At 34.1% G+C, this 70,621-nt stretch overlaps 7 protein-coding genes across 14 annotated transcripts; 4 read left to right on the top strand and 3 right to left on the bottom strand.

The window, feature by feature from the left end:
• Window positions 1-6,329: 6,329 nt before the first annotated feature.
• Window positions 6,330-11,803, top strand: LOC115993011. Of its 3 annotated transcripts, XR_004092748.1 has the most exons (4): window positions 6,330-6,601; window positions 6,712-6,819; window positions 11,282-11,333; window positions 11,741-11,803. XR_004092748.1 is itself a non-coding variant. In XM_031117278.1 (3 exons), exons 2-3 carry the CDS (start codon window positions 6,712-6,714, stop codon window positions 10,739-10,741), a joined length of 696 nt encoding a protein of 231 aa, XP_030973138.1. In that variant the 5' UTR covers window positions 6,330-6,601; the 3' UTR covers window positions 10,742-10,957. The 3 variants fall into 3 exon arrangements, 1 of the variants encoding a protein (XP_030973138.1); XR_004092747.1 differs by lacking the exons at window positions 11,282-11,333; window positions 11,741-11,803 and adding an exon at window positions 9,456-9,684; XM_031117278.1 differs by lacking the exons at window positions 11,282-11,333; window positions 11,741-11,803 and adding an exon at window positions 10,154-10,957.
• Window positions 11,804-16,291: 4,488 nt separating this feature from the next.
• On the top strand, window positions 16,292-18,565 carry LOC115990898. Its single transcript, XM_031114665.1, has 3 exons — window positions 16,292-16,951; window positions 17,152-17,383; window positions 18,084-18,565. The coding sequence occupies exons 1-3, from the start codon at window positions 16,292-16,294 to the stop codon at window positions 18,563-18,565; spliced, it is 1,374 nt and encodes a 457-aa protein (XP_030970525.1).
• Window positions 18,566-24,834: 6,269 nt separating this feature from the next.
• On the top strand, window positions 24,835-28,444 carry LOC115993083 (probable adenylate kinase 7, mitochondrial). Its single transcript, XM_031117363.1, has 5 exons — window positions 24,835-25,332; window positions 26,614-26,754; window positions 27,109-27,190; window positions 27,294-27,334; window positions 28,004-28,444. The coding sequence occupies exons 1-5, from the start codon at window positions 24,895-24,897 to the stop codon at window positions 28,169-28,171; spliced, it is 870 nt and encodes a 289-aa protein (XP_030973223.1). The 5' UTR covers window positions 24,835-24,894; the 3' UTR covers window positions 28,172-28,444.
• A 1,598-nt stretch (window positions 28,445-30,042) lies between these two features.
• On the top strand, window positions 30,043-33,236 carry LOC115988373 (probable adenylate kinase 7, mitochondrial). 2 transcript variants are annotated; one of them, XM_031111912.1, is made up of 6 exons: window positions 30,043-30,126; window positions 30,226-30,589; window positions 31,428-31,568; window positions 31,873-31,954; window positions 32,058-32,098; window positions 32,769-33,236. In XM_031111912.1, exons 2-6 carry the CDS (start codon window positions 30,410-30,412, stop codon window positions 32,934-32,936), a joined length of 612 nt encoding a protein of 203 aa, XP_030967772.1. In that variant the 5' UTR covers window positions 30,043-30,126; window positions 30,226-30,409; the 3' UTR covers window positions 32,937-33,236. The 2 variants fall into 2 exon arrangements, with proteins under 2 accessions (XP_030967772.1, XP_030967771.1); XM_031111911.1 differs by lacking the exon at window positions 30,043-30,126 and having other exon boundaries at window positions 30,154-30,589.
• Window positions 33,237-35,661: 2,425 nt separating this feature from the next.
• LOC115992455 (O-fucosyltransferase 37-like) lies at window positions 35,662-39,329 on the bottom strand. Of its 2 annotated transcripts, none has more exons than XM_031116651.1 (6): window positions 38,235-39,328; window positions 37,721-37,889; window positions 37,266-37,355; window positions 36,888-37,171; window positions 36,535-36,793; window positions 35,662-36,127 (listed from the first exon to the last, which is right to left on the bottom strand). In XM_031116651.1, the coding sequence occupies exons 1-6, from the start codon at window positions 38,909-38,911 to the stop codon at window positions 35,897-35,899; spliced, it is 1,710 nt and encodes a 569-aa protein (XP_030972511.1). In that variant the 5' UTR covers window positions 38,912-39,328; the 3' UTR covers window positions 35,662-35,896. The 2 variants fall into 2 exon arrangements, with proteins under 2 accessions (XP_030972511.1, XP_030972512.1); XM_031116652.1 differs by having other exon boundaries at window positions 35,916-36,033; window positions 38,235-39,329.
• A 5,600-nt stretch (window positions 39,330-44,929) lies between these two features.
• On the bottom strand, window positions 44,930-45,601 carry LOC115990897 (transcription elongation factor TFIIS-like). Its single transcript, XM_031114664.1, has one exon. It carries the CDS (start codon window positions 45,599-45,601, stop codon window positions 44,930-44,932), a length of 672 nt encoding a protein of 223 aa, XP_030970524.1.
• A 953-nt stretch (window positions 45,602-46,554) lies between these two features.
• LOC115992181 (probable inactive leucine-rich repeat receptor-like protein kinase At3g03770) lies at window positions 46,555-51,870 on the bottom strand. 4 transcript variants are annotated; one of them, XM_031116270.1, is made up of 9 exons: window positions 51,604-51,870; window positions 51,252-51,300; window positions 49,707-51,095; window positions 49,399-49,532; window positions 48,372-48,615; window positions 47,745-47,956; window positions 47,624-47,649; window positions 47,199-47,310; window positions 46,555-47,110 (listed from the first exon to the last, which is right to left on the bottom strand). In XM_031116270.1, exons 3-9 carry the CDS (start codon window positions 51,055-51,057, stop codon window positions 46,880-46,882), a joined length of 2,310 nt encoding a protein of 769 aa, XP_030972130.1. In that variant the 5' UTR covers window positions 51,058-51,095; window positions 51,252-51,300; window positions 51,604-51,870; the 3' UTR covers window positions 46,555-46,879. The 4 variants fall into 4 exon arrangements, with proteins under 4 accessions (XP_030972130.1, XP_030972129.1, XP_030972131.1 ...); XM_031116269.1 differs by having other exon boundaries at window positions 49,707-51,097; window positions 51,259-51,300; XM_031116271.1 differs by lacking the exon at window positions 51,252-51,300.
• Between the last annotated feature and the right edge of the window lie 18,751 nt (window positions 51,871-70,621).

Genomic DNA, 70,621 nt, shown 5'->3' with positions numbered 1-70,621 from the left:
TTCCCAGCTTTTGATAGCATCTTACCCTTCCACCCTTGGAGCTTTTTCCACACCCTATCTTTAAGATAGGCAAATGAATGATATTTTGCTCGACCAACCAACGTGGGTAGACCTAAATAAGTCTTAAATCAATCTACCTCCTTCACTCCTAAGGAGTTTTTGATCCAGTTCTTTTGCTTTATCGATGTATTACTACTGAAGTACACTGAAGATTTCTCCAGATTAATGCATTGTCCTGAGGCTCCAACATACACTTGCAAAATCTCAGTAATCACCTGCCACATCACACTGCCTGGCTTGACAAAAGATCAATGAGTCATCTGCAAATAAAAGGTTGGTAATTCTTGGGGCTCGTTGACAAATAGAGACTCCTTGTATTAGTCCCTTGTAGTGGGCCTTTTTGTGGTTAAAGTGGGCTGGGCTGCCTCCTGTGATATTGGGCCTGAGTATTCTGAGTAAGGGAGTTGAGACCGGTCCAACTGCAACTCAATTTGGTCCGGCTTGTGCGCAAACTATGTCTCGTCTGCTAGGAGCACACTTACGGCGGGCAGAACGTGGTGCTTATCCTCTGTTTCTACCGCAGAAGTAACTTTTCCCCAGTTTATGCCACAAAAGGAACTTTTTTCCAGTTTTTGCCGCAAAAGGAACTTTTCTCCAATTTCTACCGCAGGACTGACTTTTTTGCTACATAGCAAAACTTTCTGCTGTGCGATAAAGCTTCCTGCTATGCAATAAAGCTTCCTGTTGTGCAGTAAAGTTTTCTACTGTGCATTGAAGTTGTCTGCTGTGCATTAAAACTTTCTGCCGTAAAGCCTTCTGCTGTGCAATAAAGCTATCTGCTATACTTTAAAGATGTATGTTGTACTTTAAAGCTTTCTTTCGTGCAGTAAAACCTTTTGCAATGTGAATGACTACTCTTCGTTTTTACTGCAGAAATACTTTTCTACTTCTTGCACGTAAACAAATCTAAAGCCCAAAAAAAATACCCATCAAACAAATGTTAGTTTAAATGGGTTAGCATATTCTCAAATATATACATACATATATAAGTATATATACTTATACGTATTCACATATACATATATAAAATATATGTTGTAGAACATGAGAAACAAGATATATGTATATATATACTTATGGCAGGATAATGATTAGTTTGTGTCAAAAGTAAAACACATAATAACAAATAAAGAAGAAAGCTTCTGTAGAAAAGGTTTAGCTAGTATAATAGCTAACACAGTACATATAATGAAAGGTATTACAGCAGAATAATTAGTACAAAAAGTAAAGATACCACAGCAGGACAACTGATGTAGCAGACGTGATAAAAAATGTGTTACAGCAGAATAACTAAATACAGCAAATATAATTTATAATGAGAGAAATCAAATATATTTGCAATCAAAATCAAGTATTGAATCTTCCCATAGGATAAGTAAACCAAGAAAGAACCCAAACCCCAACCCCAACTTGAACAATCTTGTCATAGGCTTTTGCCATCAAAGTTGTGCATTTTGGAGAATAGGCCTAAATGACTACTAGGTATTACTTTTGGGGACATCAAAGAGTGAGTTTGCTAAGAGGGAGGGAAAAGATGGTCTATTGATGCATGCCCCTATTCCTGCCGTATTTTCTCTCTTTGTTTTACCACTTTCTTTCTTTCTCTCCGTTCTTTCTTTATTCTTAGTTTCTTATTACTCTCCTGTCGTGGGTTGTTCTCCTTTTTTGGTCTTTCCTTTTTCTGAGTACTTCCTTCTGGGTGCTTACTACTCTCTTACCATGAGTTTTCCTCCTTAAGTGCTTCCCTTCATTGGGTCTCCCTCTTTCAGTGTTTTTCTCTCTTCCCCTGTTTTTTTTCTCCTCATTTTTGTCCCATTTTTTCTGCCATGGTTACCTTCCTTTTATAACAAATTGATTCAATGGGATTTCTCACTTTTATCCCTAGGGCTTCACCAACTGTTTTTTGGCTTGTTGTGGGCATCCTTTCAAGATTACCCACTCACCCATTGGTTGCCCCTGCCATTGCTCAGTACATGTTTGCTGCAACGCTACTCATTTTACGACAAAATTCCCTTTTGTTTGTTCCTGCTGTATACCTCTACCTCTGGTGACTAAATAAGGATTGGGCTACCTCACTACTTAGCTCTATGGCATGCATCAAATGGTTCCAACCATTTATTACTTCTTTTGGGTAAGATACCATCCCAGCAAGATATATTCCCAAAAGAAGTCACGGTAGGAAACCAAATATAGACCCCTTTTTGCCCCCATCACCAAACCATGCACTCTGAATCCCCTTGACCATGAACCCACCTCCCTTGTATTGACTGGGTACAAGTTGGTGGTGCCCCAGCCCTTCTGTGCTTGCTCTACTATCTTCTGTGTTTGCCTCCCACGTCGTTTCTACCGTAGTAGATTAGCTTTGTTTTGGTCTGCTGCGTGTTTTGTCTTATTTCTTCACGTGTTTCCTGCTACATTTGTTATTTTCCTTTGGTTTGGCTTTTCTTTCCTTCATGTGATTCCTGCTGCTGACACTTCCTGCTGTTCCTTATTTCTTTTCATCGTGCTTCTTCATATCAGTTTTCACGCCTATCCTTTTATACAAAAGAATTTAGGCCTTTGTGGGCCAGATAATGTTGACTGGATCAAAAGGGTCTTGGGCCCAATTTGTCTTTGTCTGTCGAAGTCATTCTGCCAGGGAACTGTATTATGCGGCAGATATGTATTCTGCGGCAGATTTGCGTTTTGCTATAGATTGCTTTCCCTTGCATTTCTTTCTTTGGACCTCTCTTGCTCTTTGGTCTTCTTGGTGGGCCTTTGGGCTTTGCTTTTCATTGGACTTTCTTCCTCATTGGCTTTTGGATATGGATTTGCAAAAATGGGCATCAACACCCCTCAACTTCTGATTTTTGCAACAAAGAGGTGAAGCCCTCTGTACACAAAAGAAACAAGTAAGGTGAGAGAGGATCTCCTTGACGGAGTCCCCTGAATGGAGTAATATTACCATATGGTTTCCCGTTTATCAAAACTGAATAAGAGGGTGTGGTGACATAACACATAACTTTATCCACCCATATTTTAGGAAAGCCCAATCTAACCATAACACCTTGAAGAAAATTTCATTCAACTCGATCATAGGCTTTACTAATATCCAGTTTAAAAGCAAAAGAGCCATTTTTTTTTCCATTTTTCCTACCATGCATGGTGCGTAGTGTCTCATATGCTACCAATACATTATCAGTTATCAAGCAGCCTGGGACAAAAGCACTCTATGTTGGGGAGATTATATGTGGGAGGATTTACTTCAATCTATTGGCCAAGACTTTAGAGATGATTTTATATATGACATTACAAAGGCTAATGGGGCGGAATTCAGAAATTTTCTCGGTTGATTTTATTTTGGGAATAAGCACAATATGAGTATAATTTATTTCAAGCACCATATAACCAAAATTTAAAAAGTCTAACACTACATTAATCATTGTATCACCTACAACATGCCAAAACTTTTGGTAAAAAAGAGCATTCATACCATCGGGTCCAGGAGCCTTTGTTGGTCCCATTTGGAACAACTCTGTTTTAACCTCTTCTACACTAAACACACTGGACAATACTTGCTGCATATCAGGATTAATCTTTGGAATAATAGTGTTGAGACAATCCTCCATCCTTTCACATATTCCTGCCTTAAACAAATTCTCAAAATAATTCACTGCCACACCTGCAATATCTTCTACTTCCTCCACCCATATATCATCTGCATTTTTCAGTCTTTGAATATGATTTCTCCTTCGTTGGGATGCTTTTGAATGGAAGAATTTTGTGTTCTTATCCCCATGTTTCAGCCAATGAATTCTAGACCTTTGTGCCCAATAAATCTCTTACTTACGAAGTAAAGCATCAAGATTTTTACTAGCCACCAAAAACTCAGCTCTACTTTCCTTAGTAAGATCAGCTGAATTCAATTGTTCTATCTACTTCTGGAGCTTCTTTATTTCTTCAGCCCTTGGGTTGTGTTTTTGAAGAACCCAAGCTTGTAAATCTGTGGCACATGCAGCAACTTTCTGCTTCACCAAGCCTAGCCCTAACGATTTGGCCCCACCTCTCTGCCACACTGCTTTAACTACATCCTCACAGTCACCAAATAACAACCTTGCTTTCTCGAATTTAAAACTCCTTTAACCTTTATACCATAACTTCCTGGAGCTTTGGGCATGCAAAATGATCGGCAAGTGATTTGAGGCATGAGAAGATAAATGAGTTACTGAACTTATCGGAAATTTTTCTCTCTAATCTGCTATCGTCATTGCTCTATCTAGTCTCAGTCTGGTATTTTCATCTCCAGGCCTTTTATTATTCCACGTAAATTGGTAGCCACAAAATCCCAAATCTTCAAGTTGGCAATGGTCTAATGCCTCACGGAATGCATCCATTTGGCTGTGTTGTGGCGGTCTCTTGCTCAACTTCTCTGTAGATTGTAGAATAGTATTAAAGTCACCAATACATACCCATGGACAATCCACCATCGACTTAAGATGTCAAAGAAGCGCCCAAGACTTTACCTTCTGACTAGCTTCAGGCCAACTATAAAATCCAGATAAAAACCACACAAAGCCATCTTCCTCCATAACCTTGGCCAATATATGATTTGTTGTATAATTGATCATATCTAGCTGGACATCACCCTTCCAAAGTAAAGCTAAACCACCCCCTGCATTTGGATACTTCACAACAAAACGGTTAGGAAACGGTAAATCACCACAGAATCCATTAAAACCCTCATTGTCTAATCTTGTTTCCATCAAAAAAATACTGTGGGAGCTTTATCCCTTACAAGTTTGCGAAGGCTTCGAACTGTCCAAAGGTTCCCAAGCCTTTGGCAATTCTAGCTTAATAGTTTCATTGCTTCTGGCAAGGGTGATTATCCCACTCGTCGATATCTTGTCTGCGTATTTGTCATGTGCTTCCACCTTACCCCACTTCCCACCATGTGCTTCAGAATCCTTCATGCTATCGTTGTCTATTGTCTCTGAAACCACCCTTTTCCTTAGCATCGATTGATAATCTCTACCTTGTTTTTCTTTAGGCCCACAATCCACACGATGCATCCTAACCCAAGTAGATTTGGGCTTTGGCACGTCCAGCCCATCTTGCATGTTGATATCCACGTAATTAAATTGCATTGGCTCCTCCATGTTGGCTATATTCATAATTAAGGATACGTTATCCCCAACTGTATCATGCACTTCAAGTCTTTCCTTATTAGTGTCCTTGGTAGCCTTCGATTCTGAATTAGCATTACCCCCATCCTTCTCAATCATGCCAGTTGTTTCCTTCTTTGATTCCAGCGTAGCATTAATCACAGATTTTTGTAACTGAAAATCCGTAACCTTCCCAAAATTTCGAGATTCTCTTTGCGCCCTTCTCTCTGATTCCCTAGGGTTTCCATTAGGAACATCCTTCACTGTCGAATCACCAGGTTGACCTTGTTACTTAAGCTTATGGACATCGTCACTACCATTTTCTTTCGCCGAACTTGGCTTGTGTGCTTGCTCTGCATAACGTTTCACCAATGACTGGCTGCGTCCCCCCATAGCTTTTAGCCAATCCCCATATGGTATTCTACCTCTGCACCACTCTTAGTTAAATTAAAATGGTTGGCACAGTGACGCAAGTTGTGCCCTAATAGACCACAATAATGACGCAGGGAGTCTCTCATACTTAAATGTTACCCATGAATGTTCACCATCAGACCCCACTAGAAATCCACCACGTCAGAGTGGTTTTGAGACCAGTAACACCACCTTAACTCTCATAAAATAACTGGAGTCATCCTACTTCCTCCTCCTTTCCACTTCCACTACATCTCTCAATCTGCCCCCTACTTCAGTAGCTACTCGAGAGGAGACCATGTCAAAAGGGGCCCTCCATAGCTTTCAATACAATAAAATAACATAAACAACACAATAAAATAGTATATATCCACAAACACCTAGAGCCCGTTTGGTTTGCCAACTGAAAACATAGTGTTCAGTGTTTAAACACTGAACACTAGTGTTCAAAAAAAAAACAATATGTTTGGTGATAGTGTTTAAAATAGGGTTGTTTGAAAATAGTTGCTCAAAAATAGTTGTTTGAAACATATTTTTTGAAACATGCTTGGGCCACATTTTAAACAATGAAATTGCGTTTCCATGGCACAACGGTAAATAAATTGAAATTCAATTTCCACTGCAGCCGGACCCACTGATCAGAAAAACACGTTCTCCTGTCATCTCTACCCTCATCTCTTCAGTCTTCACGCCATCTGAAGTCTTCACGCCCAAATATTCATCTCATCTCTCCTCTCCTCTCTACTCTCATCTCTACACTCACAATCCGAACTCCATTACTCCTCTCACCCACCTCCATTACTGCTCTGACCCATCAAAATTCCACCTCAGCCCTCACGGATCTGGCGCCTTTACTCCTAACATAGCTTCATCAACGCGTCAAACTCTAATTTTCGAAGAAACCCCTATTTTGCTAAGGACGCTCTGTTGCTAAGGACGCTCTGTTGCTACGGAAAAGGCAACTCACACAGTCTGAAGGGGTCGGTCAGGTAAGGTTTTTAATTTTGTTAATTAATTTTTTCAGCTTTCTTTCACATCCCAGCACATCATTTCACATTAATTCATGTTAGGGATTGTTTTAATCTCATATATTGTTCAGATGGACGCCTCACTCCCTTCCTCATCCACCTCTCGAGTTCATTACAGAGCCCCTGCTTCCTCCTCTGCTTCCTCCTCTGCTTCCTCTTCTGACCGTGCTCCCTTACTGGTACGTCTTTGTAATCATGATTATAAGTTCTGTTTTAATCTTCTAAGCACCCAAACCCTCCTGCTAAGACCGTTGATACTCAGTCTGTTTTAGATTTGGGTTTTCATTTTTTTCTTGTGACTTTTCTTTAATTATATGTTGCTGACTATTGAATGCATGTAGTTTTGATGTTTGTTGAAAGGTTTCTTAGAGGATAAATGGGTTGTTTTGGGGTCTGGGTTTATCTATTTGTTATGGGTTCTTGAGTTCTTGTGTTGGATTTTTGTTTCTGAGTTTGTATGGATATTGGGTTCATGATCTGCACCTTCTGTTAGATGGGATTTTTTCGTGTATTGGGTTTTTGGGGGCATGCCTTCACTAATTCTGACTTGGCTGAGAAGATGTTTGTTGACAGGTTTGTTAGAGGATCAATGGGTTGTTTTGGGGTCTGGGTTTAGAGTTGTTGTGTTGGATTTTTGTTTCTGAGTTTGTATGGATATTGGGTTCATGATCTGTTATATGTTAGATGGGATCTTTTAGTGTATTGGGTTTTTGGGGGCATGCTTTCACTAATTCAATGGCTGAATGATGTACTTCAGACAACAGTCACATCCCTACCCATCACAATTTCAGATCACTCACCACTTTTGTTAGATACTAAGACTATCATACTTGTTTTTTTAGTTTAAATTTTAAAAAGGCCGTTTCATTTTAAGCAATGTGGTTGCTAAACTAACCCTATGTAAAAATGTAGTGCAAGATGCTTGAAAAATAAAAGTAAATGATTCCCCTACATTAACTTAATACTGTGTCCATAAAAATGATAGTTACAAAGGCTGCACTCAAAGAATGAAGCAATAATGTCATAGAGAATTATAAGGATAACTCAGAGACTGTTGTCAAATAATCAAAAACTCAATCTGACCATGGGCTAAATAAATGAGTGTGCCCTTGGCATAGATGTGTGTCACTCCCAAGTCCAAACTAATGAATAGTATCATGTTAGAATTAAAAACAGGAATCTGATCTTGTAAAACTTTACAGAAATTAGTGAAGTAACCTTAATATATAAATTTAAATCGAAATAGAGTTTCGAATCATTAAACAAGCATCTTGCTTATCATATAACCTATAGGGCAGTAGTATACTTACATTAATAAGAATCAAGATTTATTGGATACAGATTTTGAGCAAATGTACAACAAAACTATATACGAAACAGATTTTTTTGGAGTTGAAATTATATTCTTCAGTTTGTGAAAGAGTTTTATAAGGTCAAGATAAAGATATTTAACAAAGACAAACAAATAGCCTAAGTTTTGTTTCCTAGTGGGAGGAGTGTGAGAATTGGAAGAAAACTCTGAAAGATCCTTCCAACACCACATTTTGTTCTCTTCTCAAACCCTGTGACCATACAATTGGTATGATCTTCTCATATTAAGACAAACGGACAAGGAGGTTAAGGAAAAAGCCAAAAGTAGATAGCACATTTATCTCTACTTGTGGAGTCTTAGGTGGAAGGCTAGGAAACACAGTTTCATTCTAATTTACTGTTTTTTATCTGTATATTATGAAAATGATTTATTTTGGCATTTCTTTTCTTTTTCTTTTTTGCACAATTGCACATGTAATGTATGTGTGTAAATAAAACCACAAATAGCCAGGTCAATAATGAATTTATTGTTGATATATCATATATCCAAGTTATAAGAATTTATAATCTTGAAAACCTTAGAAATCAATGTACTTTTTTCCTGAATAAAAGAAATTAATAAAATAAAATAAAAAATAAGAAAGGAAAAAGGAAGAAGATATTTACAACAAAATAGCCCAAAGGGGCCAGCCCATCTCATCAACACTGGATGAATGAGCACTGAAGCTGGGATTGATGAGATGGGTGAGCCTTGGAAGAACATGAAGTAGGTTAAGCTGCCAAGGCAGCCACATCCTTTCACATCGTTTAGTGAAAATTTAATTCTTCAAAAATGTTAAGATTTTAATTATAATTAATTAATTAATTAATTAAATTCATGACCGCTCTCCCTTTGGAATATGAATATTTGGAACTTCTCCAATAGAGAGAGAGTCAGTATATTACCCCATTTTTCCGTGTAATGACATTGTGGCCTACAACTATGAGTGTGGTTACACATATAATCGTTATAGCTAAGCTCAGCTCTTGGACTAGATAATATTTACAAGTTATAACCAAGACAGTTTTTGTTTCTCAAGTTAAAAAGTTTTCTTTTTATTTATGTTTGCATTAACACTTTTTTTTTCTTTCTTTAATAATTAAAATTATTTCACTAAATACTGTTATTTGAAACTTATTTGAAGAAAAATCAGGTTTTTTAGATCTTGTCTCTTGAAGAGACAATATATTTTACCTTGAAGCTACAATAGCTAATCTGTTCTGGTTACACATATATTCAACTATAATAATAATATGCTATTATGCCTTCATAAATATACAATGCCACTACAAGTTGACCTAAAACTTATGTGTATGAATGTGTATCTTTGTATTTTTCCTTTATATGGGGTGAATTTTCTCTTATATGCCTGCTGCTTAAGTCTAGTAGTAAGTTAAAGAATTTAATTCCATATCATAGAAGACCGTTTTACGAGTCTATGTAAGTATACCAACATGTATTTAGATGGATGATTCCGACGATAAGAAGTGGCCTGAAGCAGTCGAGAGATATTTTATTGACATCTTGTTAGAAGAGGATGCTAAAGGGAATATGCCCCAAGGCCAGTTCAAGACTGGAACTTGGACAGCAGTTGTCAATGAGTTTAACAAGCGTGCGTCTAAGAGTTACACCAAGGCACAACTTACACAAAAATATCAACGACTGAAACAGAGACACCGCACTTTCTCCCAGCTCATCGCACATACCGGAATGGGATGGGACCCCATTTCAAATACGGTGACGGCCAGTGACGAAGCTTGGGCTGCTGCATTTGCGGTAAGTCCTTAAATCTGACTTCAATATCAAAAATATCAAACATATTAGGTTTATTGGCTTATGAGTGTATTAATAATAGTGGCTTTACATAGTTGTTTTGTAGCATTTTCCCATGATGATACTTTTAGGAATGGAATAAAATCTGACTTATATATGGGGTTTACTGTGGGTGTAATGGGGTTTAATGTGACTTATAAATTTTGACTTATATATTTGACTTATATTATTTTCTACTCAATGTCTACAATTTACTAAAAAACCTTTTTGGCTATCATCAATTTGGAATAAAAGAGTGCTGTTATACAGTTATTATAAATTAGCCATCGACTTTGTATTGGGTTTTACAAATATAAAACATCTAACCCAATATATATGGTTGGTAATAGGTCAATCATAAATTCAAGGACTTCAGGAAAAAGGGGATGAGACACTATGAGCTGTTGGGCACTCTTTTCAATTCAAACACAGCCACGGGTTTCCTGCAAATGTCATCTGCCCAACCAGCTCCCAATAGTGATGAAGAGAGAGAACTTGATGCAGCCTTTCTATCTGAGGGGGTACATGTCAATGTCAGCACCGACGGTTTCGATGACGTGGAGGAGCTGCCCACACCGAGTGAAGCCCAAAGCCGGAGGCAAGCTGAAAAGCGGCCAGCTGAAGCATCTCATTCAAGTGGAAAAAGGAAGAAAGGGCACTCCCTTGAAGCCATGACTGAGGCAATATGGGGTTTTACTGACATGAGGAACCGTCGGGGGAAAAAGTCCATCGACACTGGAGACTCTGCTGTGGGGGCTGCCAGTGAGTCAGTTACAGCAGCTGTAACTCTTCTGAACCAGCACACCGATGTCGATCATGTCACGTATTGCAAGGTCGTGCAAGAACTTCATCATGCCAAGAGTAGAGCCGCTTTTTTTGCCATGACGGCTGATAGAAGAAGGGCCTGGATTGACTTTATTGGGGGTGGATTGCAGTAGTGGTGGTTGTGGTTGACAGTGTAGGAAGTTAACTAATGATGTGCCTAAGTGTAGACAGCCTAGAAAGTTATTTAGTAGTCTTAGTTTGGTTTAATGTGAATACGCAAAGTTTGTATTATGTTTATACTATGAACAATGTTTGCTTTATGCCTTCCTTTGTTATGTTAACCTCCTTGGGACATGTATGGTATTTGGACTAAGAAATATGATTTGTGGTTGTCGTGCCTCCTATGAATTTCTATCTTTGGTGACATATATATATATATATATATTTGATACATAAGCTGCTGCATTCCATTTTGGGAATTTTTTTTTTGTGTCACATATTTGCTTCAAACGTTGTTAGCTATTTTAACAATGTAGTATGTTATTGAGCATGCAAGTGACATTGGTTGGAATGAGTATTTGGCTTATCCTTTCTCTCTTGTTAGTTATTTGTAGTGTTGGTGGAATTAGTTTGAAAGCAGCACTTGAATTTACTGCAAATTTTGTATACAACTTTGGCTAATAAAAGGATTGTACTTTTTATGAAATCTGCAGGTATGAGAGAGCCACGTCTGTTATCATTGATCCAGGTCTATCTAGCTTTCAGGTATTCCTTTTTATAAATCTTTGTTTCATTCTTTGTTAATTACGATTTGAGTTTGCTGGAAGTATCAGTTTCTTCGTTCAAAAATTTTAGATTAAGTCTCCCTTTTTCTGCTTTATGTAAGCTTTATTCATTATGTTTCTTGCTGCTGGTTTTTTGTTTGTGTTGCAAAAATATCAACTTCTTAATTAGAGGTTAGACTGTGTTCTTTCTCTTCGCTGTCAGACCACTGTTCACAGATGTCGACTAATTTCTTATTGTTTTCCTTTCTTCTGCTTTGCATGCATTTCTGGGTGAATAAAGTATATCAACCTGACTGTCATACGTTCTACGAATCTGTTTTGTTAATGAGTTTGCTGTCAGGATTGGGATACTCACTACTGTACTTATATCTATTCTCATTTTTTTAGGTACAATTTGATCAGCCTTTGACAAATAATCCGGAGAACAGTCAAGTGCCCAGAAGCCAATTGTTGCCTCTACGAAGAAAAAAAGTAAATAAACTTTCAGCACTTTACATTACAAAACTGAAATTAGCTTATTTATATCTTGAAGTCAAAAGTTTATAGTTTAAACAATGTAAGGACCTTCTTACTTTTGATAGACGATTAAATTAATGATTTTTAAGTGAAATAGAGAGAGAGAAAAACAGTATATGGATTTCTTCTTTGTTTATTTATTATAACTAGACATTGACACTTTCCCAAAAAGAAGAAAAATGGGTATACGATATGTTTTTACTTTAGATTACTATACAAGCATAGCATTGTGTTATAATACCAAAATTATGGGGACTTAGTTTAGGGGGGGTTCATGCCATAGGCAGTTGCCTAAATTGCCAAGGAAAAGAGTCCTGTCTAAATTATCCTTTTAAAATTATTCTCTTATTTTTGTAATTATAAAACAGTGCAAATAAACTATAAACAAATTTAAAAGATAAATGTATTGATAAAAAAATGTTAAAATATATTTTTGTCTTAATAATTGGTTCAAGTTTGATTTGCATCCATAAAAATTTCAAATGATTAAAAAGTGCTAATTTTAGTTCACTTATGTTAAATTTACACTAGATTATCTCAAATATTTAACATAATACATAAATTAGGTGTGATTACAAGGCATGACAAGTTTGGATATAGATATCCCTATCTTTACTCTTGTTTGAAGTTGGGAAAACTTGTACGGACTAAGAGTGGGACAAGTTGGAATTCAGCAAGGTGTATATAGTTTTTCATCCTTAATAAGATGACTCCAAAATTAGCAAGAGAGTATAAGAAATTGCAACGGAGAGTGTCGAGAGAGACAAATATATTTAAAGGTGGTAATAGAATAGGTATAAAAATTATATTATAAGTATAGTGTATAAATAAAGATTAAATTTTATATACAACTAATTTAAGACTATGTATACAAACACATTTGGGGATGCAGAATGAAATACTATAAAATGAACAAAACTTGTCCTAATCTCGTCCTATTTTTAGGAAAGGAAAAACCTGCATATAGCAAAATAGGGGCATGGTGGGTCTGAGTGGATTGTCATTTTTGTCATTGTCAACATTAATCATTTGCCTACAAAATGGGTAATCATTTGTAATGATTTTCAGAAACAAAACTTTAACCTTAAAAATGCTGGGAATGAAAATCAATTTATTTCTGATTAAATTCAAAGTAGATGTCACTGTGTCAGCTAAATTTTGACATCAACAGTAATGTGATACAACTACAACGCGAAGAAATTACAACTACTCTACTAGCAATTAATATTTCCTGCTTGGATCATTATTATTATTATTATTATTTAATTATAACGTCAGAAATTTGCAATTGGCATTGCAATTAAAGAAGGAAATACATGAGCATTACTGATATGTTATATTACCCCACTAAACGTTAATTTTAAATTTAATAAGTCTTTATCTCAAAAAATAGAAAATACTTAATAAGTCTTTGAAGTTTCTTTAGTTTTAATTAACTTTAAAGTCTAGGAAAACAGAGAAAATTAAATGGTGTTTTGATGTGCATTAACCTCAAAAAAAAAAAAAAATACTTGTACCATTTGCGTGTTCCCTTTACAGGTGTAACTCCAATTCAGTTTCCCCAAACGGGCTCTAAATTTCCTGAAATGTAGAGAAATGACATATAACTCATGCATTTCATTAATCTACCCCACTGGCCTGGCTAGTGGCTAGCACTCAGGACAAGCCCCATCATACCAAAACCGTATGGCTTCATAGTACACCATCCCACGTAGCTAACAGGAGGATGTGTTTTATTTCTAATTTTTTTTCCCGTATACTGTAGAATAACTTTTTTTTTTTTCTTAAGAACTGATTTTGCTCAATTTTGCTTTTTAACTTGTCATCAAAACAGCCAAAAAAGTCCATTTCTTTACAAATGAGAACGTGACTTCGGTTTTTTTGCAATAATTGAAATTTTATTATGGGATCAGGGTTAAAATTTGGTAAATTAGGAAATTATGCATGTCTGATTCTTGGCTTATCTAGTAATTTGTCCTTTTAAGAATATTATAACTTTGTAGATTACCTATCATATTGAAGTAAGCATCCAAGTTCAAATCAAGCTGATAATTACATAAATGCAGCAGAGATGATGTGTAGAGATGAAGTAGTAATCAAACTGATACCTACATAACTGAATTTGAATACTAACCTTGTTGAACCATCAACTCTGACTCCAATTGTTTGAATCTTGGGTTTGTGAGAGTTGAGAGTTAACACTTTCGGAGTCTTTTGTGAGGGATTGGTACAACCTGTTATAATTGTTTTAATTCAAAAAGTCTAAGCCAGTGGGTTTGGGCAACAATGTTATTCTAATTATTACTCTTTTCACTTTTACTTGATGTAGGACTTGACCATGTAACCAACCAACACTGAAACCAAAAAACATATGTGGTGGTGATCTAGAGTGAAGTTGCAAGTGTGGTTAGGCCAGTTAGAGCAAAAAATACATAAAGTAGATGAAAGATATGCAGAAAGTAACTGGAGGAAGAGATAATTTATGAAAAAATATATAATATTTCTTTACAAGAAAAAAAAAAGGATAACATATTTTAGAAAGGGGAAACTTTTTTTGATGGAAGATATTTTGTATTAATATATTACAGTTTTATGCTACAATTAAGGACTAGATTCTGATTTCTACATTTCGTGGATACAATTAGGAAAGTTAACGGATAGTTATAATGCTTGTTAATGTAGGCTACTGTGTGACCAAAATTATGTGCATCCTCAATCAAAATTTTGCTTTTTCCATGATCAAGGTCTTCAAAATTTTGAAAAAGGGACGTCAACAAATATATACCAAAATATATGTACATTGGCCAGCAGGAAGTTCATTTCAACCCCTGAGCTCCAAGTGGAGCCGTCCATGTGCTATGTGGGGAAGACTACAATAATGTAAGGTGAAGGATTGTTTGGTGTGATGTGTGACTATCCGAGCAAGTGAAATGAAGATAAATAATTTATTAAAAAAAAAAACTGTAACTACTGAATTATGATTTATGGCTGCAAAAAATTTGAAACGGATATTAATTAAAAGTGAAAAGAATTTATTGAATAAACAAAGAACAAAAACAGCGAGAGGGAGCGAGAGAGGACATGCATGAACACTCCTACAAAAGACAGAAGTGCTATTATTGGATGCTTTGCATCGGTGTGGCTGCTACTTATAAAAAACGTGGAAATGAACACTAGTGGTTACTGTTTGTAACTTTGTATGGACTGAAAGGTTCGTTTTGGTTAGATGGGAGAAATATGTTATGTTAACGATATTTTTATAACATTTTTATAAGAAATATATTTTCTATGATAAATATATATTAAATAGTAAATTGTTATTAATAAACAAAAAATAATTAAAATGTTATGAACGTAACACTTCTTTAAATTAATTTAATGATTAAATTTTATGATTTTCAAATGCTTGAGTTTAGGAACAATTGATTAGTGATAAATTAAATTATTAAATTAAGTTTTGGTTACAATCAATAATAATGTATCAATTTCAGAATATAAATTAAATAAATTACTAGTCTTAGTATTAAAAAATAAATAAAATTTTATCAAAAATTAAAATAAAATAAAAATGAAATGTGCCGCCTTACTCTCAAAAATGTTAGTACGTGACTTCAAAATAAAGATTTTAAAATGATAGCCATATAAATTATCCCTCCCCAAGATACAATTAATATTAAATGCTACCCAATGCCGAACACATAAAAAATCATCATATACACATTCCTTCTTTCGCGTCATTCTGTTATTAAACAATGTTCAGGCAAAAAAAACTTTATTAGAAAAAACTGTAAGTACATCTTATGCTTTTTACTAGGTTAAGGAGGAAGTCAGGTGAAGTCATACTTAATATTGTATATAGTAACTTGTCAATTGTATCCATAGAGTATTCCATGTATAGTAGTCAATGACTGCGGAGGGTCCTTCAACTAATTAAGCCATAACAAACTAATGGAATCCATTTACCTTTTTGAAAAGGTAATACTATTTTGTTCATATGTTGTATTTGAGTATAAGCCAATAATAATAATAATAATAATAATAATAATATCATTGAATTGAAAATATATTCAACCACAATCATTTTAAATAAGCTACAATTTGAAAAAAAACAAAACCAAAGATAATATGTAAAATTATCAATGGCATAATAATCTCTTACAAATATTTCTTTGCTATTCCTTAAATTAGGTCTTCTTGTGTTTGACAAACCATATTTGTCTTCAAGTCGTAAAGGTTTAATATTGTTTGGATTATATGGTGAGATGAATTCTTCCGCAGCAAGGTTCATGTGATTGTAGGATCTATCATAAAAAATCCCTTAAGAAGCAGGTTTCTATACATAGAGCAATATAGATATATATACATAAAGTGATATATATATATATATATATGTACTTCTTTATAGTGGCTGATGTGAACTTAATGGCTGCCCACAGGTGTGCTTCAGTTATGGCCGACCCCGATTCAGATCGCGATTCAGGCATGGCTGAGTCCGATTCAGATTGTGATTCAGGCATGACTGAGTCCGATTCAGATCGCGATTCAGGCATGGATGACTCCGATTCAGATCGTGATTCAGGCATGGCTGAGTTCGATTCAGATGCGGACGATAGTGAGGTGGAGCTCGAGATTGCCACAGCCTACGTTCAGCTGTGCATAGAGTACGTGCAAAAGTACTACATGAAGCGACCTAGGTGCACTAGTATCCTGAGTGGGAGGTCATATGTGATTGAAGTACTAGAAGGAAATCCGCAAGTGTGTTATGACATATTCCGCATGGAGAAGGCCATTTTTATACACTTGTGCAATGAGTTGAAGCGGCTGCACCTATTAGAGGAGGACACTGGTTGGGTTTCAGTTGAGGAGTCCGTTGGGACAGTGCTATATATTGTCGGACACAACGCTGACTACCGGGTAACTGCCAACCGCTTCCAACATTCTCTCGAGACCATTCAAAGGCGGTTCCGGCGTACCTTGCGTGCTATCCATGCTTTGGGATGTATCATCATCCGGCCTGACGTTGATGCAGCTGAGCTCCCTCAATCACTTCGAGAGAATGGGAAATATTATCCATGGTTTGAGGTATGCTTCGATTTTTCCTTTTTTAGTTATTAGCTAAATTATCCTTGTTATGAAATTCAATTGTCAAAGATCTATAATAGAGATTAGAAAGAAAATAAGATGACCTATGAAAGAGTTTTGAAATATTTCTAGTTTAATTTATTGCACTATATTGCACATAAGTTTAATTTATTAATTACTGCTACCTATTTTGTTAACAGAAATGTGTGGGAGCTATCGATGGGACGCATATAAGTGCCTCTGCCCCATCCGCTAGGACTACCGCATTTCGAGATAGACGGAGTGATATCACCCAAAACGTGATGTGTGCATGCAACTTTGACATGCGGTTTACATATGTGCATTCGGGATGGGAAGGGAGTGCAAATGATTCACGAGTCATGCAGGATGCACTTGGACATGCCGAGTATGAGTTCCCTTGGCCGCCTAGAGGTAAACAAAAAAAAAAAAAATTTAGGAAAAAATTCCGCATTTGATTTTTGACTTGTCAATTGTTGCATCTGACTTCGCATTTCCTAAGTATTTTGTAGCATAGTATAGATGTGAAAACTATTCAAAATGGGATTGTGGAGTAGTAGGAATGCACTGTGTATGATAATTCTGAAAAAGGTTGTGAATCTTTGTGGGTTGTGGTTTTGTCATATTTTTCTAAATCTCATGACACATATTTTATTCATGCATGTCTTTTCATAGGTTTGGGTAAATTTAGATATTTACGTTAGTTTACTTAGAAATCCAAACTGAGGACAATGAGTTTGTAACTACTTCATATTTTGTCCTTTGTGAAAAAAAAAGAATACCTTGTATACACTGCACTTGATTAGTAGCTACGTAATTTTATTATATCGAAACTAATTCAATGAATACATGAATTGTGTGATTCACATTCAGCACTCTATATCATGGATAAAAGGTCGTGTCAAAGTTTGCAATGTCACTCATAAAATTTGCTTTCATGGAATAGTTAGTTATAGTCAATCACTGCATGGTCATTCATTATTTAAGCTGATATCAAAAAACTTTAGTGCATGGTTCGTATACATACATGTATAGATACACTTCCGTAGTAAGGAACTAGCAACAATAGTTGTGTTAAGTGACTAATTGGCAATGGTTATCACTCGTATTGCAGGATCGTACTACCTCATTGACTCGGGATACGCTATAGGCAGTGCATTCCTCCCCCCACACAAGTCCACACGCTACCATGCCCAAGAGTTTCGGGGTGCGAACCGGCAGCCTAGTACCCCACAAGAGTTGTTCAATTATAGGCATTCCTCATTACGCATGGTGATTGAACGATGCTTTGGCGTCTTGAAGGCGAGGTTCCCTGTTTTGACTGGAATGCACTCATTCTCTATCTCTAGGCAATGGCTGATTGTGACTGCTTGTTGTGCATTGCACAACTTTATTCGCATGTATAATCGGGCAGATGAACTGTTCCATGTGTGGGAAGGATCATTTGTGCGTAATGGAGACGCAAACATAGCAGGAGTTGCACGCGTAGGTAGTGGGGGCACTGAGGAAGCTTTTAATTCTCGGGCACAACGAGCAATGTCGGAGTATCGTGATGTGGTAACTGCTGCTATGTGGGCAGATTACATTGTTCAATGATTGAGGTAGATGGGCATTATTTTATTAAAATGTGGATGACATGGAACTTTGTATAAGTTTAGATGAAGATTACTGTGTTTTGTTGTTGTTATAGGTTTGTATAACGGAGTAGTGAGCCTCTTTAATTTGGACTGCAGCGGCTCTTACTGTTGTTTTTGGTGAACTTAATGGCTGCCCATGAAGCTGGATTGTCAACATATATAGTAGTCACTTTTTGAATGGCTTTCACACAATTACACTACTCTCCATCTTTTTGAAAAGCTAGATTCTATTTTGTCCCAATTACATATGTCCTTTATAGGATTTTAGTTTCCATACTTGTTACATTTGTTTATGTTGGAAGAAAATTTAAGAAAAAAAATATAACAAAAATCCTACTTAATTATGATCAATATTGTTGTCACAAAAACATTGAGTACATTATTATCAATTCAAATGTATTTGTTGCAAAAAATTAAGAACTTATGTTGCATCAGCTATATTAGATTTCTCTTTCCTTATATTAATAATTTTTTTATTATTTAATTGGACTGTTTGGTGTCCCAGAAATTGTGGGACATTGGAAGAGAAAACAAAGTAGAGTTTGAAGCTTTGCATTTTTTTTTTCTTTTGTTTTTGGTATAGAACTTGGGGTGTAACAATTTAAATCTTTTTATCTTAATTTTTTTAAATGAAACTCTAATTCTTCAAAGTACACCAACTTAAGTGGATTGTTGTGCTATGGTTGGAATATTTTTGTTTTGGACCTTAGTTGGCCTATTTGGTTGACAAACAACTTTGGGCATTGTTTAGATTTTGAAAAAATGTTTGGGATTTCAGGAGTGAGGAAATTCAAAGGATTGAATTCAATATATAAATTCCATTTGTACCTAGCTTTAAGCTAATTGTTGTGCAAATGGGAAAACTAATTGGTTCTTGATTCTTGAATATCTATGTATAATATTGTCTACATGAATAACAGTTGGGTTTTTCGTTTTAGATTTTGGATTATGCTACGTTTTTTCAACAACTTCATTTTCTTTTTAAAATTTTCTCCTATTGAATATCTAGAATATTGTGTACATGAGTTTTAGACAAAACATAACAATACTTCTATGACTAAGTTTTAAATTTTGTATTTTGCTATTTCTGTCCTTATTAAAAATGGTATGATATAGCTGATGTGATGCAATGAAAGTAGGAGGAATTGATATTTTTAGGGCATAGCAGCTAATACATTATGATCATTTCCCTTAGCCATTTAAACTTCTTGACTTGGAATGCTAATAGCCATCATCTATGAGGCAAAAACAATTGGTCAAGTTTAGCAAGTTCCCACTAACTTTGACCACAAAGTCATGGCAATATAGGTGACTCACTTACTTAAAATTCATGTATACACTATTTTGATTCTTTTTGGAAATTTAGAACATTGATAAAATGAATGTATGGGCAAGCGAGTGATTTGTATATACACACATTGATGAATGTGTGTAGTGGACATGAGTAGAATCAATGGCATGTGTTTGATAATTTGGTCTTTGATGGAAATTAGTAAAAGTGAGGGTCTATTAAATTTTTACCTCTTTCCCTCTCCACTACTCTTTACTTGACTGTTTTTATCTCCTCTCTACTCTCTACTTTACTGTTATACTTCTTTCATCATTTTCTCTTTCTTCTATTTTGACTCTTCTTCTCTCCATTCTATTTTGTATAAATTCGATATCATTTATTTATTTAATCCATCAGTTTTTTCTAAAAAACTGTAAGTACTCTCTCTCCCTCTCCCTCTCTTGTGGATTATTTTTCTTTCTTATAATTTTGATTAAGGTTGATGGTTTTTTAAAAAAAAAAAAAATTTGTTTTGGTATTTTTCTTCTTAAATTTCCCATTACAATGTCTTCTTTCTCCCTTTTATAGCTTTGGTTGAATTTTGATTTTAGCTAATACGTAGTTTTTTTGGAAATAGGAGTTTTAGTTTATTTCAATACACATTTTACATGGCTTTGAATTTGAATATGCCTACCAATTTTGAGTAATAAATTACTATAAAGTCTATCTTTTATTCCTTTTGTTTCATTTCAATTCTGGCCAACATAATATTGTAATTTTGTGATAAATTTTTATTATTATGATAATCTCAATATTATGATAATCTCAATATTATGATAAATTTGAAACTTATAAAGTTTTGTTGTATATCAAATATAACACACTATAACAAAAGTTAGGAAAATATAGTTCACCTTAAAAAATTATTAATTAAACATATAAATTGTAATAGTACGATATATTTGTACTTTGTTGATATAAAAATATAAAAACTACTTGTAGAAATCTTTTTAAAGGATAAAAAATATTTAAAGTAATTGTTTTTCTTTTTATATATTACACTCCATTACAAAATATTTATGTATTTTCACGTATCGCGTGGATTTACGACTAGTTTTATTTATAATGAGCGAGTGTTCTGCTCATATTCGAAATAAAATTTAATGAACAAATTTTGAAATTTAATATTTGATTTATGGTTCAACACATCATGCTTTTTTCTTCTTTATTTTTATTTATTTATAATCAAACATCTAGAAACGATAGAAACATACTTGGAATTATATTACTCCAAAAAAAAAAAGAAACAAAAACCTTGTAATCTATATATACTATAAACTACATTGTAGTATCCTGTAGATTGAATTATTCAAAATATTGCAATCTAAGTGTAACCCCTGATGTTGTGAAATGGACTATAAATAATTATTTAAAACAAAAAATTGAGGATCATGACATGGCCGATGAGGCACCTTCAATCAACTTTAGCTAAAGACACAAAAATACTTTTAACTAAAGTTGCTAACTTCCATGCTTTTCTATTCTCGACTTCTTCTGCATGCCAACTTTCAGTCAATAAAGCAAGTTCCAGTCGGTATTTGCAACACCTTGCTCCAAAATAAATATTACTATCATCCATAGAAGAGAATTGTAACTTACAATTCTCGTATGTTCCAATAAATTATCAGTACTAGACATACATTACATTAAGCCAATAACATACTATTGTAAGAATCAAGAGTCAACCCGATACATATTCTATACACTACCAAAATGGATGACTCAAGATTGTCTAAAAATATTACACAGTACATCAAGTTCAAAAGGAGTTAGTAGTACATAATAAGATAATATGATTACATAGTAGGAATTAACACATCATCATAACAATGTGGTTTACAACATCGTCATACTTAGCAGTACTGCAAGCACAGTGAAAAACAAACACCAAGCAATGAACCTAAGCTTCACCATTTTCTTCGGTTGGTCTGAGGGGTGGACCTTGTCATGTATGACCCTCAATTCCTCTCGCAATACACATAGCTCTTCTTGTAGTTGCTGGAAATCATCCGCATATGACACTGGCGTCTTCAAGGGAATACACCATTGAAAAAACCGACATGTGTCCTTTGGGCAACATTGGAAAAGCCTGTACCGGTTCTCATTTCGTTTATCTGAAATCTTCACACTTGCTTTCAAGCCACAGAAACAATTACAATTTCGGAACCGAAGGCCATCGTCAAGATCGTCATGCATTGTGTCTGCCATCTGCAAGAAGAAGCCAGAAGCGTACTCATTTACACCTTACAAAATGTAATCAACACTATTAAACAACCATTTCAACATGGTATCCATTCGTGCAGCAAACAGTTGATGCTGAGCATTAGTCTATATGCAGCAAACATTTGAAAGGAGTCCTAACTCTAAGAAGCTACAACTAACATGAAGATATCATTTTGAAGCATATGACATAAACAATCAAAACTCACAGAATGAGCACACAGCCACTTTGGACATCTTAAGGGCTACCCATGAATGAGCACAAAGAAGATCCAAACTCACAGACTATTCCTCAAGCAAGCTTGAAACATCTAACCACTAAACTACCCTGAAGTCATTGTATTTTGCATGCATATATCAGCTTGCATAATGATACAATTGGCAGAAGGAGAGAGTTCAATTCAGACCCAATCATTTTTATCAAAGGAGTATAGTAGAGACAACACCCATGATCTCAATAAGGAAATCAAAAAGTGATGCTCACTGGTATTTATAAGGATTGAAGACAATATCACATAATGCTGTCGGCATTTCATATCAATATTAATACGCAATCACATATACATTTCCAAGCTCAATCACTTGATGAATGCACACAACTCAAAAACAAATACTGCTATATATATATATGCATCTCTAGACATAGCTAGAAGCTTTTACAAGATATAGCAAAAAATTGTACAAAGGAAATGCCAAGTAAATATACACAATAAGTGAGCCTACTGATTCCCACATGTTAGTCCATGGGTGACCATTCCCGTCCAAGTTGTTCCCCACACACAAGTCACACTATGTTATGAAATTGTGATAATTACAAAATTTCAAGGATTAGACAACCCCACCTCAAACAGTTTTTACCTCACAACACCTTTGTTCTGCTCACTATAATTGAGGAACACAATATATCCATAATATCCAAATTCAAATCAACATAATTCAGTAAAGTCTGTCACAAATTCATGAGTAATTAAACTACACCCAATCAACTATCACAAACAGTACAAATTCACGAATGAAACTAATAATAAGCTACGGAGAATTTGGTATTAGCTTAAAATTCACACTCAAATGACCCTCAAATTTCAAACAGCAAGCAAGATACGATTCAATTTCGTTGCTGTGAAGCCCTACGGAAAACCACAACAAATTATTAATATACAGAGTTGGTTGTTGTGTTAGATTTTTTTAACCCTCCTGTTTAATCTTCCGACGCTTTCTCGGCAACCAAGCAGAGTGTTAAGAGAAATGGAAATCGACTGGGTTGTGAATCAAAACAAATTTACAACAGCAACAGATTTTGAGGAAACCCTTAAATTAAATTCGATGCCGTATGGCATGTATATTTGGATTGTAAATCAACTATTCAAAAATCAGAACTGGAAAAATGGGTTTTCCCGATTGGTGAGGAAAAACAAGGGAGAAAACCCAAAAACAAAAAACACAAACAAGTGGACACATCTGAATGTTTACACAAAAACCCATTCAGAAGCAAGCTCGAAGTGAGATTCGAACCTGGATCTTCGAGTGATGGGTCGGCGGCGACAAAAGCTCGATCTCTGGCTCGATCTTCGAATGTTGACGGTGGAGATGACATACGACGACCGTCAAGCCCAGCCGTGGATCTTCTTTGGCGTCAATGGAGATGAGACGGCGTGGGTTTGGCTTTTTCGTGGAGATGAGGACGGCTTCGGGTTGGCTTTTTCGTGGATCTTCTTTGGCGTCAATGGTGGTGAAAAGCTTGCGTCGGGTTGGCTTTTTGGTGGAGATAAGATACGACGACCGCGAAGCCGTCGATCTTCTTTGGCAGCAATGGAGCTGAGGACGGCGTGGGTTTGCTATTTGGGAACCCCTGAGCTCTGAGGAAAGACTAAAGACAAAGGGGTAAAGACGGAAAGATCTTGGATAAAGCAGGGATAAAAATGGGATTACAAGTGATTATTTAATACGGGTCAGCTTTTTTTTTATCAAACAAAACATACATACCAAACACATATTTTATATTTTTTGAACACTGAAAAACATTGTTTAAACTATGATACCAAACACATTTTTTTGTTTTATTCACACTAAAAACATATTGTTCAACAACACTTTTTAAACCATAATTTTCATATCTTTTTAAACAACAATTTTGGAAAACTATAACCAAACGGGCTCTAAGGCTCTCCGCCAATATATATTTTATTCCTAACTTTTCCATTTAATGAACCAAGAAACGATGGCAATTTATGTAAAAATCCCAAAGTAGTAAGAGCATTCTTATCAAACCTTTCAAATGTTAAAAATCTTATTTTTTTAGCATTTTTAATCCAAAAGCTTGCTCCATCAAATGTTTTAAATGGTATAATTTTTGCAATTGATGAACAGTGCAATCTCATATTGGAGACTGCACTGTTCATCAATTGTAAACCATATATTATTTTTTTATTCAATGGGGCCCATTGAGGAGAAATAGAGGATTGAGGAGAAATAGAGAAGAGAGAGGAGAAATAAAAAATTATTGAAAAATAATAAAGAAATATTATTTAAATGAAATGGTAAAAAAAATAGAAGTTTTGATATAGATGATATTATAAAGTGGTGTGTTATATGTTATAAAATTGGGTTTTGAGATGCTAAATACTATATTTTTTGACATATTTGATAAGAATGCTCTAAGGTCATTTTCACACCTCGCACTCATTTCCATTTTTTCGTTATTTCTCAAATTCTCTCTCTCTCTATCTCACTTTCGCGCCATGATCGAACTACGCCGCAGCAGCGCCACCAAAGCCGCCGCAATAACGGCGGCGCCGCTACTCTGCCGACTCACTGACTTTTTTGTGAGCCGATTCCACTCCAACTCCGCCACAGCAGCTCAGCCACAACCCGACTCCGACTCCGACTCCGACTCCGACGACGATGACTACTCCTCCTCCTCCGACTCCAACCACTACTACTACTACTACTACAACAACAACCGCAAGCCGCCGCGTCGTTACGGTCCAAATCCAATGTCGTCGGACTCGGAGGCCTTTGTTCCAACCAACCCGGTCCAGTGGTCTTTCATAGGGAACCCGAGCGCTAAAAGGCACGTGTTCGCTCAAAGGATCTCGAAGCTTCTAGAAGTCCCTCGCATTTCCATTTCTACCCTCGTCCGTCAAGACCTCAACCCTCGCTCTTCTCTCCACAAACAGGTCTCCTTTCAGTTCGACTTTCTTTTGCTTTCTTTCTTTCTTTCTTTTTTCTGTTTCTTGGTGTGTAGTTGTAAATTAGATTTGGGACTGAGGGTAGTTTGGTCATTTAAATTATATTTGAAAGTCACGGTAAGTTATAATACCGTTGGCGAGCTGAATCAGGATGATAAAACATCTGCCTTGCTAAATTACACAAATACCCATTTCTTGTTTTTTTAAAAAGTACTTTTGTGTTCTCGAATAATTTATTTTGGGGAATTAAATAAAATCTTTGGGAGGATAGATTTATATTAATATTAACTGGTGTGTTACCGGTGCATATACACAGGAACAAGTGAAAACAATCATAATTACACTGTTCAAATTATAATTTTTTTTATACACATATATAAATATATATAATTTAGAATTTAATTTTAGACTCTTTGGTTTTTGCACCAAATAATTCATTTGCCATAAAAATTAAAAGAATTAGATGGATACATGGCACAAAATTAGACTCTAATTTGGAATTTCATTGGATTTGGACTCTTTGATTTTTATACTCAATAATTTACTTAGTACAAAAATTAAAATTAGATGGGACATATGTCACAAAATTGAGAATTCGATTGAAAATCTAATTGGATTTTGCTTTTAATATATATATATTATTGTTGTATTGTATAAAATCTTTGGAAAGTGAGGATAGATTTATGAATAATTTTGTGCAAAATATCATGGCTTGTCACATTGTTATTTTATTAATTTTGTTTTTGTTGTTAAAGGTGCTTTAAAGAAATGATTGCAAGTTGGCTCCTAGATAATACAGTTCTAATTATAAAATAGGATTGATTATTTTAGTTTAATTATGCCAAATTACGAGATATCTGTTGTGAAATTACTTATATTTGTTTTTGTAAAGATGCATGGTGCAATTTAAGAGGCAATGAATAAGTGTCTTAAGTTGGAAAAATTAGTTTTTTTTTTTTTTTTTTTAAAACAATGTAATTTATGACTATTCTAAAGTAATTATGCCATGTCAGTATTATCCATTATTATTATAAATTTGTAATTTATTTTTGAGGATTTCATAACTTCAATGAATGTAGTATAATGGGAACTACTGTGCTTATTTCTTATTAAATTAAAGCTTTGATAAACCTACAGATGCATTTGGAAAATTTTCCCAAAAAAGAAAAAAATTTGAAGTGGAATCAGCCTTTATTAGAACTGATGCAATAGCATACTCACTTGATGTTTATCTTTGTGTATTTTCCATTTTTCATCTTCTGAAAATAGATTGCAAATGCTGTCAATGGCGGAGCCATAGTACCGGAGGATATACTATTTCGGCTGTTGTCAAAGAGGTTGGAAGATGGGTATTCCCAAGGTGAAAGTGGGTTTATACTGGATGGAATTCCTCGTTCAAGAATCCAGGCTGTAAGTCTTTTGTCAGAGTTATTTCAAAAAACAAAAAAAAAAAAAGTCCTTTATCAGAGAAACTTGCCTTCTTTTGATGGACTTCATGCAGATTTCATTCATTGAATGCACCTGTCTTTGTTAGATTAGTTAAATGTTTTTAGGTTCCCAGAAAAATTGTTATTGTTCAACATGAAAGGGGTGTAATTATGGATTTATTTACAGACTTTATGTAATTATAGATGTGTTAGTGCTGGTCGAGATATTGTGTTCCATAGGGCATCTTTGCACCCCATAAGAAATAACCCAATTGATGATAAGTTGATAACACGACTTGACACTAATGCTGCCATGAACTCTTAATTTTTGTCACAGGAGATCCTTGACCGACTTGGCAAGATTGATCTGGTTGTGAATTTCAAATCCATGGAGGATAGCTTCATGAAGCACCATGGAGGTAGTATCCCCCTTTTCCCTCTCCAAATTGAATTTCAAGAGAGAAACAAGTTTCTGATATGTCCTTGCATGTTACTCAACCAAAATCCTTAATTGTGATGCAGAGGGTACCTCGAGGGATAGAATCGAACGGTATGCAAAGCAGGTAGTCTTCAATTCTCATATTTTGGTGCTTCCTTATATTGGTAGATTCTTCCTGATCTGTAGTACTTAATTGTGAATATCCGGCTTGGCATTATCTTGTTTTTATCTGATTACTTGGGTTGGTTCCTGCTATTTTTGGTCCAGTCACAAATTTGCACATCCCATAGTGGAATATGAAATGGGACACCAAAAACCTATCTCTACATTAGGCAGTGAGACAAATCAAAGTTCCTGTTCTCTAACAAATTTTGTAACTTCTGTTATTTTCTTTCTTAGTGTGATGCCACCATGGTAAGTGATGTCTTAGTTATCCAAAGAGAAAGAACAGATATAACTTTTGGGGATGTACAGCTTGAGTATATCGCACATCTTGAGTTTGTTTTATGTCTGAATTGTAGTAACCCATCCTCGAATTTGCATGTTTTGAAATGGTTAATTTCCTTCCAGAAAGTCAATTGACTTAGGTTGTGCAATGTCATGTCTCAAATGTGATATTGATATATCAACACTTCCTGTCTGGTTTTTATTCTTCTTGATGGTCTTTTAGTTTGAACTCCTTGTTATACTCTTATTTTTCCAATTGCAATTGTTATCTTGTTGATTTCCACGTCTCTGACTGCAAGCCTTCTTGGGATGAGTTCTGATGAAGGTATTATCTTTTTCTCCCCAGAGCAAGGCACTGGAAGATTATTACAGGAAACAGCAAAAGCTTCTTGAGTTTCAAGTTGACAGTTCACCTGGGGCGAATTGGCCTAGGCTTTTGGCTGCTTTACATCTGAAACATATAGTTGCTGCTCGCACTTCACATAAGCTCAATACAGGGATCGATCGGCGTTAGCTTAATACTAATATTCTGTCCATGTTTGAAGTGCTTACTGTAAATAAGTAATGTGAATCACATGATAGGCCTAGAGTTGCAGTTCTGACAACTAACTTGTAATACAGTTTTTGCAATCCAGGAAACAACCTTACTGAGCTTCTTCCAACGACTTCTTTGTTTTTCTTTCCTTACTTTGTAAAATGTAAGATTTTTGGTAAGTAAGCTCAATACAAATGAAAAGATGTTAGGATTTTGACATAAGAAAAATTGTAGGTTGGAGAATGAATGAATAGAAATGCAGTTAAAAGGCGCAAATTACTGTTCGTATTTGTGATGGATTCATTTTGCATTGGGAAAAGAAAAGGCTTCAGCAGCAAAGACTGTCACTTCATTAGTATCTAATTATTTAATGCAGTAGCCTATAGAGAATGGAAATTTGTATGCTCCTTTTTGTTAATTTTTTCTTTTTATATTTTTTCCATGTGTGCCAATTGATTGATTTTCATAATGATGGACTCATTCATTCCCACTAGAAGCCCATGGTTGGTTGACACTGTGGTCATGGTCCGTTAGATGTATTTCTTTGGCAGGCTCGATGCTTGAATTGGCGATTATATGAGCAAATCATTCAGATTTAAAAAAAGACAATGAAAATGGTGTATGAGAATCAAGCCACTGTATATGACTACTATTTTTTGCCAATTTTTTGTTTGCAAAATATCCTAGTTGAAGATAAATAATCCAATCATGCAGCAAAAGAGAAGATGATGACCCAGCTGAAGCGGGGAAAGCTACATATAAGCCTATCATATGCAGAAATAATTAATTTTCACTCTACTCATCTATTTTTTAGATGGCTCCTATTTAGCTGAGCCATCTATCACTTGTGACATTTTTTAGATAAATTGCATTTCAAGCAAGAAGCCACAGCATTTATTTCAATTTGCAGGTAAGTGTGATGGGTTACATTCTAAGTAGTTTAAAGGCAATTTCAAATTAAACATAAAAGTTTCAAATGAAATTATATACTTAAAAAATAAATTTCAATTAAACCATAATGAAATTATATACTTAAAAAAATATATTTCAATTAAATCATAAACTTGTTGTACTTAAGTTGATACTGGAAAATATTTAAGTGAAATTATATACTCAAAAATATATTTCAATTGAACCATAAATTTGTTTACCTAAGTTGATATTGGAAAATATTTAAATAAAGCGATATCGTGTGGTTTAGAGGAAAATAATGTTCATATATAATAAGCACATGTATTACTTCCAAGTAGCAAGCAAATGAAAGATTTGAACATGAAACAAACAAGGAAAGGAGGGATGTATGAAAACAATGCCAGCACATAATGTCGTTTTGTGTTTAAGCATTCCTTTTATTTATTTCTGGTTAATCAAGCATATAATATTAATCAGAAACAACCATTCTATTATAAGAATGCTCAATTTTATCAAAAGCTAACACATTTTCCATACAAAAAGTGGAAATCAATACTCTGAATAGCTCCCATTTTTGCTAAGCTATTGGTACATCAATAACTTCTCTATAAAATTGATTTGTTTTAAAATTTATAAAAGTACGTTGATTTAGTTTAAAAAATCATCAATAAAATACAAGATCGAAATATGATTTATCCTCAAATGAAATAATAATAATAATAATCCTTTTGTTTTTAAAATTTTTATAGTCATCAAAAGAAATCACTTCGTCCTTCATTTAATTTTTTTATAATAAAGTAACATTTATTTATAGTTCATGAATATTGAATAATATTCACCCAAAAAAAAAAGAGAAAATGATTAATGAATAATAATATATAAGATAAGAACAAGAAGGCTCTCCAAATATATTTTATTTCTAACCTTTTCCATTTAAAAAAAAAAAACGAATTTCCAACAAGAAATGGCGCGCAAGAACCAAGAAAAGATGGCATTTTATGTAAAAATCCAAAAATAGTAAGGTCATTTTCACACCTATCACTCATTTCCACTTTTTCGTTATTTCTCAAATTCTCTCTTTCTCTCTCTCACTTTCGCGCCATGATCGAACTACGCCGCAGCAGCGCCACCAAAGCCGCGGCAATAACTGCAGCGGCGCCGTCGCTACTCAGCCGACTCACTGACTTCTTTGTGAGCCGATTCTACTCCAACTCCGCCACAGCAGCTCAGCCACAACCCGACTCCGACTCCGACTCCAACTACTACTACAACCACAAGCTGCCGCGTCGTTACGGTCCAATTCCAATGTCGGAATCGGAGGCCTTTGTTCCAACCAACCCGGTCCAGTGGTCTTTCATAGGTAATCCAAGCGCCAAAAGGCACGTGTTCGCTCGAAGGCTCTCGAAGCTTCTTCAAGTCCCTCACATTTCCATTTCTACCCTCGTCTGTCAAGACCTCAACCCTCGCTCTTCTCTCTACAAACAGGTCTACTCTCCTCTCAGTTCACATTTCTTTTGCTTTCTTTCTCTGTTTCTTTGTGTGAAGCTGTAAATTAGATTTGGGAATGAGGGTATTTTGGTCATTTAAATGTATATTTGAAAGTCGCGGTAAATAATATCACTGGCGAGCTGAATCAGAATGATAAAATATGTCTTCTTAAATTACACAAATGCCCTTTTCTTGTTATTTTTAAAGTATTTTTTGTGTTCTTGAATAATTTCTTTTGGGGAATTACATAAAAATTATAAAATCTTTGGGGTGATAGATTTATATTAATATTAATATTATCATGACTTGTCACATTATTGTTTTATTATTATTATTATCCTAATTTTGTTATTGTTATTAAAGGTGCTTTAAAGAAATGATTGCAAGTTGGCTCCTAGATAATACAGTTCTAATTAGTTTAGTTTAATTATGCCAAATTAATTATCCAAAAGTTTAGTTATGCAAAATTGCGAGGCTACGAGTTATCAGCTGTGAAATTACTTACAATTGTTTATGTAAAGATGCATTGTGAAATTTAAGATGCAATGAATAAGTGAACCAAGTTGGAAAAATTATTTTCTCTAATTTATGACTATTCTAAAGAAATTATTCCATGTTTGCATTATCATTATTATATAATTGTATAATGGGAACTAGTGTGCTTTTATTATTATTAAATTTAAGCTATGATGAACTCACAGATGCATTTGGAAATTTTTTCCAGAAAAAGAATTTTTTTTTTTGAAGTGGAATCAACCTTTATTGGATTTGGAACTGATGCAATAGCACACACACTTTATGTTTCTCTATGTGTTTTTTCATCTTCTGAAAATAGATTGCAAATGCTGTCAATCGAGGAGCAATTGTTCCAGAGGGTATACTATTTTGGCTGTTGTCAAAGAGGTTGGAAGATGGGTATTCCCGAGGTGAAAGTGGGTTTATACTGGATGGAATTCCTAGTTCAAGAATCCAGGCCGTAAGTGTTTTATCAGAGAAACTTGCCTTCTTTTGATGTACTTCATGCAGATTTCATTCGTTGAATGTGCCTGTCTTTGTTAGATTAGTTAAATGTTTTAGATTCCCAGAAAAATTGTTATTGTTCAACATGAAAGGGATGTAATTATGGATTTATTTACAGACTTTATGTAATTATAGATGTGTTAGTGCTGGTCGAGATATTGTGTTTCACAGGGCATATTTGTAGCTCATAAGAATTAACCGAATTGATGATAACACAACTTGACACTAATGCTGCCATGAACTCTTAATTTTTGCCACAGGAGATCCTTGACCAACTTGGCAAGATTGATCTGGTTGTGAATTTCAAATCCATGGAGGATAGCTTCATGAAGCACCATGGAGGTAGTATCCCCCTTTTCCCTCCCCAAATTGAGTTTCAAGAGGGAAACAAGTTTCTGATATGTCCTTGCATGTTACTCAACCAAAATCCTTAATTGTGATGCAGATGGTACCTCAAGGGAAAGAATCGAACAGTATGCAAAGCAGGTAGTCTTCAATTCTCATATTTTGGTGCTTCCTTATATTGGTAGATTCTTCCTGATCTGTAGTACTTAATCTTGAATATCCAGCTTGGCGTTATATTGTTTTTATCTGTATTACTTGGGATGGTTCCTGCTATTTTTGGTCCAGTCACAAATTTGCACATCCCATGGTGGAATATGAAATGGGACACCAAAAACCTATCTCTACATTAGGCAGTGAGGCAAATCAAAGTTCCTGTTCTCTAACAAATTTTGTACCTTCTGTTATTTTCTTTCTTAGTGTGATGCCACTATGGTAAGTGACCTCTTAGTTATACAAAGAGAAAGAGCAAAAATAACTTTTGGGGACGTACAGTTTGAGCATATCCCACATCTTGAGTTTGTTGTATATCCGAATTGTAATAACACATCCTCGAATTTGCATGTTTTGAAATGGCTAATTTCCTTCCAGAAAGTCAATTGACTTAGGTTGTGCAATGTCATGTCTCAAATGTGATATTGATATATCAACACTTCCTGTCTGGTTTTTATTCTTCTTGATAGTCTTTTAGTTTGAACTCCTTGTTATACTCTTATTCTTCCAATTGCAATTGTTATCTTGTTGATTTCCATGTCTCTGACTGCAAGCCTTCTTGGGATGAGTTCTGATGAAATTATTGTCTTTTTCTCCCCAGAGCAAGGCAGTGGAAGATTATTACAGGAAACAGCAAAAGCTTCTTGAGTTTCAAGTTGACAATTCACCTGCCGCGAATTGGCCTAGGCTTTTGGCTGCTTTACATCTGAAACATATAGTTGCTGCTCGCACTTCACATAAGCTCAATACAGGGATCGATCAGCGTTAGCTTAATACTAATATTCTGTCCATCTTTGAAGTACTTACTGTAAATAAGTAATGTGAATCACATGATAGGCTTAGAGTTGCAGTTCTGACAACTAACTTGTAATATAGTTTTTGCAATCTAGGAAACAACCTTACTGAGCTTCTACTAACGACTTCTTCATTTTTCTTTCCTTACTTAGTAAAATGTAAGATTTCTGGTAAGTAAGCTCAATACAAATGAAAGGATGTTAGGATTTTGACATAAGAAAAATTGTAGGTTGGAGAATGAATGAATAGAAAAAGGCGCAAATTACTGTTTGTATTTGTGATGGATTCATTTTGCATTGGGAAAAGAAAAGGCTTCAGCAGCAAAGACTGTCACTTCATTGGTATCTAATTTTTAATGTAGTAGCCTATCAGAGAATGGAAATTTGTATGCTCTTTTTTTGTAAATTTTTTCTTTTTATATTGTTTCCATGTGTGCCAATTGATTTTCATTATGATGGACTCATTCTTTCCCACTAGAAGCCCATGGTTGGTTGACACTGTGGTCATGGTCCGCTAGATGTATTTCTTTGGCAGGCTTGATGCTTGAATTGGCGATTATATGAGCAAATCATTCGGATTTTTAAAAAAAGACAATGAAAAGATCCTAGTTGAAGATAAGTAAGCCGACTGTGCAGCAAAAGAGAAGACGATGATACAGCTGAAGCAGGGAAAGCTAAATATAAGCCAATCATATGCAGAAATAATTAATTTTCACTCCTCATCCACTGATGTTTTAAGTTTCTCTTCATTTATATTCATACCAAAGTTACAAAACTAGCTAACTCTAAAAGTCTCAAGCGTTGTTATAATTTCACATTCCAAGTCAGTCATTTCCAATAAGAATTATCACAAATATTACAACGCCTGCCAACATGGTGTCATTTTTTAATGAAAATGGAGAGAGACTATTACAGTCTCAAACGCAAAAAAGTTTATATGGTGGACCCAAAGAAGAAGGCGAAGGTTATGAAGAGTAGTGAGAAGAAGAGGGAGAAGTTGCCGGAGAAGATGGTGAGGAAGAAGGGAACACTTTAGTAAATTAGATTGAGTTTTGTGAAAAAACCAAAACGAAAGATGCTTTGTGCCTTCTGAGATCATTTGTAATTTTATTTTAGCAGACCTTGTTGGAATATTTGTGGAATATTTGCAAGTGGTATGAAAATGGTGAATATCATCATCAGAGTTAATAATTTGTTTTTGATTATTTCTGTTCTTTCAATTTTGTCTTGCTAGAAATAAAGTTTTTGTCACATTCGCAGTCATTGTTTTGCTTATTGCAAGCAAATTAAGCTTATTTGTGTGAATGTCATATGGGAGGAAAATTTGCTGTTGGCTCACGTCTTCCTTGGTATTTGCCTTCGGGAAAAAAAAAAAAAAATCAGTTCTTGCTAATTAGCTTCTGAGGTTTTGGACGTCTATCACTAGAAACATGGTAAGAATGCTAAAACCTGTCCTGTTTGCTGGTAATCATATTCAACACTGAACTAATCTGAAATACCTTTGCTTAAGATTTGAGCCTAAGGTATGATCCAACCTCATACGATCAATTTGCTGCATGATAAAAGGATTAAAACCTGTACAACCTCAGAAAAGTGGAAAAAGGAAATTGAATTTCTCTTTCCATACGGTCTTCTTTGTCGTCTTTTTTATTTGGTAGAATGTACTCTGTCTGTAGCATTGCTGTCTTTAATAAGGGGAGAAAACATACAAAGGAAAACAAAACAAAGAACCTATCAAATTATAATGATAATTAGCCAAAAGGCAAAATATTTGTAAATCATCTTTACCAATCATTATATTCTTCATCAAAAAACTTGCAGAGGGGACTCTGAGGCATTGATTTCTACAAAAGTTTATCAATGGACTACTCCATAATGGTAAGAATGCAATTTAAAATGTACTTTGAATGACCACTTATTCTAATACTACATCTTGAAGGCCATTGCTCTCAATTTATACTTATTTAATGTTTTAATCTTGTGAAGGCATAATCCCTTTTGTGACATTATTCCACTTTGACTTACCAAAAGCTCTTCAAGATGAGTATGACAGCTTCTTGAATTGCAGGATTGTGTATGCAATTTTTATTTTTTACACATTTGAAATTTATATAAATACTAATCTTGCTTAATAATAAATTGAGTTTGAATTGTTACATCATTTTGCATATAAGTAAAATATAGTGATGATTTTGAAAACTATGCCAACCTTTGTTTCCAAACTTTTGGAGATCGAGTTAAACATTGGACAACAATCAATGAGCCAAAGTTGGAAGGAATGAATGACAGTAGAAAGAACTTAATTGTGATCTTACTTCTTAGTCATCTAACTTTTAGCTTTTTCATTTCCTTGATGAGTTTGATTGTTATGTTTTGCATGGTTCATTGCTTGTGGTGTTTCAAGAATACGTATTGAGGATTTGTATCCTCTCTTTCAGTTAACAGTTAATTTTCTAGATATGGTTTATGTTTTAATCTTGGAGTACACTGGTTTTATGTGTGACAGAGATTCATTTTCTTAAAGAAATCATTTGCTCCAGCCTTGCAGGATGTAGGAGATTTTCAAAAAACAAAAATGAAAATCATTTTATTTTTCAAAAAACAAAAAATAATGACTTTCTTATTCTTCAAAAGAGCTTTGGGCAGCCTAATCATAGCACATAGCATCCATGGAAGTTGCATCTATGCTTGTAGAATGCAAAGAAGAAATACCAACCTTGACACGATTGCCTATAAGTGAAAGAGGTTAATGTGGCGCTGCAGCTGTTTCCTGGGCTTTCAGCATTAGTCCAAACAATATAGTACTGAACATAATGCTAGTAGTGATTTGATGGATGAACAAAAATCTTACAAATTTATATGAAATGATTTACAAATGAGTATACTCATTGAGATTCCCAAAAGAAAAGGGAACAAATTTACTCATTAAGATGCTTCAAAATATGCCTGTTTTGTGTTTGCACATGCACTCAGTTATGGGATATGCAATCACATCTCTATCCCTCCTGTTAGCTCTCATCTCAGGCTGCCCCTGAGATTTGCTGTGCAGTTTCCTCATGATGCTTCTGAATTCTGCATCAGATATGGAGGTATCATCGAAAAAAGGAAGCATGGATCGCTTGTTTGGCTTTATATATTTCCTATGCCCGACATAGGCACGATGACCCTGTTAAGTCAAAAATGCAATGCAGAAAGAATGAGATAAACTAACACAGATTTAGCAGTTGCACCACAGACATAAATATTATTTTGACATCATGTCAGATTTCTAGTCGCCACTAATCAGATGGCAATCCAGATGCCTATCCGGATTGATGATTTGTGGGATGGAGTTACATAACAACAATATAAAATGGAAACTTTGCATTTAGCAATTATCATTTCTAACAAACTATATTGTACTGTCTTTAGCAATTATCATTCCATCAAACTAGATTGTACTATCTTTTTGTTTTCTGCAATAAGGGGCTAAAGTTTTAATTGGAAACTACTATTTTTCCAGGGTTTCCATGAGCTGATACTAATAGGACTTCTTCATGGAAGTAGCTAGTATTAGAAGTCTTGGTCACTTACTTGCATTGCTCGTCCCATATTTCCACCATGGGAAGGTACAAAGACATCACTGCTCATGGAGACAATGTAGTCAATGGCAGCCAGAGCTGAGGACTTGTTAATGTACTGTGAAAGTTCTCCATTTTGTGCCAACTTTTCCTTTGTCACAACATTTGGAAATTCTGCCATAAGTGGCTGCAAAGCCTTGTTTCTCCCAAATGGCTCTCCCCCTGCAATATATATCCGTGCACTTCCGGGTGCTCCTAGAGCCTTTAGGAGCCTGCAATAACAGCACATTTAAAATTCTCTCCAGTTACAGTCTTAAAAATCTTTATCAAGGATTATACATATGCAGTTATGAGTTTCTGATTTACCTTGCCATTTCTAATGCATTTAGGGGGCATAGTCCAGCAAGTCGTCGTTGAGTGTAGGTCATGTTTAACCTTCCTGTCAGGTATTCGGGTTGAGACTCCCGAACCTTGGTGATGATGTCATCATGTTCTGTGCCCAAACCAGTGAGACATCCAGTTCTGACCCACACATCCTTCTCTAGTCGGAGATGGAGGGCAATGAAAGGGCCTTCAATCCACATTCTCCTTGCAAGCTGATTTCCAAGCTCCCTAATTGGTGCTGCATATCTTAATGCATGAAAGGCTACCTGCAATATGAAGATGAAATGGGACATAATTAGGCTATAGAACTACACTGATGATTGTTTGATATGAATTTAATGGAGATTGATTTCCATGTACCTTACATCGAAGCTTCTGCAGATCATATGGAAGATTCTTTGAGAGTTTAGAATCTAAACCTTTCAACACCAGAACACCCTCTTCATTTAGCTGCATGATCCATCAAATGTATTTCAAGGGAAACTCAAATATGAATGACTTTTAGAGCCACTAGAACAACTGGCACACATGCACGCACATATATCTAATTGATTGTTCTTTATGAAAAAAAAAAAAATATATATATATATATATATATATATATATATAATTAGTGCATCTTCAATTCTGAATTCGCATTCTACCTACTAACACTTCGTTGGTGAAATTTCTTTGAATTAATACAAAGTTAAGAAGTTATAAGTGTAAACTATATGTAATTTTTTAAAATTGCTTTCCAGTCCTAACCTCACCTTAGCAGCTAAATCATGATAAAATGCAGCAGATGGAATTTCCATCAACAAAGAATTCCTTACTTGTCTAAAGAATCTGTTCCGAATCCAGAGCGGAGAAACATCATAAGGAATCTTGTTTTCAATGGTCTGCCTTGACATCAAATGCGTGGAAGGAAGAGATGATACAACGCGTACATCAGCTTGTAAAGTCCTCTTGAAATGTTTTACATCAAATATATCCGAAAACTCACTGCAGTTATTACAAAAACAAATTGACAAATTGATTTCCATACATAATAGCCTTCAATACAGGACAATTCTAATAATTAAATGTAAAAATTGTATAGACATCATGCTGAACTGGTCAAATGTGTGATAGAAGCTAGAAACATAAAAACTTTTGCTGCTTTGACGAGATAATGAAGGATTTCATTAGGAAAAAATTTATGAACCATGAATTCCTCTAGACATTAAGAGTTGACCAATACTTTAATCTACTGATGTTACTATTCATATGTCACAATAAATGAGTGCAGGAAATATATAGATTCAAAGGACTAAACACATCAAATTTAGTTACATCTTTCTCTTTTACCTTTCATCGCCCCATATCAGATTAACCTGCAAGACTGGCACAACCAATGCAGCCCCAAGAATTCTTGCAATAACAACAGCATCAACAATCTGATTTCTCTGCTGGTTTAGTCCCCCTGAGGCCACCACCACCAAGAACCTCCTCTTCTCCTTTGAAATCTTCAGAGACGCTTTCCTATACCCAATACTAAAATCCAAGCATGGTTTGTACCCCAGCCCATCTGGTTGCTCCCAGAACTCTCTCTCCTCCTCAGAAACATTATTCCTAACAACCCCATGAACCGGTAACGGTACCATCACACTGTTTGACAGTTTTGGCTCATCCTCATCATCCGAAGTTGCTGATAAAAGAGAGACTAAGTTGATCGGAGAGTACTCAGAAGACTTCAGAGAAGGAAATGAAAATGGTGACGAGGGAGAGCTGAGATGACATGGAGAGGAGGAAGCTTGGGAAACAAGCAAGAAGCTGAGAATGGAAAAACCCAAGAAAGTGAAGGAAAGTATGAGAGAAAGAAAGTAGAGTGAGAGGTTTTGGGGTGTACAAAGCTTGTGGTTTCTTGGACTTTTCTTTGGGGAGTTGACAAGGGAAGCCAATGGAGAAAGTGAAAGCAAGTAGTGAAAGAATGGTGATGGGTTCTCAGTTATGAAGGAGCTCTTCATGTTTCTTGCTGTGGTCATGAAAAAGCTGGCTTTGTGTTCTCTGCTACCATGGAAATTCTTTGATGAAAGCAAATGAAACCTATGTGAAAACTGGGAGTAATTGTGGAACTAAAATCTGAGGCTAACTATGAATCTTGGGTTCTTGAACTGGAGGTTAAAATCTACCCTTGGTGTTATGAAAAAATAGCAGCGGAATTGCACTGAATATACAGAAATAATGAAATATAGCAAAGGGTGTTTTGGTCAAATAGGAAACCAACAGTTTTTTCAGTTATATAATTCGTTTCGTTTTCCCGGTAAAAAGCTAGTTCAGCTTCCCTATTAAACAAAGTGCAAATTACCGAGCTTACCCCTGAAATCTTCCAATAATTCAAAATTGGAGCAATTTTTAATGTAGTCTTTAGGCCATCATATATTTTTGGTGGAAAACATTTTTTCCCCCTCCATAGTAGAAGGTTATAAACGCACAATTTTTCACAACTTCTTAATGTGTTAACTTTTTATTAGAGCAATTTATCACTTTCAAATTGGCCTACCATTTACACAATTTTTATTTTTAATTGTGGATTATGCACAGTAGATCGTTTGTAGTTTTGGAAAAAAAGAAAAAGAAAAAAAAAGAAAAAAGAAGAAGAAGTAAGAGTTTGTACGTCCCTAAATTTATTGAACACAGTCCTAAATACTAAAAAGGTTGATTAATTTCTAAAAAATTTAAATACTTTTTGCTAACAATTTTACTCACCCTAAAAAAGACATGTGAATGCAAAATTCAAAAGGTCTAATATATGATATTATGATCAAAAGCTGATCATTGAAGCTTACATGTCTCACTTTTTTAAATAAAAAAAAGAATAGTTTAAATGTTTCACATCATATCCAATATATTAAGTTTACATTTATATTTTTTTCAAAAAAAAGTTTACATATATTAAAGTATATACACAATTGGTTTATTTATTATAATTTATCTAAATGTAAAGCTTATATATATTTATTTATTTTGAAGTCCAAACCATTGTTGCTTCGTCCATATATATACTTTAGAAGTCTACTACGCTATATTCCTAATCCCTCCCTCACAATCCGTAGTATAGTATACTTAGAAGTCTACTTCTAGGCTAATACACAGCCTACTTTCAGGCTATGGCTACCTCTATTTATAACACATTGTTATCAAAGAAAAAACCGACCCCGCTACAATTCTTCACGATCCCTTTTGTTCTTATTTTTTCCACATCATTAATTGATTTTTTTTTTTTAGTTTTAGTTTTATAAAACTCTATTAGAATCTGTTTAGTCGCAAAAGATTACTACTCTCACGCTACTATCACGAACTACAATTAAAAACAAATCCCAACCATTCCCTTCCCTTATAAGAACGGTCTCAGCCTCTCTTCTCTAGGGACTTATTCAGCCACAGAGCCGATTAGACGACTCAATATAATCAATAAATGTATTGTTATTCTACATCCATTTTTTCTTAGATCAAATTCAAAATTTTAAGTAGTAAAACTTCTCCTAAAAATTATGACCCCACACACAGTCAACAACTTTGGCATTCCTTTATTGTTTTTCATAAATGAGTCTTTGGTCTTTTGCAGGTGAGAGTCATAGGGTAGGTTTTTTTTTTTTGGTTTATTTAGAGAAGTCTCCTTCTAGTGAAAGTTTGCTTGAGTAATTTTGGTGGCTCTATTTTTTTTTTCTTCCCCCCTCTAAGTGCATGCCACCATATAACTGTATTACATATTTGCATATTTATAAGAAAAAAATAGACTATATTGCAACTTTTGCATTGTTAAAATTTCTATCTCTAATTTCATGATTTAGGTTTGTATCTTACTGAAAAATAAATAACTAAATTTGTGAGAATCATAAATAAATAAGAGAGATTTTGTTATGTACTTGTATACTACAATTGCCACATAATGTGTAAGGGTCTCACGTGTATTGCATATGACCCTTGGACACATGTTGCTTTTTTTTTTTTTTTTTTTTTTTTTTTTTTTTGTCTTTCCCAATAAATAATTGTTGATGTTATTTAATGTTACCCTAATTTTAGGGTTAATTAATATAAGTATTGATTTCTTTTGAATTGTATGTACTCAGCCGATTTTTGGACCAAGCTTTGCCCTTGAGATTGGTATGCTGCAATTGCCACATAATGTCTAAGGGTCTCGCGTGCATTGCACATGACCCTTAGACACATGTTGCTTTCTTTTTGCTTTTCAAATAAATAATTGTTGACGTTAGTTAATGTTACCCTAATTTTAGGGTTAATTAATATATATATCGATTTCTTTTGAATTGTATGTACTCAGCCGATTTTTGGACCAAGCTTTGCCCTTGAAATTGGTATGTTGCAATTGCCACATAATGTCTAAGGGTCTCATGTACATTGCACATGACCCTTGGACATATGTTGCTTTCTTTTTGCTTTCCCAATAAATAATTGTTGATGTTATTTAATGTTACCCTAATTTTAGGGTTAATTAATATAAGTATTGATTTCTTTTGAATTGTATGTACTAAGCCGATTTTTGGACCAAGATTTGCCCTTGCAATTGGGTTGTTTATGTGTTTCATATTTGAAAAATTTTAGTTGAAATTTCAGTTACAATAGGTTTGGAATAGATTAGTTTATGCATTCTCAAGTAAAGTTTTAGCCCATAGAAATCCAATTTCGTTTAATAGGTCCTCTCTCCCTTTGTCCAATTGGTTTTTGTATTATTTTAATTCTTTAATTTGATTGTATTTCTTTTTGTTATTATTTATAATTTATTTTTGAATAACTAACTTTGTCTTTATTTCTAATCATCTCTTTACCACCTTTTATCAAGTATTGATTTGATTATCATTCTGTTTTGACTAATTGTAGCATTGAAAAAAGTGAATATATATTTATTTATTTAACATTTGCTACTGGTCATAACATAAAAGGATGTTGTCCATTACATCAAATGGATTATTTTAAACGTAATATCTATATATATATTCTATATAAAAAAATAGAGTACATATATATATACATTATCTTAAATGTAAAATATTAATTCCACTAATTGTCTACCGATTAGGCTCCATCCTACCCAAAAAAAAGTTAATTTATATTTAACTATAGAATAAATGGTGCATCTATTACAAATTACAACTTTTTTTTTGGGTAAACACAAGTTACATCTTTTCCAGCATACTATATGTTACGAATTTCGAATATGGGGTATTTAACACTAATTAAAACTGATTATGTATTTTCTTCTCAAAAAAAAAAAAAATTTTTTTTTGAGAATAAAAAAGAAAAAAAAAATAAAAAATTGATTGTGTATTCTAACCCTCCTTTTAAATAAATGGGTCTTTAAAGTGGAGTATTATTTTCTCAAATTGCTCTAATAAAAATGATGTCGTTATGGCATATACCTCTTAATTCCTTTTTTTTTTTTTTTGAGAGAGTTTCAACCTATGGCGTTCGCTCCTGATGATAGCTCTTTATCATCAAACCAATACACCAATTAGTTTTTGGTATAGACGGGGATTGAACCCCAGATCTCTTATACAACTATCAGAGACTTTACCAGTTGAGCTAACTGGAACTTACATACCTCTTAATTCCTTCAATCAAAAGGACATCATTTTTTTGGTTGTAGTCTATATAAATTTCAAAAAGTGCCCATTAATGTGCAGGGGCCAAAAATAATAAAAAAAGAAAAGAAAAGAAAAGAAAACACATAATAAGTGGTGTATATCAGTTTTAGAATTAACAACATTACCGATCCATTGAAGTATCCATCCAAAAACCTGTTTATAATTCTTAAATGTGGAAAAAATTTCATCTCTCTCTCCTATAACATTTTGGTTTCTTAAATTCTTCATTTCTCCATTAAATTCTCAATGTGGAATCATAAATAATTATATAGCCACATGATCCCTCTCTACCCATCTTCTCAACCTCAATTTTTCTTTGATCCCTAAACATCCCAAAATTCAAGTCCTTCTACTTTTTTTTTCCTAGGTTCTTGGTGCTCAATATGTTAAGGTTTTACGTACGTTAGCTTCTCTCACCTTGATAGGAAATTGAAAATAATTGGTCAATTTTGTAAACACCCACACACACATATTATTTCCTTCATGTTAATGAATTTTTAATGTAATAAAATTTTCAATTAATTGATTTGTGAAATTGTGAGAAGATTTAAGTTTTAGAGGAGATCCAAAAGCAATGACATCGAAGAATACTTCAAACAAAGAACACCAAACAACAACTAAGTCACCACCGTTGTCATATTCATTGAGAATTTTCAAGTTTTTTTAGTTAAAATATTATTTCAAATTCTTTTCTTTTTTCCTTTGATTTATTTAAGGTTTTTTTATATACAATTTTCATATTAAAATTATTAATTATATCACAAATCACATAGCCATATAATTAATAACATCTGAATATACAAATATTTTAGTTTATCTTCTATTTGGTCCAGTTCGGTCTACTTCGGTCCCTTTCGGTCTATTTCAGTCTACTTCGGTCCATTACAGTTTATTTACTCCATTCGGTCTAGTTCGGTCTAATTCAGTCCATTCAGTCCACTTTGGTCACATTCCGTCTATTTCGGTCTATTTTTGTCCACTTGGTCTATTCGTCCACTTTGGTCCATTTATTCCACTCTCGTAAATATATAAATAAATAGTATATATATAAAATATTACTAAATAAATAAGTATATATTAAATAATTTAATGAAATAATTAAAATAAAAATAATAAAATCACATTCCAAAATTCTTATTTTAAGTAATTTTAGTTTTTCGGTTTATATTTCAATTATAAATAATTGGTTACTTTGTTGTAAGAATCTCAAACCATAGTTTCCATTCTTCTTTGGCGTAAATGTGGTTTCCCTTTTGTCTTAATAATTGTTGTGTTGTGGTCTTATATAAAAAAAAAATTGTTGTGGTCGTACATGCATACAATTATACCTATAATATTCAATATGGTTACAAAATCATTGCAATAATTTTTGTGCAATCTATAAAACCTATTGTTTGTATTAGGCAATTAATCAAATAGTCACATAGCTCATTGAAATACTATCCAAATGTTGTGTGAAACTCAAATTGTCACCTCTAAAAACAACTAAATAGTAAACCAATGGATGAAAACAGAGAGCCTGTGCTTAGGAATTATAACACAAAACTACCCAAATTTATATACCATTACAAATCTTCCATTATAAAGAAAAAAAAAAATAGCCTAGAATAGAAAACAAAGAAAATTTGAGGTGAAAATTAAATAAAAATTAACAAAAAACTCATTATTCTTTGGCATAGTTTAGCGCCCCCCCCCCCCCCCCCCCTTCCTTACTTAAAAAAAAAAAAGTTTTCTTATTTGAAGTCTTTTTTTTTTTTTTTTTTTTGAGAATCTCTTATTTGAAGTCAAGTGAATTTGAGAAGTACAGAAGTCTTTTATTTCGTGGTTGCTTATAATGCTTTTTGTTATATTTAATTTATCAATTTTATGTCTTCTTGTAAATGTAGTATAGTTTTGTCATGTCCTAATATTTAATTTATAAGAATGTTATGTACTTGTGACTATTCAAAATATTAGGAAAAACTCAAAGGGAAAGTATGACTTTAATTAAGATGTTTAATTGGCCGTTTATATCTTATTATTTTGAGTGCTAATAAGAACTACACTAATTAAAATTTCTAACAATAATCATGTGCTATTTTTTTATATACATACACACACTCAAACACACAAACATGAAAAAATGTGAAATAATTAAGCACACATTGATAAACTTCTGTATGTATCTCCTTGATCAATCATATGATATATCTATGGCTAAAGCTGAAGAAGAGAAAATCAAACAGTTTAATTAGAAAAACATATCAGACGAGAAGATTAAAAATAAAAACTTGATATATGAGAAAGAAAATCTTGACATGTAAAACTAAAAAAAATGGAGCTAATTCCTAGCTAGACTAATAATAATTCTTTTCAAGGGTACTAGTGTTCCTCAAAATCAATTCTAGAGGCCTAAAGTTAGACCTTCCAGCGTTTGTTGCATTTGACGCAAGTGATATAAGTTGTCATGGGCTCATCGGCACTCCGGGTCTGCAACTGGTAGTAGGTGCACTTGCGCTCGCGGCACCGGCTGCACTGAAACATGTCAGTGGTGGCCTTATCTTCTTCATCAGCATCATGCACACATCTCTTCAACTTTTTCAACTTTATCTGAATGTTCTCACGCTGCCTTTTCTCGCTGGCCATCTCTTCGGCACTCATGGTTACAAGGGTCTCCGCCTTGATCTCTCCAAGAACAACCTTTCGCCTCAAATCCGGGTTCTTTGGGTCTTTGAGATTGAACAAGACTGATCGATACTTAGCCTTCTTGATTGGGTTAGACCACCCAATTCTTTCGTACATCGCAGACTCTACTGCAGCAGCCACTTCAACTGGGTCAAAAGCTGGTGATATGCTCTCGTCAGTTTCAGATGATACTCTTGAAAAGGCCTCTGCCAACAGTTTCCTAACGCTTTCTCGATAATCAGAGTTCTTGATCGACTTGGAATCTTGACGATGATGATGATGATCAATCTTCCTCTTCACTATTTCTGTTTCTGTTTCTGCATTAGGAACAGTTATACCAGACTTGATTATCAGTCTCTTTCTGTTTGGAACCCCGAAGTCTTTTTCAATGCTCAGTGCCGCCATTGTCAAGTTTGATTCAGAATCTTGATGATCAAGAAGAATAAACTTCAAAATATCAGTCTCTTTGGAACCCCAGTAATCTTGTGTCTCTGTCAAACCCTTACCCCTTGTTCTCCAAGTTGAAGAACGTATCAGAAAACAAACAGAAACTCAACAAGGTATGAATTCTGTGTTGGCTTTCAAGGTTGTTTTATATTCAACAATTTTTGTTGTTTCCGACACCCTCAAGGAATACGAAGAGGTATAGGAAATTTGAAGGTCGGTGAGGTGATGAGGGCTTATTTAAATTTGGTTCTAGCCGTTGCTGCTGCTGTTTGGTATTTATTTTTGAGTTTTATTGTTTTTATTTTTAAGAGAAAGATAAGCTGAGTTTTAATTTTTACTATTGAAGATTGAGAAGATTTTATTTACTGAGTGGCTTTTAAATTTTTAATGGGTCCCCTCCCTTGCAAATACAATCACTTATTAGCATCTAATATCTCTATTCTGCATTCTCAGCCAAAAAAAAAAAAACTCTATTATGAGATCTGTGATTAAATCATGTCATCGTATTTCATGAGTATCTAAATTTTAATTTTCAATTTTTCATAATAGTAGAGTAGTAATTAGTTGACAAAGCTTATAATAACAGTAGAGTACAAAATTGTGAATATTCTTTTAGAAAATTGTATATTTTGAATCTATAAAATTGTGTACTTTTCTTTGAAAAATTATATCCGTTTACCGTATAGAATTGATTATTTGAGAAATTCTGTAAGTTCTTTTTTATTTTTTTTTATTTTTTTTATTTTTTTAAATTTAAATTTTGTATGTTCAATGTACAAAATTGTGTACATTATATAAAAAATTGTGTACGCCAAACATACAAAGTTGTGTACATTTTTTGAGAAAATGGGTATATTGAGAAATTGTGTACCTCAATGGACTGTACCACAACATGGATTACCCTTGTATAATTGTGACTTTGCTCATAAAACTATTTCAATTCTAATAGACAAATATTGTAATTCATGTACAAGTTTGTCAAGGAAAATAGCTCTTACCTTTCATTTGGAACTAGTAATTCCCTAGTTGCTGAAAACCATTAAACTAGCATAGAAACTAATTCTGTCAATCATATTACAATTACAGTTAAATGCAAACAATTACTATGAGCTCTGCCCAGATTGAGGCACACTCATGTGTTTACATAGCCTCAGAAGTTCGCTACATCTTTCTACATCAGCAATGAAATGGAGGAGCAGCTCCATGCAGAGCGAGAGGAAGGGAAAAATCATTAAATCATTGAGGCGATGCAGTGTCAAATCTATGATCACCACTAACAGTTCCCTGGATTTGAGCTGCATACTGTAAGTTCCAAAGTACATCCTCAATAGAGGGACGGCTACATGACTCGAGAGAAATACATTTGCTCATTATGGAAAGCACAATTGATAACGATTCTTGTGAGCAAGTGGCTTGCACAATTGGGTCAATTATTCGTTTCTGGCCATCCAGGGAGTTAATAGAAGCCTGCAAAAAGAGGAATCTAGTATCAAGAAAATGTTTCTCATATACAATGCACATATATTCTGTAGTTGGTCAGAATGGCAGCACATACTATTTCATTTAGCAAGAGTGCGTCTCTTCTAGCACATACTGAAGGTCCAACAAGTGCCTCAAGTAATATGAATCCAAAGCAACAAACATCATCCTCTAAGTTTTTCATTTGCCTGAAGACATTACAATATAAACCAACAATGATCAATGTGCTAAAATTGCAGCAAGGATACATTTCATAGCATTCATGAATTTCCAAATAAATAAAAGACTACAAAAAATTTGTCCGCTCAATGTAAATAGAAGTGATCTGATTTAAAATCTTGATAGACTAATATCTAGACATTTCTAGGTAGCACTTGGATGAATTTGTTCATGGTCAATTCCTCCAGCCCATCCAAGAAGTTCCATTTCCATTTGCATTAGAAATTTAAAAAACATCAGTATATTACATCAAGAAAATGCTGTGATTAATAAAAACCTTACCATGATTTATAGCCTTCTACTTTTGCCTGAAAATGAAGAGCACAAGTCAATAACCACTAACAATGAAGAATTTAGTGCAAAGCCAATCAATCAATCAATCAATAAAAATTAGAAGCCCTACCCCACATTTGTCAGTTTCTTCTGAGATAATGGACAAACCATAGTTACTCAACTTTGCCATCCCATGCTCATTGAGCAAGATATTATTTGTCTTCAGTCGATTGTGGAAGAAACCAGGAATAATTCCAGTATGGAGGAAATGCACAGCCTTGGCAATACTGATTAGAATTGCCAATCTTTCTGACCAATTGAAAACCTTTCCATAGCTATTCTCTACAAATATAAAGCAGCCATACTTAGAATGTAATGCACAACTGTATAGTGCTGCAAACAAACATGGGAAGACCAAGTCCCATTGATGTTCTTTTCATTTAAAAACCCCTAATTTTGTTAAAACAAGTGCAATTTTTGCTGTGAGGATAGTTGTTTCCTGCACTGGTTGATTGCTAAGTATTTTTAAAAGAAGAAATATAAACTAATTTGAAGGATTTGTGCATAAAAAGTGAAGTTGCAGATTGAACAGCTCTGCCTAAAAATTTAAGTACCAAAAGTTTGATATTGGATATCAAGTATTGGAACTCACACACACACAGACACAAAAAGAAAAAAGGAGGGCTGCATAAAATTGCATAAACCTAAACATCCTATTGCCTCCAGGAACATTTCTTATTAAGTCTTTAAAAATTACCTGCAAGATGAGTACAAAAGTTCCCACTGGGAAGATATTCAGATATAAGAAAGATTTTATTCGTGCTGAAATCATCTCTTCCACCAACATCAACGCAATGCCCCAAAAGGCATACCAAATGTGGGTGACGAAGCTTTGCAAGCAGGTCCAACCTGAGTTTAAGATTTCGAATTGAATATTTCTTTGACAAAGGCATACACCTAATAGCAACTAGGGCCCCATTCTCTAATCTTCCTTTGTAAAGCTGCAAGACAAAGGAGAAAGAGATTAAGAGAATCTGATATGATGGAAATCAAAGCTTTGACAGTTGAGTAAAAGCACTCACATTCAACTTTTATAACAAGAAAAATGTGTTCAACTAAGACGGCATCCTAACAGTAAAAGCTCACGTATTTCAAGTCCTTCCAATGAATTTGATATAATGGCAATCTAGCTTGAAGTAGCAAAATACATAATAGTTATGACATATAATGTCATCAAATATTACCACAACCAAGCATATCCCACTGAATGATTTTTCGGGTTTAAATTTTACCTTTTATGCCACCAAATGGGTCACAAATGTCATATGCCATATGTGGCTGCATAAACTTTGTACCTTGGTGTTACTACCAAACTCAGATGAAGGCACTCAGCAACCAAAAACAAGTGGCTATGCAATTGCAATTGTTCACAAAAGCAAAAAAAGAGAAAAAAGAAAAAAAAATTGTGTATGTCACCATGAACTGTTAAGGCTACAGTAACAGTTACTTAGAACATAATTCGAATCGTAAGGCTGACAACCTTTACTCTCTTCTGAATAATAAGGAACCAAATGTCTCATCCCCTACAACCATGACTATTGTGACTAGGAGTGCATCAATTAAAGGGTACTTGAAATCTTAAGACATGGGGTTTAGCTGCCTAAATATGCACCTTCTTTAACCTGTTACCATTTAAAAGCTTGATAAAACAAAGATGACCACTGTGATATTTACCCTACATTTCATAAATACTTTTATAGCATTCTAGAAGTTTTAGACAGTACCTTTCCATATGAACCTTCTCCCATAAAGGCAGAATTATCAAAGTTGTTTGTAGCTTCTTTTAACTCTTCGAAAGTATAAGACCGACACACTGGTAGACTTGACGTGCCGAACTTTGCAGCTTCAGAAACAAATCCTAAACAAGAAAAAATGTGGTTACAATTATGTTCGTCAGTTTTAAAAATCACATTCAGTTGTCCCCATACCCTAACAACACTATTTTTTGTTCCGAATTCATACATACTTTAGCAATGTTTTCCTTACAAAGAGAAAAAAGGTAATTTTACATTTTCTTTAGAGGATGACCTACTTGCACTTGCTAGAAGCTCAGAGGAGAACCCAGCTGCAGAGCTATCTTGCACTGTTTTATGCAATAAATGTTGTTCTGATATCCCTCTAGGGCAATATATTCTCCACAAAATGAGAAATCCATAAGCCAGAAGCAACATAAGTATGAAGACTCCTATAATTAAGCCCACTAAAATTCCTGCATTTTTTCCTTTGGATTGTTTCTTCATGTAGACTTCCATACAATATGATTCAACATGCTGATGCCTTGTATTAAAGGATAAGCAATTCCCATCAACCTCAACAAATCTCTTGTCTGAATTAGTGCTAAAACAAGAAGGCAATCCCCCCATTAACTTATTATTAGATATATCAATGAACTCAAGTTTGCTTCCACAGCTTAGATGGTCCGGAAGTGACCCACTTAACACGTTTGATGCTATATTCAAGAAACTGATATTAGGCAAAGAGAAAACTGCATAAGGAGGTTTGCCTCTAAGTACATTGAATGACAAGTCAAGGTGTTGAAGCTGACTTAATTGGCCATATTGCTGAGGAATCTCACCAAAGAAGGAGTTGTTGCTAAGGATAACCATGACCACTCCTTTAGGCATTTTTGGTAGCACAGAATCTAACTTGTTGGCACTCAAATCCAACACATGTAAGCTAGTTAAGCTACTAAGATGTGGCAATTTCCCAGACATGCCATTGCTAGACATAATAAGATCAGTGAGAGTGGTGATACTTAGAATTGAAGATGGAAATTGACCTTTCAACTGGTTGTTCCTCAAGCTTAGAATTGTCAGATTGGACAATGAATCAAACCAATTGGGGACAGTATCATTAAAAAAGTTGTCATCTAGTTTAAGAGTTTGAAGCTTCACCATTGTAGATATCTTAGGAGGAACTGAACCAAAAAGGAAATTTGAACTCAAATCCAGATATTCAAGTGAAGAAAGTCTATGAATTTTGTCTGGAAGTGGACCCCAAATGCCCAAAGATACCAAACTAAGAACTCTCAAATTGGTTAGCCTAGCCAGGGTGGCCACAAAAGAATCTAAAGAGAAGTTTTCTGATAAAGTTTGTTTTGGAATTGCAAACCCATGAAAGTCACTAACTTTGGCAGTCTTGTCACCTACAATTCTGAGTTCTGTGACAAAGTTGTCTTGGCATGTGATATTTACTTGTGGAAATGAAGATAAATAGCAAAAATCTATGCTACGATTATTCCAAATCTCCAATTGCTTTGGGTGCTCCAAGTGCTTTCTAAGCTGCTGAAGTACTTGGGTTTGAGAAGACTGTAATGGATAAGTACCAAGAATAAAGAAACTCCATGTAAAACAGAAAAGCAAAAACAAGCAACACCACCCCATTGAACTCTCTTTCTTGTCAATGCTTCATGGACCAATAGCTGTCATTTAATAGCACAAAACAAGGCAAACATTTATCAGTGAAACAGAGATTGACCTTGTAAATATCAAACAGAGGCGGCTGATATTCAAAATTTATCTATTCCATGCTTTAAAGGAAAATCCATTAAAGCAGTTCACATAGAGAAGTTGCCAACCTTAAATTTAAATTAGTCAAAGTTGAATCCTTGAGCAAGTTCCACAGTGCTAACCAAAAACAAAGAGCAAGTTTTGCATAGTTTATGAAGGAGAAACAGGTGAAAACAGATAATTGAAGTTTCAGATCGATAAACAAAACTAATCAAATGAGATATATGTTGAATGCTTCAAGGAAGGTAAGGAAAACCCATGAAGGAAAACATGTATTATGTACAACGAACATGCATGAAATTGATTTGTGGAAGTGATCCTATACTAAGTGAACAAATGCAAAGTGCCAACAACCAGGGAATACTAACAATAACTCCATGCTTTTTTGATGTAAAATTTGTGATATGAGAGGTGGGGTACCTGGTTGGTTTTAATGCATTTAGTGCTTCCACATGGTGCTATATCTTGGAGATTGAGTGCTCTCTTTATTTCTCTCTCTCTCTCTTTAGCAGTAAGGCATCTGGGTCTTCATTGGTAGCACTATTGCAAGTGTAAATTCTCACTCTCATTGAGCAGTGAACAAAGCAAAGTGACAAGCTAGTGCGAAGCAGTTAAAATGACAACTGAAAAACGTAGTCAAGCAGTTACTTTGCTTGTTGGTTGTTTGTTTGTCCTAGACTTTAACAGTTCGTGTTGGAGAAAGTTGAATTTTCTGATACAAAGCTTAGTCACACAACAATTTTTATAATTCTTTTCATAGTGATTGATGAAGCATGTCGTGATTGAGTGCATGTGAAAGTGATTTTACTTTAATTGTAATTATTATTATTTTTTTATGTAGAATTGTAGATACGTCAGAATTTCATCTGCTTTGGTGTAGATAAGGTTTAAACCTTAAATTTTTTTTTCAACAACAAAAGATTTAGTAATTGAGCTAATTGAAATCCAAACTTTAATCGCAACTTATTAACTTACTACTTTATAAGTTAGGATAATTATTGAAAAATAGATAAATTTTGATTCATAAGTCATAACATTACTCTTCTGTTTCTATTCTTGCCTGTAATATTTACTATTGTACTGATCTTTGGTCATGTCTAACTTCTCAAGAATACCAAAATGGCTTTGAGAGTTCTTTTTATTTTTATTTTATAACTATAAGTTAGATTTGAGAGTTCCATTTGGAAAATGATATTTACCGGATTACTCAAGGCTCCCTGGCCAGTGCTGTGCATGCATGTGCCTATATGATGTTACATTACATGAGAGAGACAGTGAAGTTTTGTTTGCTTTTGTGGCTTCCAAAAATGGATCTCAATAGGCATCAAATATTATGGTTCCATGTATTGTAAATTTGTAAGTTTGTACCTAGTTTTGGGAACATTTGTATCCTGAATTCTTGCCCCTAAATTGGATCCTCTAGTAACCTCTTCATCTCCATTTGGGAGTTTGTTTAAGGACCACTGTGGAGAGCAAGAGAGGTGATTGGACAGTTCTAGTGCATCAACGCTCAAACCTATAAGTTTATGAAACTTAATAAATTTTATTAGTATCACATTAAATCACAAACTTTTGAGATTGTATCAATTTAAATCTTAATTTTTTAAAATTTAATTTGGGATAATGGTTTGTAAGTTTGATTGGAGGTTTAACTTGATAGTACAATTTTAAAAAAGCAGTAGATTCAATTTGAAACTAAACTAAACTATAGGTTGAATTTGTATCCCTCTCAACCTTTACTCTTTAATCTAAAACTTTTGAAATTATAGAATTTGTTGAAAAATAATGGGTTTGTAAAATATAATTTGCTCCCAAAAACATAATCCACTCATTGAAATCATAACCAAATGAAGGACAGATTGGTAATTACAATGCATGTCCTTGGAATTTGTGGTTCCTCCTAGTTGCCATAACTTGACAGGCTGTCTCTAATATGATATCAGCAAATCTCATTTGCCCATACTATTCTGTTTTGATAACATTTGGGCCATACAATTAGACTTTTAATATTGAATCAGTAATAAGTCACTATCTAATCAGTGAAAACCTTCATTATTTGCAGTTTTGAGGTGAGAGGATAAGGCTTTTGGCATGGGCAACATGTCACTTACTGCTCAGGCTTCTACAGTACTGGCATTTATTAAGGTCAAAATGGCTGGACCAAGTCAAACTGCTCTAAACATCATGATTCAAAACTCAACCTGTCAATGAGTAATGTTTGACAGAGATCTACTTTCTTCAGCCAAAAAAAAAAAAATGCTGGACAAAAGATTTTTTTCCATAATTTGTTAAGATAGTAAATAATAACAAGTTTACTACTGTAATTATTTTATTATGCAACAATTATAATATGTCATATCAACAATTATTATGTGTTTTTTAAAGATTTTTTGTCCTCAAGACACGATATTAAGAGCATCAAAATAGATTTTGTGTCTATGCTGTTGATCTTGTTCTACTTCTCTACATGGGACCCAAACATTAGAGATAATAATATGGGGTTGAAATGAATAAGATGCTCTAAGAGAATAGGGCTAAGACTTGAACCATATTGAAAAGCTCAAAACCGAAAGCAATGCCCAGAACTTGCAATAATGATTAATCTTCCATTGAAATTCTCTGCATTGATCCTTTTATCTTTGCTTTAGAGACATTTCATGTGTAAATACACTAATACTGGCACTTTTAAAGAGATATGTGGTGCATAGTAGCGTCAAAGCACGGTCCAGGATTCATCCCAAGTGGTCCTGGACAAGCTTTAAAGGTCCTCTAGCGGTCCATCCTTTATCATATGTGGGGTAACTTTTGCAAAGTATTTTTCATTTTTCACCAAAATTGAGCATCTGGGAAGTCAAGGACATATTGATTATATGAACCAATGAACCAAAAGACAGGTCTTTTGGGACAGAATAGGTGCCAACCTTCTCTCACTCTAATTGGTTGAAAGGGCTGTAATTTAGTTTAGCCGAGCTGAGTATAAAATGTTCAAGCTTGTTTATTTATTTATTTTTTGAATACAAGCCAAGCTCAAGCTTATTATCAAACTAGATTTTATGCTCAAGTTTGGCTCATTTTCTTGTTGAGCAAGCTCGAGTTTATTCACGAGTTATTTGATTAACTTATTCTTTCCTATATAGTGTGAAACCATGGCTAAAATGTTTTACCTCATCACAATTTTATGAATTTTAATTATGAATATACTGTTTATATCATTAATAAGCTACAAATAATAATTTAATACCATATGAACTTGTTGACAAACTTATACAATCTAATTTCAAGTTTACATATATATATATATATATATTTAGATAAGTATACATATAAAAATATAATATTATACATAGTTAAATCGAGCCTTTGTGTTCACAAGCTTGTTTACGAACACATTATTTTGTTTGAGCTTGACTTGTTTAATAATGAAGCCTAAACTTAAGGCTTGAGTTTGACTTATTTTCTAAACAAATGAACATAAACAAGCTTTTTTTGAGTTGAGCTCAAGCTGCTCATAAACAGCTTGGTTTATTTACTGGTCAAGTTAAAAGCCTTAATCTTTTCTTATACAAACTGAAATAAGAAAGGAGAGGTGAAAGGCATGGACAGAAAAGCACATCTCTTTTTCATGATATTCAAAAAGGACCATGATATGTCAACAATCAGCATCCAAATTCCTGAGCAAGAAATGATTTGAATCATGATCTTAGCTAAAATGAGACCATAATAATAGCAACACATGCTTTTGCTTCTGCCGCTACAGTAGGTGCAATACCAAACTTTGTTTCACCCTCACCATATAAAATAACAGTTCATGTGAGCACACATGCCATAATAAAGATTGTTTTGTGACATACAGTTACTGATTACATAGCACTCATATTATTTGTACATGATTGGCTGCTCAACAGATTGATTCCAAGGACCAAGCTCCAGCTTTGAAAAAAGATTAATTGTTGGTTGAGATTCAAAGAGTGAGAAAAGGAAATTAAAGCTCCCAATATGTAAAGGAAATAATTGGGTAGGCCAGGCCATGAGAGGTCCCAATAACAACAATGAAAGGACAAGAGACTTAAACAATATCTATTATCACAATGACCCCACTCTCCCTGATATGTGTCCATGATCTTAGGGCATTTAGACTTGCAGACCAAGATTAGGTGTACAGAGGGAAAGAACATTTAATATGAAATAAATAAGGAATGAGATAAGTTTGAAGAAAGAACCGTATTGGGTTGTAAAGTGGTCATAGTCATAGAGTCATGACAAAATAGACTCTTACATCCAAGTGCCCTACTGCCTCTTTCTTTAGTACAAAGATGGGGCCAGCAATTTTATGATTTCAGCGATTAGCCGTTGATATCATGGTATTTCGTTATCAAATAATTCATTCAATGTAGATATTGACATATTGTAACACAATATCATAGAGAGAGGATGGTAAATTTGCCTTTACTTTTTATCATTATGGTATCAGATAAAAAAGAAAAGTTTTAACATTGAGATTGATAGTCATTAAAAGCATTCTACATAGGACCTATTACTTAGTTTTTCACAAATAAAAATATATATAATGTCACGTTATTTTAAGAGAACAAATAGAAAGGATATATGCTACTCACAGCAATGGTGGAAAGCATACTCTTTAACCAAAAAGAAAAAAAAGAAAAGAAAAGCATACTTTTTTAACCAAAAAAGAAAAAAAGAAAAGAAAAGCGTACTTCCACTCTAAATATTACTAGCTTAAAGTTTATAGTAGTACATTTTTATCACATGGACCGAATCTAAGAGTGTTAACGTAAAGATGTTCTCTTTTCTTTTAAATATAACTAATAAGTTGATCACAATTTTGGCACATCACCATAGAATCTACAATTTTTGATCCAGAAGAAAAATTGTACTCGCTAAAAACCTAAGAGTATCACCAGTCTCACTCAACTCTCAACCCGATACATGAGATAAAATCAATAAAATAGTGAGAAAACAAATAATTGTAAGGATGAAATAATTTCCAAACATGGTCCCAGTCCATGTTATAATAGTAAGCAGTGAAAAGAATCCTTTCTGCCAGTGCTGATAGAAAGAGTAGGGTTCTGCTAGTGCAGTAAACTTAAGGAAGAAATATCCACAGGTAGTTTTTTGTCAAGTTATCCATTTGAATAGCAATTTGGCAAAGTAGATAACAATAAAAATAGCATCTTGAGGACCTAATAATTACTTTTAACAGAAGAAAACATATAGATACACAAAATACAGCATTAGTACTACCTTGTAGAAGGCATTTTTTGGAGGACAGAGGTACATCATTCCTCATTCACAGGTATTTCGAAATTTATGCTCCATCTCAAAGCCTGGCACATAAGTTATTGAAACAAAACTTGAACTCTTATAACAACTTTTCCAAACCCAAGTAGTAGCAGATTGTATATTGTCCTTTTCCCCCTTCTTGTCCTTGCTACTAAACTAAGCTGCTGTAGAGAGGGAAAATTCCCGACCTATCACAAGCTGACACGTCACATTACCAAGTCCACAAAATACAGCCAATTACAGAACACCATATATTGCTGCTAGGTTTTGCTATCACTATTCAGAAGCCAACAGAAATTTGCCAAGTGTCATGCAAGAGCTAATCACGCATCAGCGCACGTGTAAGCGATGACTCAAGCAGCCTCGCACGTGTAAGCGATGACTCAAGCAACCTCGCACGTGTAAGCGATGACTTAAGCGGACCAATCAAGCTGTGACATGTGTCACCAATCAAGCTCCGCCACGTGTCGCTCACCCACCCCAAAACTCCTATAAATAGAAGCCTTCCTGAGACATTTAGAGGACCAGGATTCAGAAGGGAGAAAGCTCTGTGAAGATCAAGCCTCAAAGCCTTCAAGAACTTCAAGAACTTCAACCCCAAAATTGGAGAACATTCGAAGCAGAATCATCCAGATCATCTGCCTAGATCCTAAAGTTTGCGGGAATCAAGCTCAAAGGTCCGAAAACATCAACAAATCACAAATCAGTGAAGTTCTACGGATTCAAGCCTCCAAAGCCCCGAAGAACTTCCACCACAAATCTTCAAACACAAAGAACATTCGAAGCAGAATCATCCAAACTATCTGTCTAGATCTCAAAGTTCACTGGAATCAAGCTCAAAAGCCTCCAGAAACCTCAAACAACCACAAATCAGTGAAGCTCCACGGATTCAAGCCTCTAAAGCCCCGGAGAACTTCCACAACAAACCTTCGAAAACGACGAATGCCCGAAGAACACACGAAGAACATAAAGAACACGAAGAACAAAGAATTTCTAACAAGCTCATAGCCAGAGATTCATTGTAATTCTGTTCCAAAGATCTTCGATCCATTCCTCAACCAAATTGAAGTACATTGGGTGTTCGAATCAAAATCACATCATCACAAATCCAATCAACAAATCTTTTAAGGAGATCGAATCAGAGGATAACTCTTTTGTAATCACAGAGAATTGTACCACACAATCATCAATACAAATTCGCATTTGTGAAACTATTTTACTTGTTTGATTTATTTCGAACGAGAAATTTAGTCGCTTACAGCTGCAAAGATTAGTTTAATCAAATTTTTTACCTCAGTGTGAGAAGAAACATTAGGAGTTCATTGGCATGTAAGGTATTGTAGCCCAACTATAAGACTTAGGCTCCAGAAGCAGGGCATGATGTAAAATTTCCATCTTATCAGGCCCGGGGAAGTGGTCCAACAGGCTTCAACAATTTGAGATTTCTCTCAACGCATTTTAAAACCAATAAAGTACTTTGTGTGTGCGCGCGTGTGTGTGTGTGGGGGGGGGGGGGTTTGAAGGTGAGGAGTTTATAAGGTACAAAAGTTGAAAAATAAATTGTGGTCTGTACTGTCTAGAAATTCTAAGAATATCAATTTGGAGTTCTCCAAAGTTGAGGAGCTAGTAAAATCTTATGAAAAATGGGCATGGTACAATCAGCTTTCCGGGTTACTAAATGATCTTTTTCCTTTGATGGAGAATACCATTGTTTATTAATGGATAAAACTTAGGTACAAATACAATTACTTAGGTGTTGTACCTTAAGTTCAACTACATGTTATTTCTATCTTTATCTCACCAAAAAAAGAAAAAAAGAAATCAATTACATGTTGCATTGAAGATTGATCAATGTAGTACAAACAATGTTATCTTTTCCAATAACAATTCAATTCAACCATGTGACTTATTGGCCGATACAATCATATGGTTGAATTTGACTTGGATACCTAAAGGTACAACATTTGAGGAACTCTACCTAGGTTTTAACCATTGGAAATCTAGCGATTCCACTAAAACTTAGTGTGGCGTTTTGCTTTCGTAGTTATCTTGAAACTCTTTATTATTGCAGAATTGGAGCTTTTACTCATTGTAGAATCAACAGGTAGAGAAATTTGAGGCATCAAAAACACCACATTAAAGGGCCCACCTAGAACCCTACATATGACCAACCTTTATAGTTTATTTGTTTTGTGTTCAGCAACTATGCTTAGCTATACAGAACAAAAGGAAGAATAGACCAAATGCAAGTATGTCTATATATATATACACTCCCCCTCCCTCCTCTTCAATCCAAATAAGCCATTAATAAAAGTACAAAGGAAGCCAACAATTGCGCCTCATCTGCAAGAGATTTCGTGACCACCTTGGAATCATCTTGCAAAATACCTTGGTTAATACCAACTTCCAGGGAAAACTCCAAGGCTCAAGCAGTAGCTACTGCTTCCACCTCATCTACTTGATTGCTCAATTTGATAAAATATTATTAATTTATTTTAATATACACAAAATTTGATCTTAATCCATTCAATACAGAGGAAATTATCTCATACAAAATATTTATACTCAGAAAATGGATCTACAAATATGTGAGCCCAGTACATGTGAGAGGCTCTACTAATGATTCAATATAGACAAAGTATGCTTCCATCTAATGCTCCAGTCACCTAGATGGAACATGATGTATAATAGTAAACAGTGAAAAGAAAGCTTCTGATAATGCTGATGGAAAGAAAGAGTAAGGTTCTGCAAAGAGCAAGGGATCTTCGTGCAGAAAAAAGAGCTATTTGAAAAGTGATGCATTTCATAGCAATTAGGCAAAGTAGACAGCAATGAGAATAGCATCTTTGCAAGTGTTAGTGTTATAAATTTTAATATCCCCATTTTTTTTTTTATGTATGGGAATTCTCAAGTACCTACCTATTACTCTCATCAGAAGAAAATATATCTCAACATACAACACTAGTACTGCCTCGTACAAAACCTATTTTTGAAGGACAGAGAAGCATTAATCCTCATGCACAAGTTTTGTGAAATTTATGCTCCATCTCAAAGCCTGGAACACAAGATATTGAAACAAAATTTGAACTCTTATAATAACTTTTCCAAACCCAAATAGTAGCAAGTTCTGCATCGTCCTTTTCTCACCTCCATGTCCTTGCTACCAAACTAAATTGCAAAGACTAGTTAAAGACAATGTAACTTCATTGAACTTTTGACCTCAGTGTGTGAAAAAAAACATTATGAATTCATTGACATGGTTGGTAATATAGCCCAACAAAAAGATTTTGGGCTCTAGAAGCAGAGCATGATGTAAAATTGCCAACCTTACTGGGCCAGGAAAGTGGCTCAACAAGCTTTAACAATAGGACTAACCATGGAGAGACAAGGTGATTCCCAGGATTTGGGATTTCTCTCACCTCATTTTAAACCACTAACTTTGTAAGGGAAAACAAAGAATGAAATGTTACAAGGTACAAAAATTTAGAAGTCTATACTGTACAGAAATTCTAAGAATATGAAAAGAAATGATAAAAAGATATTACTACCTTGCACGTTGAAGAAGAATCTCTAATAATAAAAATGAATTAATGGCCTTTTGGAGAAGGAATCTATGAGGCTAACCCTGTGGGTTTGGCCCAACAAAGCTAGAGTCCAAAGTCCACGACTCCATGTGGTGAGAGTCGAGCCTAGCAATCCTCCATCAGATTCTTTCTAACAAGGGCCTAGCTCTCCTAACAAGTTAACCAAACAAAGCTCAAAGTTGCACCACACAGGTTAACTCAATATCTATCTATCTTCCACATACTTTTGTTAAACTAAGCCATGCAAAATCAACCCAATTTCAGGAACTTAAAAAGACTCAAATCAATAGAACTTCAAAGTCTGCTACATCAATCATTTTCTCAAATTAATGGGGAGCCACTCCTATCTAAGACGATAATACTCTTTGTACATCTCAACTTTTTTACCAGGGGAGTAGTCGAAGGAAGTGAACAATCAAACACATTTTTCAAAAATTAAATAATGAATTTTGTTAAAGAATTGCTCAAAATCTAGAGCTTGCATATTCTATAGAGACAGATTTTATTGGAAAAATAATCACTTAAAATGGAATAATTTCCTCTGGGTCATTATCACCCGTATAATAAAATCAAATGGCCCCAAAGTAGGCTAAGAACTCTGTTCAATGCAAGAAGAGCCAAAAAAAATGAAAGTAGATGAAAATGAAGTAATTTTAAACCACATCTGCTCCAAATAGACTGCTAGGAATCTTTATAGAGATGTCATAAGCCAATCATCATAAAGGATCACAACAAAGGCAAATTCAAAAATTTTGATTTTACGGCAATGAAAGAAAAGAAAACGTAATTAAGTCAATGTGCAATATTTCATATTCCACATATGTATAGTAAGGCTACAAAGAAAACTATAGCAAACTACATTTGATTATCATTTTGCATAATCCAGAGGAAAATCTGCCTAGTAAAATTTGTGACCAATGGTCTTGATTTCCCAAGTATTGAGGAGAAGCACAACCCATTTATCATAGTAATCTGGCACAAGACGAGTGAAACAACTTGCTTTAGCCTTCCTTGAATATTAATCCACACCATGGTGCATTAATCTGAGCCACATTTGGAGTAACAAACCTGTACACATAACCTAGTATTTATTCTAATACATACCTAAAAAAATTATTAAATCCTCCCCCAACCACATGGTCAAACATATAATAGCATTCATGGAAGTATAAGACACCTCAACAACCAAGTCAGAGCACAATCTAATGATTATGATTCTTCCGGATAAACCCACAAGACAGCAAAATAGGTGAATCTACACATTGAGCAACCCCTAACACTGTAGGTATCAGTAGACCAACAATGCAACAAGCTGCATAATGAATGCTGCAATCCATGAAGATCAAGTTTAGAAGCCATTTTTTATTATTATTTAGGATCAAGTTTTCAATAGTATGCAATTAATTTGATATATATACTAAAATTCCTCTCTAGAAAAGAAAGAGGTGAGTTCATTCATTCAGCCCATAGAAACATTTTTTCAAATACATGGAATGCTTACCTTTGTACCCTCTACCACAATTTGCGCTCCTCTTTGGCCAATGGCATTCCCATCTTGCTGTTGATGTTCATGCTATGTCCGATAGCTCTCCCATTTCCGTCTTGATCTTTGAGAACCACAGCCAAGCCTACATTGTTTTGATCACTCAATGCATTGAAATTAAGCTTTACCAATTGATCAATTGGTTTGGTCCAAGCACTTCCCCTGTTTTGCTCTTTGGTGAGTGGTCTCAAGTAAAAGTCATACTGTTTGTTCAGACGATGGACTAATTGGTTTATGATGGGTTTAGGGTTTGAAACCAAAGCTTCCTCTCGTGCCATCCAAAGGATTTTCATTGCCACTGCTGCAAATAGCATAAACTCATCTTTGGTGATTCTTTCTGTGAGTAACTCACTTGGGGGGGCAATTATATGTTCAACAAATTCCTGTACAGTTTGAGCTCAAATCATTTCGACTCGAAAACCCCATCTACCACCATACCACACTCTTTTGGCATAGGGACAACATTGAAATAGATGTCAAAGGGAATCTTCAGCTATTTCACAGAGAGGGCAATGGGTTTTTGAGAATCTAATGAGGTTTTGAGTAGCGACTCTATGTATAAACATTTTTAAGTTTTCATCAAAGGACACTCTTAAACTTTCATGAATTCTTATGCAGGCCATCTTATCTACAATAGGATTCCGAGAAGGACAGATGCATGCTACATGTGCCCCACACCTTTCTATTGTAATTTTTTCCTTTTTTGGATCATAATCTGAAACTTCAAATAGAAGCTTAACGTTGTTGCAATCCTATAAAATTGTGCCGTCAAATGAGCTATTGCTTCTATAGTGAAACCACATAAAAGATAATGAATCTAAAAGAAAATCACATGAAAGGAAACTTTTTTTATAACCATTGAAGAAAATGTAGATAGAACAAAGAAAAGTTTCACATCGATTTGCCATAATATCCTTCGGTTCTACTTTTAAACCAACACAGAGAGCAAATGCTAGAGATTCCCAACCGACCGAGAATGATATGCAGCTTCCAACACTTTGATGGTTGAACCACTTTGGAATCTTAATTCCTGGAAGGACAAGGTTAAACTGAAATTCATCATTAGCAAGGTCAGGTGCACAACACTTTTCAAGAATAGAGTCTTGATGCAATGATCCCCTTGAACATACCATATTTTGTGGAACCACAAATGTAACGCCCCAAAATCATAGGCAATAAAAGTCTATTTAATCTGAATAATCCATAAAAAAAAAAAAATAAATAAAAGGAACTAGCAACCTTGAATCTGATTACAAAAGTCAAAGCTCTAATTCACCAAATACAAAACATCCACAAAATAATTCTCCAATACAAAGTTTAATGTCATAAAATAATAATAAAATCCTCAGTTCCACAAAAACAGTTTGTAACTTCTGTCTCCCAAGAATCTCTACTCCAGTAATCCACCTAATGTATCTGTAATGGGAAATAAAGGGGGGTGAGATAACTCAATAAGTGAAATTCACTAATATTTTGTCATCAACTATTTCATGTAAAAGAAAATAATATCTTTATATTGTGAGCTATCATAATATATATATTGATACCATCACATAAACAATTCCCTAGGCTTTTCTCGTGGTCAACGTTTACGCCCCGTTGACAGGGTTGTGCTGTCCCTTTTTTGGGACTGGAACCTCCTTTCATCCCATTTCTCAAGGATGGCTCCTTTGGAACCTAAAGGTACACTCCCTTGCTAAGGAGCTTCCTTTTGGATCCTCAATAGTATGCTCCCTTGCTAAGGAGTTATCAAATGTGCACTGTCCCCTTTTGGGACCGTCCTTTGCTAAGGACTAGCTGCAGCATGATTGTCCCTTGCTAAGGACTAAATACCATACTGAGCTTCTAATCACGACTTGCCATAGGTTTTCTTAACATATTCAATATGCTCACAAAATAATCCATTCATACTTCTCAAAATACAAAGGCATATTCACACATACAAGTTTAAATAAAATTAGGTTGTCCCAAAGTTTTTCATAAAACGAATAGCCAATGTGCACATCAACATTTGTAAAATATTCATTTATATATAGAATATTAACATATTCTTTCATATAAAATAGTTTAATAATTAACACTGTTTTGGGAAAACCCCCAAAATTAGTAAACACCACTTACCTCTTAGCTGCAAAAATAAAGGAAATCAACCTCCCTTGAATCACAACAATTCAGTAGAATTAGAACCTAGCAATACCAAAAATATGTTCATCAATACGCAATTTCCCACTTCAAAATCTATTTTCACACTTAAAATGATTTTATCCTAGACAACATTGATTTATCCAAAATCCTCTATTTATTCACCTAACTATCCAATTTACTTTCAGCTTTGATCAGATTTTTGGACTTATAAATATTGCTGCCTAATTAGAATATTCATGAAACTTCAATCAATCTCAGAGCCAATAGAGGTATGACCATACATACTATTCATACATAATAAAATTTCAAAGCCTGGACCATACGGCTATATAAACAATTCTTATTATAATATTATAATCATCACTCCAAAGACCCAAAATCTATTACACGGTTGAACTAGTGTGAAAGCAAAATGACCAGTCAACAATTGTGGCTTAGTGTGAATGCATAATAACCTGTCAATGGCTTAGTGTGAATGCAATAACAACCGGTCAACAATGGTGGCTTAGTGTGAATGCAATAACATAAGCATTCTTTTCACTTTAACATGGTGACCAAGTCCAAACATATTACTCTATTTGGCTCAATCTCACGTCTGTGTTCCTTCTTGACATATTGACCAAATCTTTATCTAATATAATACAATTATAGGAACCCTTTTCTATTAGTATAATGATAGTCTAGGTTCCAATCAATTGCAAGCTATTGACCATACAAACTTTTTAACTCTTGAGCATGAGAAAAATCATACCTGAAGACTCCCACCAACGCCACAGTGGAGAAAGGCAGAATTCAATTGTCGGCTGAAGCAAAAAGAAATCCCATCAGAAAAACACGTGTGACCTAAGAGGAAAAAGGCTAGAGTTTTCAAGGCCCATATATGTACTTATGTCACCTCACTTGGGCTTCATATTCCATAGAATTTATCTTCTTTTTAATACCTTAGGCCCAAATTTATTTAATCCATTTTAATTATAGGCCTCCATTAAAAATTTACGTATAATAATTTAATTGGTATCAAATTATGGGGTGTTACACAACCATTTCTCCAAACTGATGCAAATTTAAGAAACTTCAGTTTAGCAAATTTAGTCATATATAATATTTGGGAAAGTTAAACAAAATTGTTTCTTTCTATGAGAAAGGGAGAGACCTAACTCAATAATCTTCTTCTTGATTGTGAATCCAAGGAATTGCACCCTTTTATATATAAATCTTCTAGATGTGGTGGAGGCATTGGAATTTCCCGAAGGTTCCAGTAGTGTAGAAAGCAATGCGTTTTTAATTTCGGAAATCTAATATTGATTTCAAGGAGGGTAGTAATGTTGCTGAAACGGATACCTAAAACTTCTAATTTGGGGAAACAATTAGGAGTATCCATGGCTTTTGGAAAATTGTCACAATCATCCATGAAGAGAACGCTAAGATTTTTTAAATTAGAGATGCTACTTGGAACCTCTTTCACGTTTTTTAAACTTATACTTAACTTCTGAAGGGCAATGAGATATCCTATTGATGAAAACAACGCTTCCGTTCCTTGCTCAAGACTTTCACAGCCATAGAAATAAATCTTTTTTAGAGATTTCAACTTGAGGTTTCTCGGTAAAATTCTAAGATTTTGGCATCCGCCGAGATTCCAGAATTTAAGCTCTTCAAGAAGTCCAACGGACTGATTAACCTTAACTAAATTTATGCATGCAAAAAGGTTCAATTTCTTTATGTTTGGGGCAATCAGTGATAGGTCGGGTACCTTTCTAATATTTTTACAATATGACAAATCCATATATATCAATGTTTCGAATCGACACCTCTGTAGAAAGAAGAAATAGTTTTTGAAATTTATTAGTAAAAAAGAAAAAAAAAATTAATATGATAGGCAAAGAGGATAGATTAAGAAATACTACATGTTCAATTATGAATTATTGTAAACATTCAAAAAAAATGCTAAAGATACTAAAAGTATTACAATATAAAATTTACAAACTAATGTAACAATGAATGTAAATGTTGGGCTTCAACTAACTCATAAATAAATATTTGAATTGTCTCTTTATGATTAGTAACATATCAATTTCATCAATTTGTACACTCAATATAGTAAAACTTGTAGTACACGTAACATTACTCTTTTTTTAAGTGCACAAATTGATTTTGTTCATTGAATTATTTAATTTAGTATTAAAGGCATGGTTTAGTATTAACCACAAAAAAATGCACCTTAACTTGTTCCCTAAGAGTACTCATTAACAAAAGTATAATAAGAATTTATAAATGCTAATGATCATACCTCGAAATACTCGTCCAATTTTATTTGGCTTTGTCGCATCTTGAGTACAACGAGGTTTTTAGGTTCAAAGGCAGATGGTAAGGAAGATAAAGGAAATTCATTCCAATCAAGTAACCTCAACCCATTGGGAAGAGATTTAAGGTCTTCACAAGTTACATTGCAAACTATCAAATATTTGAGATTCTTCATCTTTCCAAGATTCAACTTCATGTTTTTTGGTTTAGGCAAGCACATCGTTATGCCTCGAATTTCATTTGACCCCTAATTGAACAAAACATTAAGTAAACCACAATGTAGAAAATAATTCAACAAAAAATAATAGATTGTTAAACTTTAAACAAAAGCCACGCTCATAAAATTATATTTCTTAAACATTAAAAAAATAAAAGGAATAAAAATGACTAAATCCCCTAGTAAAAAAATAGAAAAAAGTAAATCAAAACAACTCATACCATATTTTCAATTAGTATTTTAGGAGTATCCTCATAACACAATAGCCTACCCTTCTCGATCATTTCTGGTGATTCTTGTCAAATAATTTCCCAACCCATTTGTTGAATCAAGTCATGCATCAATAGTTTGTTATCTTTAGTAACACTTATAAGACACTTATCAATAAGTCTTTCAATATCATAATATGGTTCATTGAAATTGATGTTTCTTAGCATATCTACAACTTTATCTTTCTAGAATCCTTTAAGAAAACAAGCAATATCAAGAAAAATTTCCTGTTGAGTTTGGTCCAATCCATCATAGCTTATTTTGAGTATTTTTTGAATGTCTCCCTTTGGAATTCTTTTGTATTTGTCTAACGCACTTTTCCATTCATGCTTAGTTCTTTCATACAAATCTGCGCCAATTATTTTTAGAACTAATGGAAGACCGTTGGCATAATCTATAAATTGGTTGACCAGTACTGAATAATCTTCCTTAAAATTGTTTCTTCCAAAGGCCTCTTGAAAAAAGAGTTTATGAGCTTCATGTTTATTTAACTCCTTCACCTCGTAGTACATTACAAGAATATTTTTTGTAAGAGTATCAAGCAAGTGTTTGTCACTTGTGGTTATAATGATTCTACTTCCAGGAGTAAACCGATCATAATTTTCACGAAAAAATTCTATCTCATCCAATTTTTCAACATTATCAAGAACTATAAGAATCCTTTTATGATGAAGCCTTTCAATTGTCACATTGATCCCTTTAGATATACTCCCCACCTTCAAATTTTGATACCCTAAGATCTCATAACAAAGTGTCTCTTGTAATTGAATTAAGCCATCAATTGTCCTTGATTTTTCACTAACATTATCTAGAAAGCTACTTCCATCAAAACAATAATGAATTGTGTTAAAAATAGCTTTTGCAATTGTTGTCTTACCCACTCTGGGAAGGCCAAAGATCCCTACAATGCGGACATCATTTGATTTAATACCTAAACACCGATTTATGACATCATTTACACGAGTATCTATTCCAACAAGATATTTTGCAATAGATAATTTCATGTGATTTAATTGAGCACTTGAGATCTCTTTAAAAATTTCTTCAATAAATTCAAATTGAGAGCGGCTGCAACTGTCATTTACATAACATAAAAAGTATGTAATAAGTTAGAACATAAAATAGAAATACATGAACAAGGACTAGCTTCAAGATATTTCGTCTATGCATTACAACTAAAATATCATATAATCTATATCTATATCTATATAATAATCTATATATTATTACTAAAAGCTGAGGCGTAGTGTTTAATGTTGTTGTTCTCACGTTGCGCCACATCAGCTGCCACGTCATTCTTTTTTTTCTTTTCTTTTTTAAAATATAATTTGTCCTACAATTCTAAAATGGTTTTTACAATTTTCAGCCCTATAAATGCAGCCCATTACTTATTTATTTATTTTTACTATCACCTTATAATAAATCCAACCCACTACTTATTTATTTACTTGCACTATTACCTTATAATAAATCTGTATAATTAATCCAACCCACCTCTTACTTATTTAGTTTCACTATCAAGTCCAACCCAAAACCTTTTCAGTTCTGCTTTAAGGTTTTGTGTGAGCCTTTTCAGCTTAAAAAAAAAAAAAAAAAAAACATAAAAACATTGAAGCCTTTTATAATTGTTTTTAACATTTATTTTTTAATATTTATACTTCTCCAACCTTTCTCTCCCTTACCATTTCATCTCTCCACTACTTCTTCAATCTTTCTCCCTCCCTTATCTTTTCATCTCCCCACTACCCTCTACATTAATATCATTCCTCCTCTTTCCCTTCATCTTCCTTTATTTTTGTCTCTTCTTATTCACACCCTCTTACTATAAATTTGTCACTATCTCTTCTATTCTATGCATAGTTTTCCCTCACCAAAAAAAAGAAGGTTCTCTCTCTCTCTCTCTTTAAATTTTTTGGTGGATTTTTTATTTTTATTTTTCTTGCATCTCTACTTTAGGTTGATAATTTTTTATATTCTTTAAAACTCTATTTTGGGTTAATGCGATTTAGTTTTGTTTTTTAAATTGTGATTTAGTTTTGTTTTTTAAATTGTTGTTGTTGTTTTTTTAAAATTCTTTATTCTTTTTGATTGTTAAATGTTATCCTATTGCGTTCTAAAGAATTAAATATAGCATATAAAAATATAATATTATTCTATTACATAGCATAATTTGGATAATTTGGTATTTATTCTGTTACATAGCATGATTTTTTATAGTACTCAATTTAGATGTTAAATTATGAGACTTTACTAATTTTTGTTTATTTTCTAATCTTTTGTGGTGGACAAAGTACTCTTAATAGTTGTATTAGAAGTACTCTATAATGTCAATTATTTAAAGAAAAGCAAGGGTTAGCCAAACAAAAATAATCGGATAGGTGACAAATTTTAACTTTTGCAATTTTATTTTTATTATTATTATTTTATAACAATACATGTATAGAAATTTAATTCTTAGATTTTGCTAATAATTTTTTATTTGATAATATGTTTTGGGTGGCCGAAATTATAATTTTTACAAAGAAAATAACCTTAATAGATTATCAAAAACAAAATTTTATCCTAATATTGGTTCAATTAATCATTGTTAAGTTTTATTAATTTTTTTTTAGTTTACATTTTTTTGGTGTTTTGGATTGTTCCTATATTACATTTATGATTGTTCCTATAATAAATAAAAATATAATTATGAAATACATTACTCATTATTAGATTAGTTTAAATTGTAAAAAAAAAAAATTTAATAAAACCACCGTAAAAATAATTATCACGCGCAACGCGCGGGTTCGCGGCTAGTAATATATAAAAGTCAAAGCGTAGAATTTAATTTTGCTACGCTCATGTTAAGCCACATCATAAGCCACACCACCATTATATATATAAATATATATATATATATATATTTTTTTTACAATATTAATATATTCAATAGTACACCATGACTTTACACATTCTCTAACCTCATTGTAACTTATCAATCATAATAAAACCATATATCTTTTGGCAATATATGACTTCTCAACTTATATCTCTATATTCCCTCAAAAAAAAAAACTTATATCTCTATAATTTTTTAATCAATTTTTACCTCCATGATCTCTTAAATTCTAGCATTACATTATTTTTTAACCTTTCCTCTTCTCATTGTAAACTCTCTTCTCCCTCCATTATATCTCACTCTAACTTATTCTTCCTACAAACATTCTTCTATTGTTTTAAATTTTCATTTAAATTTCTTATTGCCCCTTTTGGCTGTGTGTGTGTATTAGTGCCATTTTCTAGATAATAGTTTGGCAAGAAAATACAGTTTTGAGTTGTTCGATGTGTTATGTACTTTTTTTTTTTTTTTGGTGCAATTAATGCTACACTTTTATTTTTGGATTGTTTCTACATAATAGCATCAACATACTCTTTTTTTTGTTACTAAGTGCATACTGGTTTACTTGAATAATTAGTAACTTAATATTTTTCATGCGTGTTTTATAGTTTTTTTTTTGAGAATCCGCCCCGAAAGATGGGGGGAGGAGATTTCATTGCACTAATTCAGAAGTGTACACAGAGAGGATGTCTGGAGGAACATCCTCCATCCAGACAATAAAAGGAGAAAAATTACATGCACTTCTAGCTATCGCGTGGGCTACTTTGTTGCCTTGTCTGCGAGTGTGGCAGAAATTGATCTCACTGAAAGCAGCAGCAGCACACTTGATGTCACGGATTATATGCCCAAAGCTGGTGGAAGAGGCGCAAGACCTGTTAAGAGTTTTAATCACCATTTCCGAATCACCTTCGATAATTATCTTGTTGAACTGAAGCTCCCTAGCAAGACATATGGCATTACGGGCTGCCAGCACTTCCACCGTCTCTACCGAAGTAGGCAGCGGAATGGTTTGTGCCGAGGCAGCCATAACTTGACCAAGGTCGTTTCTTATAATCACCCCCAACCCAGCAGAGTCGGACGCCTTGAATAACGCCCCATCAAAGTTGACTTTCACCCAACTTACAGGAGGCGGAGACCAATTGACTGAACAGGGGGGAAGAGAAGGGCCACACCGAGACAGAGAAGCCTCCTGGAATTCT

Source organism: Quercus lobata, chromosome 5, assembly GCF_001633185.2.
Source record: "Quercus lobata isolate SW786 chromosome 5, ValleyOak3.0 Primary Assembly, whole genome shotgun sequence".
NCBI lineage: Eukaryota > Viridiplantae > Streptophyta > Magnoliopsida > Fagales > Fagaceae > Quercus > Quercus lobata.
Note: the sequence above shows the minus strand (reverse complement) of the source record. Positions and strands in the feature narration are given on the sequence as shown.

What these genes read in the sequence shown, in the direction of transcription:
- LOC115993011 (XM_031117278.1), top strand. Translation starts at nt 6,712, where the DNA reads ATGGACGCCTCACTCCCTTCCTCATCCACCTCTCGAGTTCATTACAGA. An exon ending in CTGACCGTGCTCCCTTACTG is followed by an intron (nt 6,820 to 10,153) that starts GTACGTCTTTGT and finishes GGTTGGTAATAG; the next exon opens with GTCAATCATAAATTCAAGGA.
- LOC115990898 (XM_031114665.1), top strand. Translation starts at nt 16,292, where the DNA reads ATGGCTGCCCACAGGTGTGCTTCAGTTATGGCCGACCCCGATTCAGAT. An exon ending in AATATTATCCATGGTTTGAG is followed by an intron (nt 16,952 to 17,151) that starts GTATGCTTCGAT and finishes TTTTGTTAACAG; the next exon opens with AAATGTGTGGGAGCTATCGA. An exon ending in GTTCCCTTGGCCGCCTAGAG is followed by an intron (nt 17,384 to 18,083) that starts GTAAACAAAAAA and finishes CTCGTATTGCAG; the next exon opens with GATCGTACTACCTCATTGAC.
- LOC115993083 (XM_031117363.1), top strand. Translation starts at nt 24,895, where the DNA reads ATGATCGAACTACGCCGCAGCAGCGCCACCAAAGCCGCCGCAATAACG. An exon ending in CTCGTTCAAGAATCCAGGCT is followed by an intron (nt 26,755 to 27,108) that starts GTAAGTCTTTTG and finishes TTTTTGTCACAG; the next exon opens with GAGATCCTTGACCGACTTGG. An exon ending in TCGAACGGTATGCAAAGCAG is followed by an intron (nt 27,335 to 28,003) that starts GTAGTCTTCAAT and finishes TTTTCTCCCCAG; the next exon opens with AGCAAGGCACTGGAAGATTA.
- LOC115988373 (XM_031111911.1), top strand. Translation starts at nt 30,206, where the DNA reads ATGATCGAACTACGCCGCAGCAGCGCCACCAAAGCCGCGGCAATAACT. An exon ending in CTAGTTCAAGAATCCAGGCC is followed by an intron (nt 31,569 to 31,872) that starts GTAAGTGTTTTA and finishes TTTTTGCCACAG; the next exon opens with GAGATCCTTGACCAACTTGG. An exon ending in TCGAACAGTATGCAAAGCAG is followed by an intron (nt 32,099 to 32,768) that starts GTAGTCTTCAAT and finishes TTTTCTCCCCAG; the next exon opens with AGCAAGGCAGTGGAAGATTA.
- LOC115992455 (XM_031116651.1), bottom strand. Translation starts at nt 38,911, where the DNA reads ATGACCACAGCAAGAAACATGAAGAGCTCCTTCATAACTGAGAACCCA. An exon ending in GGAACAGATTCTTTAGACAA is followed by an intron (nt 37,356 to 37,720) that starts GTAAGGAATTCT and finishes TGGATCATGCAG; the next exon opens with CTAAATGAAGAGGGTGTTCT. An exon ending in TGCAGAAGCTTCGATGTAAG is followed by an intron (nt 37,172 to 37,265) that starts GTACATGGAAAT and finishes TTCATATTGCAG; the next exon opens with GTAGCCTTTCATGCATTAAG.
- LOC115990897 (XM_031114664.1), bottom strand. Translation starts at nt 45,601, where the DNA reads ATGGCGGCACTGAGCATTGAAAAAGACTTCGGGGTTCCAAACAGAAAG.
- LOC115992181 (XM_031116270.1), bottom strand. Translation starts at nt 51,057, where the DNA reads ATGGGGTGGTGTTGCTTGTTTTTGCTTTTCTGTTTTACATGGAGTTTC. An exon ending in TGAGCTTCTAGCAAGTGCAA is followed by an intron (nt 49,533 to 49,706) that starts GTAGGTCATCCT and finishes TTTCTTGTTTAG; the next exon opens with GATTTGTTTCTGAAGCTGCA. An exon ending in GTAGAAGGCTATAAATCATG is followed by an intron (nt 47,311 to 47,623) that starts GTAAGGTTTTTA and finishes TAATGTCTTCAG; the next exon opens with GCAAATGAAAAACTTAGAGG.